Raw genomic sequence first — 70,037 nt, 5'->3', positions numbered from 1 at the left:
CCACACTGCAGTATTCTGGCCTTGAACCAGGTAGAGAGAAGGTAAGCTGGAAAAGACCTCAACAATTCCCATGACAACCACAAATGCCAGTGATCGCCTACTTGGGGTAGTCTCCAAATAGTTTTGGATCTGAACTCATTCAGCACTTGCTCTCTACTTCCCAGGTGGGCAGACAGACATGCTGAGTGGGAAATGCACTGAAAGTGGAGTGGTTCTGCACATTTGTGGCCAGCCTTGCATAGCCGGCAGCAGCTGAATCAAGAAGTGACCCATGGCCCATAGCTGAACTAGTAGCAGCCATGGCTCTCACTATGACCCTCCACATGGTCACATGAGTGACACCAGCAGGTCCGTGATCCTAAGTACATGGTAGCTGGACCACTGTGCTGGGTTGACTGTGCCTGAGTCTCTTTGTCTGGAGACACTGTTAACATTCTATAGTTCTCAGGTGTTAGCAGGACCAAGGCATAAGCTGCATGGAGCCTAGGGCAGACAGAAAAACTGAGACCCTAGAGACTGAAATCACTCAGTACTCCTCCACCCAAGGTGAGCAGGCAGACTGACTGAGCAGAAAGTCTGCTGGAATTCAGCAGGTCCCCACATTCACAGTCTGCCTTGTGTGACCCATGGGGACTCAGGCCTTGGGTGCCCACATGGCCAATGGATAACTTAGCAAAAGCCTCACTGTAGAGGATTCTTAAAGCAAATGTACTTCACAGGGCCTGGTTTTTCAAAGCCTTGCAGTTTCCAATATTGACCTTGAAGAGGACTGGAAATTTTCCTCAGGCTACAAAGTCTCCATTGTAAGATAAAGATTTGTGGCACAGCAAGGTTGCTGGCTCAAGGACAGACCAGTTACTGATTGTTATGTAAAGATACTGAGAAATTGCTGTAAGAAGGTATGTTTGCTAAGATCAAGCTTTTGTTGATAGGGCCACTTATTTGCCTTATTGGGATGTCATCTTATTTCTTTCACTGAAAGTTACCAGCCTACCTATATTGTTAAACTATAACCCCACCTATGTTCTCTTCCTGTAACTTCCTGGTCTGGAAAATAAATGCAGGAAGAGAACACCAATTTGGGGTTAATTTCCCAAGGAAGGGATGCCTCTCGCTTGAGAGTCCTGGGAAGATTAACCACTTTGTGGTCTCTCACGGGTCAGAAGAGATGGGCTTTGAGTAATCCTTTGCATCCAGGGGAAGTAGGGTGACAAATCCATGGGGGACCTCACTTCCCTCCAGGGCCATCCACATACTTACATGGCTACTGGAATCCCAGCCATTTGGAGCCTAGACCCCTGAACTATAAGGGGCAAGTTTGGATCCCTTCGTCTGGAGGAGCTTCCTGCATTCTACAGTGCTCACATAGGCACCAGCAAGGTCAGGACACAGGCAGCTTGGAGCCTAGGACAGACAGAGTAACCTAAACCCCAGCATCTGAACTCACTCAACACCCTTCTCCCCAGGCAAGAAGGCAGACTGGCTGAGCAGAAAATCCTCTGGAGTGTAGCAGATCCCCACAATCACTGTCTGCCTGGCGTGGCCCATGCAGGCTGAGCCCATGGGTGCCTGCACAGCCCACAGTTAACATGACAGAATTCCTGCCTCCCCTGCAACACGACACATGGTAGCATAGGTGCTGGTAGGGCCCAAATCCCAGCTAACTGGAGCCTAGACTCCTATGCTGGACCCAGAGAATCTGAGTCCCTTTGCCTAAAGGCACTGACTGCATTCTGCAATGTTCATTCAGATGCAGGTGGGACCAAGGTGCAGGCTGTCTGGAGACTAGGACAGATGGAAGGACTGAGACACAACATCTGAACATAGGCAGCACTCACTCCCCAAGCCAGGCCTCGATAGTTCTGCTAGGCTCAGGTGAAAGCTTGTTGGCTCACATTGGTCTCAACAGTTATTGAATAGCAGCTTTCTGTTTTTACAGCATTCCTCCAGACAGGTGCTGGAGGAATCATTCACATAGGCATAGTTCCGGATCAGCTGAGCCCGTGGCCCTCTACAGACCTACCAGGGACTGCTACAAAAGTATACATCTATGCACTGACTGACAGCAGATCATGAATCCCAACAAGAAACCCACCTCAGCCAGACACTGCTGAATGACCCTCCACCTAGGTGACAAAGACATCCACTGACAACTCTGATTGAATACAGTTGAAGAAGTTACCTGAAGGCTGCACTACCACTCACCCAGATCCAAAATTAAAACGTTCAACCCAACTGACAATATAGAGTATTTCTGAAGGAAAGTCTCTGCATAAAAAGCCATGCCTAGAATTAAATGCAGTGACTATGCCACCAGAAGCCTAAAAGTCAATGCAGAGATATGAGACACAAGAACAAACAGGGAAGCTTGACTCCTCTAAAAGAAGACTGTAATTCTCTAGTACCAGACCACAAACAACAGGAAGTTAATGATTTGCCTGAGTGGGAATCCCAAAGGGCAATACTAAGGAAATTCAAAATGATGGATGAAAAAAATAGAAACCACAATTAATTCAAGAAGAAATTTGAGGACATGTATAAGAAGTTCAACAAAGAGATACAATTGATTTTTTTTTTTTTTTAAATCAAGCAGAAGTGGAAACTGAGAGGATAAACAGCAGGAAAGAAGTGGAAGAAGGAATCTCCAAACTAGAAGTCAGGCATTTTGAATTAATACATTTGGGAAAGAAAGAAAAAGAGAAGAAAAGAAAAAGGAATTTTGAAAAAGACATTCCCTACAAATAGAAACTGAAAATGTGCAGGAGTTGCCATCCTTAGATAACATAGATTTCAAACCAAGAACCATAAAAAGAAAAAAAAAAGACAAGGGTAGTATATAATATATAATATTAATATATAAAAGAATCAATGCAGCGAGAAGATATAACAATCATAAATATATATAAACCCAACATAAGAGCACACAGATATATAAAACAATTTTATTGGATATAAGGGGAGAAATTGACCCCAACCCAGTAATAGCAGGGACGTTAGTATGCCACTTTTCACTGTGTGATGGAGATGCAAAGATTGGTCAGAGCCCAAATATTAAGAGCATTGAGAAGCCCAAAGGGACTGCACTGAGAAAACTCCCTCAAGAAGGGAGTAACAAGGCACAGCCACATCAATATTTGCTTCAGCTTTTATTGTAAAGACAAGGAAATACAAGAGAAAAAACAAATTAATCAGTCATTTAACAAAAGAATGAAAAGAAATTGGGTATGGGGAAATTTCTGGAAAACATCTTGAGAAAAAAGGAAAGGGAGTAAAGCTGGACAAGAAATGACCTTAATCAATGACTTTCTTATCTAATCTAGCAGAAACTATTTACTATTTTCAGCACATGCTGTTTTCAGGGCTTAGGTTCTGCATAACTGCATTTAGGATTTTTGCCTTTTGTGCACTCCCTGTTCTTTGTCAAGCCTATGTGCTCCCACATATCCCCCTTTTTTTGTTTAAGCAAAATCTAAATCAATAGGGTGTCTGAAGTAGGTTCAGGAAGTGAGTAATATGGAATCTTTTGAAGTACAGTCAGCATGGCTTCTGCATGGAGAGTTCTTTGGAGAAAGGTGCATAGTGCCTTCAGCACTTAAAGAAAACACAGTAAAAATAATGTACCAATACCAGCAATAATCTATATTCTCACATTGAGTCCTGAAAACCAATTAGCAGGCTAAAGCCAATGATCAAAAACATTTAACTGATTGATGGTTGCATTTTGTGTTTCCTCTTGAAGTTGAAGGATCTTCTTCTGGAGCTTATATTTAAGATTATCTCTACTCAAATCAGAGTGAAAAGCTCCATGTAATAACCATTGTACATCCTCCCAAAATGTAGAATTATCAAAAAGAACAGGAGTGATACATATCGATCAATATCCAGCATCACAGTTAAGTTGACTTTGTGTCCAAAGTGCTTGCTGATATGCACCTAACCAAGATACAGTGGCTTCTAAGGCACTTAGTCTTTGTAAAATATCTTGGGCAATTTTTGTTTGAGTTAAATGTTCAGAAGTTAAATTTTTAAAAGAACCATTTGTTTTTTGAGCTGTCTGAATTAAATGAGGCAATGCAACCACAGTTGTCACAGCTGTAGGTGCAATTATTGAGGAAATAAGAATGCCCCAAAATCTCTTATGGTGAACTCATTCTAGAGCAGAAATTATTTGCTCCAGGGCAGAATTCCCCATCCATTTATGAGTAAGTTTAATTGGTAACCAGGCTTCTGCTCTTTGTTTTAACACAAAGACATGAGTACTATTAAGGGCAGAGATATTAGAATGTGCGTTGCCAGGAGTAAACCATGTTTTATTGGAAGGAAAGGCGATGTTAAAACCTTGAGTATGGAAACCTGTAGAAGTAAAATTAGTTATAGTAACATTAGGTTCCTGAGAGGTGATAGTAAATATGTATGATCAGGATGTGCATATCATAAGAGAGTCACTGGTGTCATTTGGCTATCCATGTAATTTCTCATTTCTTTGAAATTCCCCTTGTCAGATAGTATGAGGGAAAAATGGAGTAGCTAAACACCTAGTAGACTTTTTTTTAAAAAATGGAAGTATAATATTAATTACAGCAAAGCCTCAGAAGAGGACCTGCCAACCCAGGATTCCATTGAGATGACTGACCAGAATAATTAAAAAGAAGAGTATAATTCCAGGTGGTATTAGAATCCAGTACCAACAAATCACATGGACCCCAATTTTCTAAAGTCCAATTATTACACAATGTGTTTTCTGTAAAATTGGTACAGTGGCAAGAAATCCAATTAAAGTCTTTAACATCTCTAATAGACCTCCCACGATGAGAACAATCAGGAATATTGGGTTTAGAATGCTTGTCTCCCCATTTAGAATTTCCACCAACTCCTGCAGTTTGAATAAATATTTGATGTTTTGCAGGTATAATATGATTAAAAGCTGTAAAAATGTGGTTCATATACCACTGTGGTCAAAAAGGAATGCAAAAGTCGCTAGCGATAAAATTAGTCACTATACATAAAGGCAATTCCTCAGCAAGGAAACACCAATTATGAAAAAGTTTGTGCCATCCATTATGATAACCCTTCGTACAGCCATTTATTCAGCAATCTTGTGAGGGGGAAGCCAGTCACCTCCAGAGTAAGCAGTATCATTAGATAACAGAAGAGTCTCTGAATCACCCCAAGTAAGCAAATCAAAAACAGGAGGATTCAAAACATGGGTCCAAAAAATATTATTGGTTACAGAAGCCTGAATAAAAAGGGAAAGCCCATATATCTTGAACAGGCATGCTACCTTTGGACCTTTGCAATTGATAGTTTTGTGAGCAAGCATGGCTACAAACAGGTTTTCTAGCATCTTTGGAGTCTGAGTGGTTTCTAGAGTGCTCTCCATCTGTGTGGTAAGCTTCTTTAAATCACTCCAAGGTGGACCAGAGGACAGCATTGTAGAGGTCAATCTTCCATTTCTTGTTCATCATTCCTGGGGGTGGTTATACAGTAGGATTCTGCAGTTCTGGAATTGGATTTATTCCCACATGGAGACACATGATATGGTGAATGGCCTTTGCTGCCATTGAAAGGAGGCCTACAGGAGAAAGAACAGAAGCATATCTTCTTCCCCATGTCTAACCATTTTGGCCTTTGTAAAGGATGTCAATACAAAATGAATGGTTTAGGCCTATCAGGAGGGGATGTGAAATGTTGATCCACCACTGTTAAATTTTGGGAACGACCATTTAAAATTTTTAGGGTAAATGATCTCTCATTAATTGTTCTTGGGGGATCCAACATCCTTCTGTGTTATCCCTTTTTTGTTTATTTAGTTGTGATTTGAGGAGACCATTAGCCCTTTCCACTATTGCTTGACCAGTGGGGTTATTTGGGATTCCCATAACATGTTTAATATTCCATGTATCACAAAATATTTGAAGGCCTTTGGAAGTATATGCAGGTCCATTGTCAGTTTTAATTTGAATTGGAATCCCCATAGTAGCAATAGCAGAGAGAAGATGTTTTCTAACGTTTTATTGTTTCCCCTTTCTGTGCTCAACAGTAACATGTAGATATTTAAGATGCCCAAAAGGGTCATAATGAGTGACATCTATTTGCCATATTTCATCTCCTTTTAGTCTACGGGGATTTATGCTTCCAGGGGAGGTCATTTAGAATATCTTTGGCGAAGCTCCATTGGCGCAATCGGTTAGTGCGCGGTACTTATAGAATATCTTTGGCAGTTAGATAGGCTCAAATAATTTATTGGTTTTGTTTATAGGGTGTTTAAGAGAATGAGCTAATGCTCCAGCCCCTCGATGAAAGAAGTGATGAGAAGCAATGGCCATTTGAAGGGTGATAATATGCATAACTAGTTTATCAGCTCAATTATTACCTTCTGTAATCAAACCTGGCAATCCTGAGTAAGATCTGATATGACTTACAAAAAATGAGATGGTCCTGTTTTGAATTAATTTTTTCAATTGTCTAAACATTTCAAAAAGAGCAGGGTCATTTCCATTATGAATCAATGCATCTTGAATAACTTGTAAAGTACCTTCTACATAAGCAGAGTGAGCCACAACTTTTAATACCTAATGAGGGAAACTGTAAGGCTGCAATAGCAGCTGCTAGTTCAGCTAGCTGTGTGGAGCAATGGTGAAGAGTTAGAAAAGGTTTCCATGAACCCTGTTCTTCTCAAGTAACAGATCCTTTGCTGGACTTTCCAGACCCATCTAAACAAATAGTTAAAACATCTGGATTTAACTGATCCTTGATAGCCAAAGATAGTGATTGAGGGTGAAAAGCTCTTTGGGTAATGATGAACCTAAGTATTTCCAAGGTTCTGTTTTTTCAGTTTTTTCAGGTGCTATCTGTAGGCCTACTTTATAGCTATGATGTAGAAAATGTAAATAAATTTGAGACCCTGGAGGTGAGCCCGCTGGAAGTGGCTGGCAGCAGCACCAGTCGGTGGAACCGCATGACTCCACGTGCCCCATCACCTCGCAGCCAGGTCAGATGCATAACTATATGAAAAAAAGTGTGGATTATTCCCTTGTAGAACAGAAACTGAAACCACTTCTCTTAACATAAATACATGTAACAACTCTTAAAATTCTCAATATTGACCATATCTTCTGGGATGTGAATTATCCTTAATAAAATACAGTTAACTTATATTTAAACCAAATTATGTTTTACAACTTGCTTAGTTTATCTCTCCTATGTGACAAATAGCAGTCTCTTCTCTCTTGCTCCTTTATGACATATTAATATAACATTCTAATATGTACAAGCTCATAAGGGAATTTCATCTTTTCAACCTTATCACATTCAATTTATTGTTTAATTTTTAAAAATTTCCGATGCTTCTTTAGAACCCACAATTAACTTCACTACATTTTGGGAGAAAATGGTAACAAAAATAACAACCTCCTCAATTGTGAATAGCACAAATTTCCTAGAAGTTAAATTGATGTGACGATGTTGCCAGGCTGACACAAAAACTACAAAGCAGAGTCTTTGCTTGCTCTGGAGCATAATCTATGTAGGTGTAGTGTAGCTCCACTTATACCCAAATATGTTCTTCTACTCACCCCCAGAAAACTTAGTCACTTTGGCCTTATTTAAATTTATCTGCATATGCTTTAAAAATAAATTTCAGAGCTTGAATATAACTTTGTTTGAAGAAACAAATGGATATGATGTTAAAATCAGGTTTTCTTGATGTACATATGCTTTTAAGCCTAAATAGAAACTTACCAAAAATATTCTTATAAATTTTGTAAAATATTAGGATCCCACAACACAGTGAATTAAAAAATAATAAATAAACACAAATTCTATGCTATATTTTAAACAAAAGTAGATCAAAGCAAATGAGAATACGTCTAGGTGTGTTGGTTAGATGTAACTTCTAAAGTCGAATATACAAACTAGAATGCGTTAGAAGACAGTTACAGGGAAAATGAGATGACTCCAAATAAGGTGAATTTATGCATTCATTTGTTTATATACTTTTCCTCTCTTTCATCCCACAATTGTTTTGAGGTAGCTTATACAGATACATTAAGAGGCAGAAATTCAGATACAATAAAGCATTGAGATCAAGAAGAAAACAAAAACACGTAATAGTTATGTAGTAATGCAAGTTTTAAAGACTGTTTATGGTGGTGTGGATACATGGTCTTTAGAGTTCTAGAGTTTCCTGGCATCCATTTAGAAAATATGGTTGTTAATTTCATTCACATCCAAAATAAATAAATAAATAAATAAATAAAAAGAAAGAAAGAAAGGAAGGAAGAAAGGAGAAATGCATACAAAAGACTTAGGTTCTTCCTGGCACTAGGCTTAAAAGAAATGACTCACATGGCTCTTTATAGTGGGAACACTGAGCAATGAAGAATCAGCATCCTCAACAGCATCTCAGCAATACATAAAATAACAAGGTCCTTATGCCACTTATGTAAGTGCCCTACGGCATGAAGCTCAGGACAAAACATTCCATGAAAATAATTCCTCCAAGAGCCACATCGCTGTTATATAAATGCAGTGTTTTCTGCACTTTTAGTTTGGTTCAGAGACAAAACCTAGGGAAACATGGGTGACTTGAGAGAGTCACTGGGGATGTTGAGGAAGCTTTGGCTGTGGGGATAGCAGGGCAAGGGTGCTAGCTGTACAGCAGAGTCTTAACTGAGAAGTTTGGAGGAGGCAGCCTGGGTTTAATTTCATTCCATCTATGCCACTTCCTGATGGTGTAACTTGAGCAAATGCTTGAAACGCTCTGTGCTTGTTTGCTTCTTCATAAAATAGAGATGATGATCATATTCTACTTTATATAATTGTCATGAGGATAAGATTAGTACATACATGTAACGTCCCAAGAAAAGGGTCTGGCACTGTCAAATGTGTGATAAACGTTAGCTTTTACTTATATCTTCAAATACGAGAAAGGTTAGTTTGTGGAAGAGGATATAGGCTTGATCTGCTTGACTCTAAGCAGTGAAAATAGGATAAACACAGTCCTCATCCATGGACTTGATATTTTTAAATTCTCCTACTTGCTAAAATTTATGCATAACTGAAAAGCAATTATGGAGGGGCTGTTTTGGTCATTTGTGGACATATGCAGAACAAGGAAAAATCTGAATCACCCAGTGTGCCTGTTCCCAGCTGAGGTTAATAAAGCTACCTCTCAGACTGTAAATAAGTGTCCTATTCATACGTTCTCCTTACTACCACATTTTTCACATTTTTGTGTTTTTTGATGTTAATTTTGTTCTTTAAAATGACCCTCAAGCATAGTTTGGAAGTGCTGTCTGCTGTCCCTAAATGCAAGAATGCTGTGATGTGCCTTTGGAAAGAAGAGCTCTGGGAAGAAGAAAAAAAATAATAAAAGGAAGGTGCTAGGACTGCAGAGACTGAGCGGCTGCTTCCAGAGTGGGTGGGTCCTTAACTGTGATGTTGAAACAAAATGACCGTTTATCCCTGATTATAGAGAGAGGAAGCCAGCAAGACTCACATTTCAGGCATGAATCTTATAGCTCTGAGAAAAATTAAGACAGTTATAAAAGATAAGTATGGTTTCATCATAATACAAATACTGAGGAATGACAAAACATTAAAGAATAATGCCTGGTTTTTATTAAATTTTAATTTAAAGTTTAGCCAAAACTATAGCTATGTTTTTCTTGTTTTGTTGTTGTTAGAGCTCAACTAAGTTTTGAAGTCTTTGTGGTTAAAATTATGTTGTGCGAAGTGGGGTGTGCCTCATCGTACATGCAATGTTTACAACATGACAGACTCAAAATTAACATGGTCTTAATCAATGAGTTTTTACTTTGCACAATCCTTTTATACTTGAGGTAGTCCTAAAGCCAAATATAGTTTATTGAGCTTGCTATAAAACACTTTCTTGTAAACCCAGCACTGGTTTTGTTGAGAAAGAAGAATTATCACAGTATTGTAGTTCCACAACTGGTTATAGACCTCATTCCCAGTTTAGAGCTTAAACAGCGTATGCCCACAGATGAGGAGGGAGGGGCTCAGCCTTCTAATACTACTTTCTCTACATGTCTATTGAGACAGCTTTTGTAGAATATGCTCAAATAATTTCATAACTCAGTTTCTATGCAGTTGAAAGATTATTTCTCCAGAGTGGCCAGCAGTGCCTTTCCCTGAAATGGAATGTGAAAAAGTGTAATTGAGGATCCAGGGTAGAAAAGGAACCTTTTTCTCTGGGTGTGCATTTTCTACAGTGCAATGAAAATGTGTACACCCATTTTTTTCCAGCTATTTCTCGAAAATGGATTCTTTTTCTCTACTGCTTCACTTTTAACAGTTTACATATTGCTAATACCTTGGTGGAAACCAGTTTAGTTCACCTTTGCATCAAGTCTAATTACTTTTTTTAAAATATGGAATATTCACTGAAGTTAGAAAACAGAATAATAAAGTATAAAACTTTTATTATCACCTCCCAGCTTTGGATGTAGACACTGTCAATCTCTTACAACCTACTCTGTGGCTTCCCTATTCTATCCCATTTTTCACCTTCAGACTCCATCACTATTCTGAGTTTGTGGCTGACCCTATCCTTCATTCCTTTTTAATTTAAATGATTTTGTCACTTTGTGTATTTATAGACAACTTATATACTGTAAGATTTTATTTGCTTTATTGCTGATAACTCACGTTTGTGCTCAAATATATGTTTCTAATATTGTGTGTTGTTGCAGATAGCTATAATTCATTTATTTTCATCCAATAAATTCATAAAAGTTTATGTACCACAATTTGTTTACCTACTGTCTTATTCAAGGACATGACATGTAAGTCGTTTCCTGCTTTAGCTATTACAGCATCTAAGTACCTGTATCCTGGCATGTTTGTTTCAGAGCAGAATCACTGAGTTGTGGAAAGTGCACGTGCTCATCTCTTCAAGGCAATAGCAAATTATCCTTCAGCGTGGTGGTACAACAAACATTCCCGCCAGCTGTATAAAAGAGTTCCATTGATACACATGCACACCAGCAATTGGAATCATCAGATATATTAATGTTTGCCAATCTATCAGGTATAAGTGGAAATAGTGACTAATTACAGTTTAAAATTGTAGAACACCTCGATAATTATCAAGGATGAGCAATTTTTCTGTGTTTATGTTCCTTATCGTTTCTGAAAGAAAGTGATCCTAAATGCTGGGTACAGATCAATCTTCATTAAAGGAAAAGAATCTGCCAGGCTGCACTCAAAATGGGGAGCAGCGCTGGCGTCGGCGTGGGAGGGCTTATATAGGCTGTAAGTAAGGCTGATGTAATCAGGGAGAGGTTTGGTGCTGGTGTGGAAAATAAGTTTCTATTTCTCAGAAACCACAAGGTTTCTCATAAGGGAAAAGCTGGTGACCATTTTGTGCTCAGTGTGTGTAAAATGGCGCTAGTCATGTCCAAGATCCATTAGTTTACTCCTCAGCAAAATGCATATTCATGATTTTTTTTAAAAATGGACTTTATATTTTGGAGCATTTTTAGGTTTACAGTAAAATTGAGTAGAAGGTACAGAGATTTCCCATATGCCTTCTCTCCACACATATGCAGAGCCTCTCCCACTATCATTCCACCTGTTCACGACCTTTGTAAACTTCTCTAGTGATTCGTGTCTGTCCTTCCAGAAAAGTCATCTATTTCCTAGTTTTTGGCTTGTCTTTTAACTCTTTTATGATGTCTTTTGAGGAACAGAAGATCTTAATTTAAATGTGTAGCCTATCAATTCTTTCTTTTATGGTTATCACTTTTCTGTTTTGTTTGCAAACCCCTATTCTACCCCAAGGCCATAAAAAAATATCTTCCTATACATTCGTTCAAAAGTTTTTCTAGTTTTGCCTTTCATATTTGAGGCTTTAATTCACCTGGAGTGAGTTATTGTGTCTAATAAAGTAAGGCTCTAATAGCATGCTTTTTCATAGCAATAATATAGTTCAAGATTAATCAGTATCTCAAATTATTTCTCTCAAAATAGAAAGGCTGTAATAAACTTTAATTCTTATCATTTGTTTCTTATATACATCCTTAATATTATCCATTATTTTAGTTCTGTTTTATTTTCAAACTCTATAAATTTGGCAATATTTTCATGCAGATAATGTTTCATTTGTTTATGTGCATGCTTTTTAATTTCTTTGTTTTCCATTCTTATATCTCAAAGCTTACTTTAATAGAAATTTTTCTTTTTCCTGAAATTATCTAGGATATTGTAGGCTATTTGAAAGTATTTGTTTTCACTGTGAATTCATCATCTCCTGTGCCCAATCTAATCTGTTGGCTTTCTATTGATAATTCTGTTTTATTTTTATATTATGTTATGTTGAATCATAAAATGTGCCTTTAATAACTTTTTGCCATGCCTCATTTGTTACATAGTCTTGGGTAGTGTTCTGTCCTGAATATTTAATGTTTTAAGATGTGACTCCAGTTTTCATCAAGCCCATGGGCTTAAGATTTTATGAGTAACTTTTGTTACTATGCATAACTGTCAGCTGTCTTGAGTAGGGACATAGATAACAATTGTGTTTTAGAAATAAGTGTGGGTAACTTCAGTTTTGGAAAATAGGGAGTTTCCATATGGAGGTGATGAATAGGTAAATGTAAAGTACAGAACAGAGTCTAAGAATAGATCAATAGGAAGAACAACCAGATTATGACCCAAGTTGAAGTATTTAAACAAAGGCACTTCAGTTCCTAAGCTAAAACAAATGAAAAAAATTCACTTTGGTTACATACAGTGAGAATGTGCTAAAAGTTATAATGCTTGTACTTGTAAGGGTAGGGTGAATTGCAGAGAGGGGAATTTGGGGTAAGGCATCAAATTTTTATTTTTTATCTAGGATTTTGAAAAGTTGCATTGTTTCTACTAATACTAAGATAGAGCATTGTGAACTCTATGAGTTTGGTTTTAAAACGTGAGATCTCTCACTTTAAAAAGAACCCAGTACTGGAGAATCATCAGTAGTTCCATCATCAGAAACAGTATAAAACCACTAACCAAGACAGCTCTGAAGCTGTGGGGTGGGAGGTACCAAATTAGCTGGGAATTCTTATACCAGCTACGGAGTGCAGAGCCATCAGGGCAGTAAGAATGTACTGGGGTAAACAAAAAGAAAAGAAAAAAAAATCGCATGCTTAATCAGGAGCAAATGGACACAGGTGTAAGACGGATCTGGTAGCTAATACCAGGTAGCAAAACAGAAAGAGCTGGAGAAGATAAATGCCATGCCCTAAATGTAGGCCAATGCTGGTAGTCAAACAATTAAAATGAGTAAGATTTGGATATATAACCATAGACACAGATACTCAAATAAAGGCACAGGGTACTGAACTGAGTGGAAGTCATAGAAATATTGAGGTGTATACATACAAAATTCCAGATGAATTCGGCTTGATGGATAGGTGCTATGTTTTGTCTGCCTTTTTGTCCCTGATTGCAGATGTTTTTGTCCCTGGACTTCAAGATTTTAATACTTTCGACTTGTGCGAGAGTACACAAGATTGTACTTTAAAAACGGTAAATGCCCTGCACATCATAGGTGCTTAATAAATGTTTATTTAAATGTTTATATAATTTAATTTGGTTCTATTACAGTGCTCAACTGAATTTCACACTGTAATATAACCAAATGAGGAATATGTGTTATTGATTAATAGATTAAAGTGAAGGAAGAATAAAAGGAAGAAAGGGGTAAAGGGAGAGGGAGAAAGATCATGGAAGGAGGAAAGAAAGGGAGTAAATGAATTATTTTCTACATCTTGAGTCACAATATTATTCAAAAAGTTTTTTTGATATTTTAAAAAATTGGGGGGGATAGAAAGTAGAAGAGTATACAGAAGGATCTCATGACAAGAATGATTTTTAATTTCCAATTGGAATATATCTGTAGAATAAAAGGTGAGCATATAGCAGGGGCAGGGGAGTTTAAACACCAGTGAGGTACATAGATAAGCATCTTGTGTGTAATTGGCTCTTTATAGCTTATGTGAAGCAGGTTCACTGTGCATTGGTTACCAACATATCTGAGTCTTGTGAGACAGAACACCCACGCATATAACAAGCTGTATAAAGCAGATTTATTACTTAAAGATTGGTAGCAAGGGACAACCAAAGCCTAGGATTCATTGCCAGCTGATACCTAAATGTTCAGTAAAGCTGCCTGGAATAGATAAAGTCTTATCTGTGTGTGTCCCACTTGTACTGCAGCTGAGGGACCCCAGAAAGCAGACCATCACTGGTTTTATAACCTGGGATCTCAGGAAACACTGGGCTAAAGTGTTGAAAGAAATTCTGTTTTGAGAGGAGTTGGGAATAGAGCCCAGGTTGCTGAAGTCAGTTCCTCCCTATCGTAGGATGCTGCATTCCCAGCACCCTATACAGACATTCTTGAGAACTACAAGGAAGGAAGAAAGAGAAGTGGGTTGGTCCAAGGCCACCCGGAGAAATCTCCTGCACCTCCTGGTATAAACTCAAAATTGCCTTTAAGAGTGAAAAATAAAATCATCATGAGACTAGAAGATAAGATTGAAGACTTTTTTTTTTTTTTTTTTGGAATCACTGAAATGGGAAGGACTATGACCCCAAATTCAAAAACCATAAAGGAATACATTAATGTAGTTTAACTACATACAGTTTAAATTCAAAATCTCACCAAGGAAGAAGCTAGGAGTAAAGCAGCAGATCTAAAGAAGAGGATGAGTTGGTAAAGGGAAATAGATCAACTACATTGTATATTGATCAAGTAAAATAAAAAAAAAAATTAAAGTTAAAAATTTTCTAAAAAATAAAAGAATAATAGCAAAATAAAATAAAGAAGAGGACCTAAGAGAAAAACAGGGCGTAGTGACCAGAGACCAGGGAAACATGGATGACTCAGCAGATATCAATGTGGTGAGATAATATGGAGCAAGCACCAGGTGGAAGATTGTGTTTTCTACTAGATGAGAGTGTGATGAAAAATGACATGCCCACAAAGACATGGCAGTATGTTAGCCTCCTAGAACTTAGTCTTATAGCTTGGATCTGAGGAAAAAGAAAATACCTAAATTGATCAATTTATCCTGTTTTAACTGAATTAGCCTGAAGTGATTAAATTTTCACTCTCAGGCCAAATGGAACTCGAAAAATAAATTAGATTCAGTTTTTAAATTTTTTTAACATAAAAATTTCTTTATAGTAAAAAGCACCAAAAATAAAGTTCCAACATTTCTTGAAAAAGATTATTTAATTTTACGACAAAAAATTAAAACTTTTGTAAATATATCATCAATAAAGTCAAAAATATGAACAAAACATTTAGAAAAAGTATTTGGAATGTATATCACAAACAATAACTAATCTTAATATTTAAAGAGCTCCTAAAAATCAGTAAGAATAAAGGCATACGATCCAAAAGAGTATGAGTAAAGACTAATCATGAAAAAAAACCAAAAATTTATCAAGTATTATTATATAAATCACATTCTAATGCCAAAATCTGGCAACACAGTTTGTTGATAAATCTGTGGGGAAACATGTGCTCTTAGATATTACTAATGGAAGTAAAATAGATTTTTACAAACATTGGGTCAATTAGGCAATATCTATCAAAATTACAAATGCATAATAATATGAACCAGCAGAACATCCTATAGATTTATTTGCATGTGTGTAAAATGAATGTTTACTATATTTTATAATGCAGCGTTGTTTTTAATAGTAAATGATTGCAATCGTTTCTATATTCATAAATGAGGGACCAATTAAATAGATTAAGAAAAATCAATATGTAAAAAATTTAAGAAACATTTTAAGTAGTAATATGGGAAGATTTCTTAAGTGAAAACTTTACTCACAAGGTATGAGTAGGTATTTTAAAATTTCTGAACGTGTAAATTTATCACCTATTTAAATGAATTCTTAAAATGAGAGAAATTACTATATATATAGCATGCAAATAAAACAAAAACTGATTTGAGTGTTTTCTTATTTGAGGAGCAGTGAAAGGAAAAATTCAAAATTTGACAGTACACAGTATTGACAAGACTCTGGAAAAATAGGAAATCTTGTACGTAGCTGGTCTGCCAATCCTGCAGCTTTATCTCAACCTGCTTAACTTTTCTCTTAACAGAGATTGTCTCCCACTATAATAGATGAAAATTCCAGCTACTTGCTGTTTCAGACAAACTTACAGCTAGCATATGAGCATGCAAACTAGTACAGACAAACAGGACCTGACAGGATATTTGGGATTTGCTTTTTTCCATTCTAATAGAAAGCATCACACAGAAGGAGAGCACTCTCCTCTCTGCAGGAGTTTTTACTGTAGCAACGATCTTGTAGTATACAGGGACAAGCTACAAATGACTTGCTTTCAGATAGTGTATTATATGAAAACGGCACGTCTGTCTTTTTAGCCAGATGTGGAGTATGTTATTGCAGCTATAAGAATTCTGATATATAAATTTTATCAGAAAATGGATCAAATGTTAAACATGGAGCAACTTCAACTTATTGTTGTAACTGTTTTCACAGGGTGGAAGAGGATTAGAGGGAGTAAACAATTCTATTTTATATAGGAGTGTTTTCGCTTTGTTTTAACAGCATTGCTCCTTACTTGTGTGGTTTAGGTACAAATGGTTTTAATTTTACCATCAAATGTAATTTGTGGGCATAACAAATGTTAATCTAATTTACTGAATGAATGGGGAATTTGAGAAAATAGCTTCTCAGTGAACAATGATAATCCTGAGGGTAGTCTCCTTTACATCTTTGTTGATTTTATCTATTTCAGATGTCAGCACCTCTGTGATTTGGGCACCTGGAAATAATGATCATTCAGATCAGAATCATATTACTGGTCTCTCTCCAAAGCTATCCAGTGACTAAGAATTGACTTGTGAAAACCCAATCCATCTATAAATCCATGCAACCTGTGCAAAATTACTCTTCCCTTATAAAAGTCAGTTAAGTTTACCTTCAAAGCAAAATTGTTTTTCAGGTTTTCAAGTTTATACCCTAAAGTCATCCAAACAATTTGTTTTTTCTCCAAGTCAAGTCATATGCAAAACTGATTAATTGTTAAGGTATTTGTAGGCAGCACATAAATTAATAGAATTTACAAATAAGAATATAAGTAAATATTTCTATTGCCAATGACTGAATCAATTCTAATCAAAGTACTGGTTGAAGTTATTAATTTACTAGCCAACAAATGACTTCTCCAATTCTACTTTTCTGCACTATGAACCCTCATTTCCAGTGAAAACTTTAGTATACTCCTAAAATTGGGAAATTCTACCTAAACCAATATCTAAAACTCACATATAAAAATTTTAAATTCAGGAGTATTAAAGATATTTTTGTTTGTTTGTTGTACCATTATATCAATGGAAAAAATTATACTTCTTATATAAATTGTGCTTTATGCTTAGCATATTGCTATGGAATCTGAGAAATTTTTTCAAAACCTTAGGAAATCTAGATAAAATTGCAACTATTCTATTTGCAACAGAAGTGGCAACTAAGAAATTGACATTTCACAACTGTTTGGGGTTTTATTTTCCAGAATTAAATGATTATTTAACATAGAATAACTAAATTCTTTGTTAAACATTAAATTCTAAAGTTGACCATTCAAAATGTTTTACTGTATTATCTATAATGATTTATCTCAGGGACAAGAGCGGGAACACCTCAGTGGAGGATACCAGAGATCACATGCCGGGGGCCGCCTGCTGCCCGAGGAGCTGCCCCTCTGCTGACATGAGCGGGCTCGTCCGTCGGTCCCCGGGTGACCGCGGCAGTGGACAGGGCCACAGAGGGGCCCGGCAGTCGGACGTCCTCGATGCCTCTCTGGCCACCAGGACCCTGTGGGCACAGTCAGGATGTCCTCGGAGTCCCTCGTGCCCTGACCACGAGGGCCACGGCCAGCTGTCGGGACGTCCCCTTGGGGGTCTCCGCGGCGGGGGCGGGTCTGCGGTGTCGCGGTCCGGTGGTGGCCGAGCTTCTGTGTGGCAGGAAGTGCCGTGTCCCGCAGAGACCAGGCCGCGCTGCGGGAACCGCGAGACAGACTCCAGCGCGCACCGCAGGGCAGCACCTGTCCCCTCCGCCTGACCCAGAGCCCGGGAGGGCGTGTCCGCAGCACGGGAGGGGACAGCGTCCTCGTCGCTGTCGCGCAGGCCCTGGGGTATTCCTCCCTGCACCCTGGGGTGGAGGGGCACGAAGGGGCCAGGGGCCGTGTCACCCTTCGGGGGGCGGGGTCCGGGCTCCCTGGGTGGTGTCGCCATGGGATGAGAAGGCGCGGATTCGTCCCCAGGGTCAGACCTGCGGCGACAGCGCGGAAAGCACCGGGCGGCTGCGGGCGGTGGCGAGACGGGACAGGGGACAGGCGCGGCCCTGAGGGCTGAGCTGCGCGGGGGGCGGAGGCACGAGGGCGGGCACGTCCGGGGCAGGTGCGCCCCTGCCTGGTTCGCTCACCCCACAGCTATTCCCGGAGAGGGGGCGACGTGCCAGTCACCAGGAGTTTCCTGCGGGGACGGCAGGTGGGGACAGTCCGCGTCGCACCTGCGGGACGTCGGCCTGGACGCGGACCTTCCAAGCATAGCCTCTGACGCGCCGCGACATTGCGGCCACCGTGGCCGGGAAGGTGCGTGCTCCGTGGGGACCGGCAGGTGTGTGGGGATCACAGGACCCGCTGAGGTGGGCGGTCGGGAGGCGAGGGCCGGGCTGCCTGGGAAGGGGGCTGGAGAGGAGGATCCCTGTCTACACGACAGCATTATCTCGTGATGGGCAGAAGCCCGCGGAGGACGTGGCGACAGGAAGGGACAGGGCACTGCTCATGGCCAGGGGACCTGGGGTGTGAGGGAGGGCCTGGAGGACATGGTGATGGGAGGGAACAGGACACTGCTCATGGTCAGGAGACCTGAGGTGTGAGGAGAGGATCTGGAGGACGCAGGGACAGGAGAGGATGGGACACTGCTCATGGTCAGGAGACCTGGTGTGTCACGGGGAGCATCGGCAGGTGACATCTTCATGAGGGTCAAGGGCAAGACAGGTGAGGAAATCAGCTGGTGTGTTGGGACATTCGTCTCCCCATCAGCTCCACCTTGCTCACACCTCTCTGACCAGCCTCCTCGCAGTCCCAGCGGTGGTGACAGCCTGCCATTGCTTGGTCTTGGGGTTTCAGAAGGTCTCAGAGGGTTAGGGTGGGAGCATCTGGCAGCATCTCCTATATCCTGGGTGGATCTGTGGGGTCATTGCCCTTATAATGTTCGATCCCCAATCAGAGATATTTCCCTACGTTTGCATCATCCTTCTCAGGTCAAGGGCGAATATCCCTTGGAAATCCTGTGGTTGGCCTCTCAGTATGATTTAGTTAAACCTAATTATTAAATTTCAACCCTTTCTTAGGATCCTCCCTGAAAAGCTTCGTCTGACTAAGGGGGAAAGAGGGGATCTAAGAGGAGCCCTGCAGGGCGCACAGGCATGGGCCCTGCTGTAAGAGCCTTTCAGCCCCTGTGAGGCATGTCCAGTAAGAGCAATTCCACACTTATTGAGAAGGTGTTGTTCACAAGGACTGGAGCACTGGGGAGTGGACGGGAGCGGTGGGGAGGGGACGGGAGCACGGGAGAGGGGACGACAGCGGTGGGGAAGGGACGGGACCACTGGGGAGGGGACTGGGTTAGTGAGGTGGCAGAACTCTCTGACCTGGAGGTCTGCAAGCTTCTCCCAGTTTAGGTAACAGGGGTTTCATCCATAGGCATGAACAGAAGTAGACAGGTCCGCCTGTTCTCAGGAGGGGCCATTAGCAGGGGTTTGTGCATTTACTGACCAGTGGGGACCAGCAATTCCGCTGATCCATCCTGAGACAAGGGGCGTGGCTGGAGGGTCAGGGTCTGACCTTCCCCTAGGGAGGGCGGGCATCTCTCTGTCTCCTCTGAGTCATACAGGGTGAGGGCTCTTTGCAGGAAGCTGCGTTCTGCTCAGGAAAAGTGTAAGGGGTTCCTTACCTTTAGGTAAAATCAACATCCTCATGTGGGACTTTGTCCCATGTCACAGGTGGGGAAACTGAGGCTCAGAGAGGCTTATGAGTGAGTTGGGTCCCAGTGTGCACATAGGAGAGCCAGGGTGGCCTCCTCCTACGTGGTGGGGGAGAGGGGCCCCTGAACCAGTGCTCCCGAGCACTGTTGGGGGGCCCGGCTCTCCTTGGAAATGGGAGCATTGAGGCTTAAAAGTGATACACCTTCAGCGTTGGGGTGGAAAAGGCAAGCTGGTGGAAAGGGCAGCAGCTTTCTTAACCTGCTCCTCTCTGCCGAGGCCACTCCGGGACCACCAGCCTGTTACTGAGAGGGGAAGGGGACACTTGGAGACTCGGGGCTGCCCCTCTGGCCATGGGCCACCTCTCAGCGTCTCTGCGCAGCTGTATGACAGAAAATGGGAGAAGTGTATTCCTCCATGTCTTGTCCTTCCCAGGCCCGCGTAGAAGGACGGCTCCCTGCCTGGGCCTCCCTGCAGTACAGGGACGCCTGGTTTTCTCAAAAGAAGGAGACTGAGGCAAGCGAGTGGCCACTGGGGTCCACCCACTGCGTGTGCCTCCATGGGCTCTCAGGGGCCCTCCCTCCCGAGTCACTGCAGCACACCAAGGGCCACTGTGGATCTGACAGGACTCGGGGTCTAGGAGGGAGTATGTCTGGGAAGACAGAACTGCAGACAAAACCTCCAGCCAACCAGAGAAGCTCCACAAAGGTGGGAGAGGGTAACCAGCCTCGCAGAGGTGGACAACCGCACCCTTGTCCGCAGCCAAGCAGGGACTTGATTCACAGCTCCTGTGTTCATGACTGATTTGTCTTATCTTTATGACCAGAGGTGACTTCGGACTTTCTTCTCCCGGGAACCAGCCATTTGTTGTGTTCTCTGATCACCGCGTTCCTCAGAGGTGGCTCCCAGGATACCCGCAGGAAACGTTCCTGAGCTGCGGACCTGGCCGAAGGCTCGCTCCGCCGGTAAGAGACTTAAGGACGTTTCAGAGGAAGAGCTTACGAGGGACCGAGTCACCCGAGGTAAATGCTTTGACAAGGAAGTCTGTTCCCTTAGTCTCGGCCGGGAGGACCGAGCCTCCTATTTTCAGTTTCGACAGCCCTTGTCACCGACAGGCCAGGCTCGGCTTGTCCTCTATCATTAAACAAATGACTGGAAAGTCCAGGAGTTTGTGCAAGGATTAAAGGTTTATTCAGATGACCGGCATCTGGGGGTGACCAGGCTAAAATCATCCCCCCTTCTGATGCCTGTTCTGGGGTTTATAAAGGGGAAGAGGTGGGAAGATGAGGAGAGGGTCTTTGTTCTAAGAAAAAGTGGGGGAAGGGTCTGGGAGCAGCAGATGGTCTGAGTCAAATGTCAGGGTCCCGTGATGGATTGGAAACTTCAGTGTCACAGAGTCTGTGTTCAGCTTCAAGTCTTTGATGTCACCTCGAGGTTGGAGTCCTTATCTCCTCGGGAGAGCTCAGGGATAACAACCTTAGTCAGACATCAGAAATATACCTGACTTGGATTTCTAATGAGCATGAATGCAGTTTTCCTTTAAGTGAGAGGGGAGTTGACAACCAGCTCGGCTGTCTGCCTCTCTCTTATCTCTCCTTTGGGTAAGAAAAACAAGAAACCCAGTTTCAGTCCTTAATTGCAGGCGCACAACCTCTGACGTAAATCAGCATAAGGGGTGATCACATCTCCTGCAGCCTCTCGATTCTTCTGCTAACCTCAAGGAATTGATGATTATCAGTTCCCAAGTTAAGGGCTGACTGAAATTCTGCTGGATTTTAGTTACCCCAAAGATGGTTGTTGTTCTGGCTAAGGTCCCTTTCACCCTCACGTGCTGAATGTGCAGCCCAGGATGGGGTGTTCTTTGTACTTGAGGGCAAAACTCTCAAGCTCACTGTTTTAGTCACTCGCATTACAAGTGGACTTGTTTTTCTGTCTGTCTCGATGTGGATAAGGCCCAGAAATGATTTTACTTGGTTGGGGATTAAAATTGTAAAACTATATGCAATTAGTGGAACAATTTCCACCACGACCCGTGCTCCTGAGTCTGCTGTCACTAACGTCATTGTGAGCAGCGAGTTCGTTTGAGGCTGCTAGAAAAGTGCATGGGCCAAGGGGTCTGGAGAGGCTCAGGGAAGGGCAGCTGTTTCCCATTCTAAAAATTTACATCATACCTGGATTTTCCTGCAGGAGTCACACATACTACACATAAAAATTTCTGTGCACCTGTCAGGGTGGAAGAGCTGTTAACATGGACAGGCGCTTGTGACTGTGTCTGGGTGTGAGGTTTGTTTGTTCAACAAGTACAGGTTGAGGGTGTGGGGACGGAGAAAGCTCTTTTCCCCTGTTGGAAAAATAGGATAATTTAATCAGGACCCCTAGCCTTAGGTACAGTTGGGGGTGGTGTGGGCCATTCTTTGTAAGCAATTTGTGTGTGTGGGTGGGTGGAATTAGTGTGCAGCCATGCTCTCAAGCCTACGGCTCCAAGGACCTTTTGGCTGGTTATCTAGCTCATAGATCTGCGTTTGAGGGGTCTGGTGACCCAGCCTGGCATGTGAGGGGCCTGGGGACCCAGCCTAAGACTTGAGGGGTTTTTGACCCAATCTGGACAACAGGCTTGAGGGGTCTGTGTGCTCCAGATCCAGACCTATCTTGACACTGGCCCAGTCGGCAGGATTACCAGCAGGTAAAACAGCCTGACATTCCTCCAGCCCTCTTAGGTTCTCAGGCTGGGGCCTTTTAAATTAGACTAACAAAAGGCAGATTATCCAGAACAAAACAAGTATGTTTATTAACACGCGAATACTCACGAATCAATAACTCAAAGGGATGATAGAATTTGGGGTCTGCGCACCTACCTTAATACAGGAAAGAGAAGGGAGGGAAAAGACACATATAGAAGAGCAGAGGATGTTTTTGGACAGGTAAAGGGCCCTCAGGAGAATGAGAGAGAGTGTAGTGGGGTGTGGCAGGGTCTGCTGGGGGTGGTGCTGAATTCTCTCTGTGCAGGGAAGACCTGCAGTGGGTCCTGGGAGTGTATTTATGACAACTGAGATTTTTTGGGAGGCTCTGCTTTCAGACAGGTATGGGAATTCAGGAAATCAAATGCCTCGGGTTCAAAATAACTCTTGTGCTAAAATGGCATATCTTGGGGTGGGTGGCATGTCCTGATCTTCCTCAAGGGTCAAGAAATACGTGTTGAGTGTGTACAGTCCAGCTACTAGGACAATGCTAGGTAGACAAGCCCCCTGTTTTGGGGGTGACTCCAGAATTTCTGTGTCGGTGGGGCTTAAGAGTCCCTCTGTGTGATGAGCTGCTGAGTGACCTGTTCATCTGTGCATTCACCTCTCCATCCATCTATTCATCCATTCATCGAACTATACATGAACACATCCATTGAACAATCAACACCACCATTTATCCATCCATCCATCCATCCACCCATCCACCCATCCACCCATCCACCCATCGACCCATCTACCTATCCATCCACCCATCTACCTATCCATCCACCCATCCACCCACCCTTCCACCCATCCATCCACCTATCCACCTGCCCATCCATCCACCCATCCATCCACCCATCCATCCATCCATTCTGGGGTTTGAGAGATATCGTGGTTCACTTGAGTGACACCTTCTCTTCCAAGGATAATGGGGTTACTCCTGCACATAAATGTTCCTTAGCTGCAGTATTCTTGTTGACTTCTTATGCGATGGCCTTGGCTTTATCATGACAATGTTAAGACTGCCACTTGGACACCCATGTTTCCACTCCTACATCTAGCAGGATATATTTGAGGGGATCAGAATATGCCACTTTCACATAAGGTATATTCTGAGCTGAAGGTATTGAGGAAGAGCTGTCACACAAGAGCTCTCTTGCCCACCCCTTTATGCCTAAAGATAGGACATACATTCCCTTTGTGAAGCTGACATACATTTCCATCTGTGAAGGTGTTACCCTCTCTGTTCCAGAAACACCAGAGACTGCACTGAGATGCATATGCAGAACAGTCTTACTAAACCACCCTTACCACTTTCTAGTCACCTTCCCACAATTTACCACTCCTAGGAGCCAGTCACTTCTGCACAATTTATTACTCTTTATTAAAATTGTTTTTGAGCCCCTGGTTCTAGCTGCTCCTTTGGGTTTCTCACTTTTCTGTGAAGACCTTGTGCATGTGAAATAACATTTGCATGCCTTTTCTTCTGTTAATCTGTCTTTTGTCACTTTAATTTGCAGGCTGCAGTTACAGAACTTTAGAGGGTCAAGTTTTTTCCTCCCTTATACTCTGTTCACTGCCTACGTTGACATTTTTGCATACACAGAGGGGCCATTTTTATCCTGTTTTATCCTAGCAGCAAGTTGGAAATTGGAGGTGAAAGTTTGGAGAACCCCTGTCACCTTGATCCTCTGGTCTTTTTTGCAGTCTAATTGGTATTTCAGGTGAGACTTGCAGAGTGTGAGTTTTACCAAGGGCTAGGTGAAGGGCCTGCAGGCAGGGGTGTGCTGGTAAATGATCTAGAAGCAGCTCTTCAGGAAAAATGCATGCACACATACATAGTTTATTATGTAAGCTGATACAAAGGATGTGTACCACACAATTAACAAAGGAAAATACTATATTACTCTTATCTGATAGACTAATAATACACAAGAGTCTTACTGTAAGTGACTCTCCAAAGAAAGGAAGCATGCACAGATACATACATTTATATAAACTGATATGAGGGGTGTGTGCACACAGTTACCCCAAAATAATAACAGATGATACCCTTCATTGGAAATTTCACATAGCCAACTGAGTGTCATGATGCTTTTGTTCATTTTTGCTCAACTCTTGGATGATTAGCCAAGCTACGGTTGCCATCGACCAATGAGTGTATTTCCCACGTGATGAAGCTTGGTTGGTACTTCTATTCTTTTAAGTTAATTAGTAAGACTACAAACCTGACTGTGAGAAAAACTCACTCATTCCTCAGTGATGGGTCAACCTCTTTGCTGAACTGGATAATTGTATTTAAATACCAAATTGTTTATGAATACTGCTATTTACTGTATAACAGCCACACACACACAGACACACACAAACACACAGACACACACACACACACACACACACACTTTTAAGTTTAATCTGCATTATTAACGTTTTCTCCATCACTTTCATAAGTCTAGGCAGTTAACAAAAGAATAAATCAAGGCCCGCCAATTTCTGTCGTGTAAATCTTCCCACCATGGACAATTTCAGGCTAGTTTGTTGACCATGGAGTTGCGGGGCGGAGGGCGATGGCTCACCGTTAGTGTTTCCACCGTGCCTATACTATGTAAATAACGGCAGGAGCAGAAATAACAGTAAAACGCAGTGCAATAACTAGAAGTGTTGAGTTTTGAGTATTCGTTAATATAACTTTGTTATTAATATTGCTTATTCAAGTGTAGGGTCTTAATTTAATTTCTGGTAATAGCTGCGTTGCACAACCGGTTCACGCAATTCCTGAAAATTTAACACTGGGCTTTGGTGAAGGGATAATCGAGTACCTACCATTTGGGGGCACCAGCCTTCACAAGGGTTGGGGTGCAGGTGGTGTTTGAAGCTTGAGAGTCTTTTCCTCTGGAAACAAGATGGCAAGTTGATCCCTGTGAGATTCCCGGGCAGCCCTGCAGAGAAGCCTGTTCACAAAATTAGTCTGAGGGTCTCAGTCCCATCTGGGACAGGACTGGAGAGGGGAAAGGGTTCCGTCAGTGCTGCAGCTGGATGTTAAAAGACGCAGCAGTCATTTGAGAATGAGTCTAATTGGACTAATAACCAACAGGTCACCCCCATGGGTCCTGAGGATGGGGTTCCAGGCTCTGAGCCCTGGCCCTGTCCCCAGGCACGTCAGATTCCGTGAGGGGGTGCCAGAGGAAGAGGCATCATCGTTGCTGATGGTGGGTGCTGGGTGAACCAGTTGCTGCGTGCCACCTGGCAGACTCCACCTGGACGATTGCTGCACAAATGTCACGGGGCGGCTTAAACAACAGACATTTATCTCTCACGGTCCTGGAGGCTGAAGTCTGAGATCAAGGCGTGGCAGGGCTGGTTTCTCCTGAGCCTTCTCTCTTCGGCTTGTAGATCCCGTCTTCTCCCTATGTCTTCACATGGTCGTCCCTCTGTGCATGTCTGTGTCCTCATCTCCTCTTTTTATAGCGACACCAGTCCTACAGGATTAGGACACACCCCAATGACTTCATTTTACCTTAATCACCTTCTTAAAGTCCCTGTCTCCAAACACAGTAACATTTGAGGTTCTGGGGGTCAGAGCTTCAACACAGGAGTTTTGGAAGGACACAGTTCAGCCAGTAACAGTGTCCCATTGGACACTGTAAGTCAGGGGACCTCATGGACAGGGTGGCTTTGGCATCAGATGGCCATGGGTGAAGGCTCTGGTCCTGCCCAGGCGTCCCCACCGAGCAGTGTGGACCTGATGCTCAGGCTGTGTCACCTGTGCAGGGCGTGGCTGGTAGTGCACAGTCACCTGCCTGCTTATCGTGAGAGCAAGTTGATGACTGTGCACAGGTATTTGGCACGCACATTGCAGATGTCCAAGGGCAGCAGCTGGGGTCACAGTTTAGCAGCACATGTCTCTTCCGGCTTCCTTCTGCCCTCAGTGTTTTGCGGGTTCTTTGAAGGAGACGTGTTTCTGTAAAAGGTCTGAGCAGGAAAAAGCCATCAGAGGTTGGAGAGTAAAGCAGAAAGAATGCAAATCTAAATTAACACTTCAATGTAAACCCAGTTTCAACCTAGTGAGAAGGTCCATAGTTAAAACTCATAGCCTATCTGGAAACTTGTTTTTAGCAAACAGAGGCAGGTGGGACATTTGCTCCAGGATTCTCTTAATCAAAGCAAAGAAAGATTTGGGGAAACCAAGATCTGGGCAAATACCCGGCATTATTTAGAAAAAGGCCCCAGTTTTTAACTCTTTACTTTTTTATTACCCAGATCCTCTTTTTTATAAGTCAGAAAGATTTCCTGCACCCGAGCCTGATATCCCAACAGATGGAGGCAGAGCAGCCACGGGGCCAGGCTGGGAGGTGTGGAGCCCAGTGCTCCCCCAGGCAGGGCCCTGAAAGGCTGTGCCATAGCCAGGAAGGGGGACCCTACACCTGTGAGATGCTGCAGCTGGAAGACCCCGCACCCAGGAGACCCCACACGGGAGACCCTGCAGATTCACCGCTGCGCCCCTTTCCACAGTCCTGGATTGTGGGGTGGAGTTAGTGTGTGATCTGAGGGCAAGCGCTCCCCTGGAGGCAGGACACATGCTTCAGCCACTCCAGCAAAGGGGCTTTGTGGGCTCTTAGTGTGGGGGTGCCCCAGGTGGCTCTGGGCACCTCTCTTTCTCTCCCTCCCTCTCTCTCTCTCTCTATTCTGTGTGAAGACGAAGGGAAAAAACCCTTTCTCTACCCTCTTAGGTTTTGTGAACAGGGTCCTGCAAAATAAACTGACAAAGGACAGATGAACAGGGGAAAAGGTTTATTTCATATGCATGTGGTGCCCTCACAGAAATGAAATGAAAACCCCAAGAGATGGTCTCTTAAACAAAGGGTGACGTGTTTGTGGAGAGGGGACTAGACAAAGGAAGGGATCTGAGCTTCTCGGAGCCATAAATCATGTGTATGTGTGTTGGGGGGGGGGTGCTAAGTATCTGGGGAAACTAAAGGTAGATGGGTCGTTGTAGGAGGTTTGTTCAGTGGATTCCTCTCGGTGAGTCTCTGGGCTGCAGAGCGTGCAGGTCGCCTTGGTGACTGGGACCAGAGCTTCTCACTCCTCCACACACGGGGCGGTGTGGGCAGCTGTTTCTCAAGTGTCTTTGGCTCAGAACAGTCCTTATCTACCGTGGGTATTGGGGGGCACTTTCTGGTCCCCTGCATGTTTCTCAGGACCCCCCCTCCTCTCTCTCCCTCCCCCGTCCTCAAGAACCCATCTCCGATCTCCCCACAGCCCAGACCACCCTGTCCTCCTCTGGGGAAGTCTGTTGATTCTTTTTTATTTCAAAGCCATGCCACCTGTGTAACCAGCACAAGTTTTCACCCTAAAAAACCACTTTTCTTTCCTCGGGTTGCACAGGGCTTGCTTGCAATGGGCGGCCAGGTGAGCGCTGCCAGCAGCTTCCCGAGCCTGCGCTGTGGGAACGCCAACGCGGACTGGATGACGGGGCTGTGCCCCCAGCTGTGGGACGTGCCCCTCCACCACCTCTCCTTCCCAGGTGAGGGCGAGGTCTTCTCTGCATTCCCAAGCAGGGATGCCGGCTGCAGGATCAGTCCTGGGTGTGGGGAACCCCGCAAAACACACACACACGCGTACACACAGATGCACACATGTGCACACATCTGCACACATGCGTATGCACGCACACACATGCACGTGAGCACACAAATACACGCGTGTACACATGCACACAAATGTGCTTATGCACAAGCATGTGCACGTACACACAGGTATGCGCATTTGCACACATCTCCACGCACATGTGTACACACATCTACATGTATGCAGAAGCATATGCATGCACAAGCATGTACACACATGCCTGCACATATACATACACCTGTCCTTCTCTGTCTCCTTCATCTTGATTTGGCTGCAGAGGGCACGTGGTGTACCCCAGGACAGCACAGCTTTGGCAGCCATTACGGCTGAGGCATTAGTGGCTATGATCCCTGTGACTAGTCTGTCCTTGCTTTGAGGACACCGGTGGGAGTTCCAGGCCCCTCACTGCTGCATTCATCATCCCCGTCAAAGGTGCATTGAGCATCTTCTGTGCTTGGAGTTCCAGTGTCAGGTTTGGCCCACCAGCAGGGCAAACTTAAATGCTCAGGGACTTCTTAATCAAAAGAAGAATGCTTGACACGAGTCTATAGCAGCAAAGGCCACGGTGGCCACTGCAGGTATGGGGATCCCAGGGGGAGGGGCCATGGTGTCCCACCTGTGCCCATGAACTCGAGCACATGTGGTTCACCCTCCACCATGGTGTTGGTGAGCCTGGATCCCCACCGCCAGCACCGCCACTGACAGCCCCCACTGCACCTGCGTGAAGGTGGGATGCTTTCTGTGGTGCTGCGCATGTGGCCCTCCAGCTACGAGGGGGCCGAGCTTCTTCTCAGCAGAGCCTGCCTTTGTGCCTGGGCCTCTCCTGCTGTCTGCGACCCATTCACGTGAGCCTGGACACTCAGTCAGACAGCATTTCTCTCCAAGATGCAGTTTTGTGTGCTGGGGTTCGTTTCCTTGATGCCTATTGGGTTTCTCTGCTCACCGCCCCAGGAGGCACTACAGCTCACAGGCTCAGCTGGGGGACATTCTGTTCTCTGGATCTGCCCAGCACCCCCACTGTGGGAAGGGCCAGTGCACACCTCAAGGAAGAAAGGTCCTGTCAAGTACCCTGAACAGTGAGGCTCTGGGATCCTCAATGCTCTGTAAACAAGGAAGCGGGCTATTCGCTCACCTCCTGGCCAACCTCAGGCCCATCAAGGACGTGGGTCCAAGTAGCTCCAGCACCAGGTGTGGCCAGGTGCGGTTGGGGTAGGGCCACCTGAGGTGACCGGCAGGTGGGCCCAGCTGGGAGGAAGGCAGTTTGGAGGCGGAAGGGGGGACAAGCCTCCTCTGTAAAGGGGCCCAGTCTCGTCTCCCAGGAGACACTCCCCTTCCAACCTTCAGACATCCTGGTGGCAGAGGACCAGGCCAAGGGTCAGGCCAGCTGACCTGTGGCCCTTGATGCTCCAGGGTGGTCTGTGGCTCAGCTCAGGAATTGGGGTTTCCCTAGACCTGCAGAATCAGATCTCCCCTTCAGCAAGATGTGCTGCTCATCAGACCTCTCCCGATGGCTGAGCCTCCTGTGGCAGGTTCTGGAAGGTGCCCAGCACGGCTTCCCCATGCTACCCTCGGTTGGCACCGCTGCCCGCAGGGCCAGCCGAGTTGGGTCTGCCCTCCTGGCTCCCTACCTCGTTCAGCATGAGGGGGCTGGTCTTGAAATGCAACGTGGAGCAAGAGAGGGAGACAGGAAAGGGACGTAGTGGTGTCTCTTTCAAAGGAGCTCATAACCAGTGCGTTCAGGTGTGACATCTGCCCCTGAACACTCTATTCTTCATGCTTTATCAAGATGTAATTCACACACCACACAAGTCACCCATTTAAGGTGAACAATTCAGGGGCATCTAGTGCATCCACAATGTTGTACAACCACCACCTCTATCTAGTTCCAGAACATTCCCACCACCCCAAAAGGAGATCCCATCCCCATCAGCAGTCCCTCCCCCCTCCCCCCTCCATAGCCCCTGGTGACCACTAATCTGCTCCTGTTCTGTGGATTTGCCTGTTCTGGACATTTCATGTAAATGGAATCACACACTGTGTGGTCTTCTGTGTCTGGTCTCTGTCACTGAGCATCATGTGTTCAAGGTTCATCCATGTTGCAGCAGGTGTCAGAGCTTCACTCTTTTCATGGCTGTGTAATATTCCACTGTGTGGGTGGACAACATTATGTTTATACGTCCGTCTGTTTTTGTTTCTGTTTTTTGGGTTTTTTTTTACCGTGGTTGTTGAATCGTGTGCATCCATCTGTCCCCCGAAACATTGCCAGTCAGCACTCTCCCCACCAAAGCAATCCATGTCCTGACTTCTTCCACTCCAGGTTCCTTTTGCCTCTTCTAGAACTTTCCACCGAGGAAATCCTACAGAATATACCCAGGTATCTGCTGCTTTCCCTCTGCAATGCTGTTGAGATTCCTCCATGTGTTTGCTGACCCTGTTCGTTCTTTCCAGAATTCTATAACCTTTAAAAAGACATTTAAATCTTTGATTCATACACTTATTTTGGTGGAGCAGGATCTGATCTGTACTTTTTCCGGAGAGCTGCCAGTTGTTCTGCCACTTAGACTCCTCCAACGGCCTCAATCCTACCGCTCGAATGGCCTGGCTGTGCGGTGCTGTCAGGACTTCAGAGAGGAGAGACCTCCCTGGTTCAGGCCTGGGCCTGAGGCACGACTAGGTGTAATAACACCTGATGCAGTGGGGAGAATGGTGTCACCTGAGAATGGGACCTTATGTGGAAAGAGGGTCTTTGCAGGTATAATTAGTTGAGACCATCCTGAATTAGGGTGGCCGTAAATCCAATGACAGGTGTCCTCATAAGTGACAGAATAGGAGACACAGACACAGAGGAGAAGCCACGTGAAAATGGAAGCAGGGACTGGAGTGAAGCGGCCACAAGCCCAGGGATGCCTGGAGCCACCAGGAGCTGGAAGAGTCAGGAAGGATCCTCCCCCAGAGCCTCTGGAGGGAGCACAGCCTTGCCACACCTGGATGTCACACTTCTGGACTCCAGACCGAGAGGGCATAAAGTCAGTTGGTGGTGCCATGAGCCCGCAGGACGTTCTGTTATGTAGAGTTCCCAGAGGAGGCGTGGGGTCCCTGCCCTCCCACCCTCTCTGCCTGGGGTCCTGACAGAGGACAGGCCTTGCTGTGGAGCCCCCTCAGTAAAATGGGAGTCTCCGCCTCGGGAGACACTTTCTGTCCTTTGACAGGGACATCTGCAGCGGAAACCAACCTTCCCTGTTGTTGGAATCGCTAACAGAGGTCTCAGAGCGGGTCCTGGGGGCTTGGGGTGGGCATCGTGGGCTGGTCAGAGTGTGGGAGCCACGCACTGTGGGTGCCTCTCACTTGGCACCCAGAAACTCTGTCCCTTCCAGGAGGTGCCGACACTGCGCCTGCTGTGGGCGCGGAGCCAGCAGGTGATCATCTTTTACGAGGACGAGGACACCGTGTGCTGGCACAGGGAGCTGTCACCGGGGGTCTGCTACTGGTGGGGCAACAAAGTGAAGGTGCAGGAGCTGATCCGCTACCTGGAGGGCATGAAGAGCTGCAGCCGCCCATGTACCTGGAGCTACTCCTGAACAGGGCCAGACTGAGGCCAGTGACACACTTCTGCAGTCTTGGGGGCACGTTTGCTTTCAGTTTTGAGTGAAAGAATTTTAAAGGTGATACATGTCACTGTGTGTGTGTGTGTGTGTGTGTGTGTGGTGTGCACATATGTATATGCACATGTGCATGTCTACATATATGTGCACGTGTGTGTGGACACACATGCTCACACATGTACATACGCGTGTGTATACATGACAGTACTTCAAAAAATTCACAGATTCATATTGTCTTTCAATTCAGTTTTCCCAAGATCTTTTTGAAGTGTGATGTGTGCACACATACACACATACACATCACACCAGTGCTGAGGCGTGGGAAGCTCTCACTCCCTCTCAGTCCCACATGCCCGTTTCTGCTCGGCAGCTGCTAGTCTGCAGCTCCAGGGCACAAACAAGAGCACTCCATATTGATCTGCAGTGTCAGAAACATGCCACAGACGCCATAGCACACACATGCTTACAAAGGACTGGTATTTGATGCACATGTGTATACACCACGCGCTTGCTAAGTCCTGTACAGACCTGAGCATGTTAGTCTCAAAGCATCCTGTGCAGGACGCAGTCCCTTTTGCAGGTGAGAAGCGAGGCCCTGGCCCTGGCCCCTGACGGTGCCACCTCGGCTCACGCCCTCTGTCTCTCTCAGCTTATCTCCATCTCTCTGTCTCTCCAGTTTATCTCCGTCTCTCTGTCTCTCACAGTTTCTTTGTCTGTCTCTCTCAGTTTCTTTGTCTCTCTGTCTCTCTCGGTTTATCTCTGTCTCTCTTTCTCTCCATCTCTCCATCTCTCTCTCTATCTCTCAGCCTCTCCCAGTTTGTCTCTCTCTATCTCAATCTCTGTGTGTCAACATCTCTCTTCTGCTATCAAGTTTAACATCTTATTTGGTTCTGACCTTCCTCGCTGCTCATCTGTGTGTAGCTCATGCATGTGGCATGATTTGATGAAACCCCACCCAGAGTCCTGTTTTGCACCATGGTAGTTGACACGCATTGTGCAGAATCTTCCAGGCCCCCAGCCCCTCACACGCTCAATGTCCCCACGTCCTTTCCCAGTGGCCGCGCCTGGCCTCTGCCCTGAGTGACGACTGGCATGGGATTCGCGTGTTTTTGTGCATTTCTTTTTCCATTTGCCTGTTTTATCCACTGCGTTTCCCTTTTTCTTAGTGGTTTGTCAGACTTCGCTGGACTTGTTGGGTCTCCAGGGACCTGGGGCACCATCATTCTCACTATGAACCAGTAGCAGGTGGCCTGGTGCCTTGTGTGCTGTTGCTTGGGCCACACTTAGCAAACACCTCTGGCCTTTTTCTCTGAGCCAGCGTGATCTACAACTGCATTTGTAACAAACCCAGCACTGACCTGTCATGCTAACACCATGCGAGTGTTATCCCTGTCTGCCCAAGCCAGTAATGTGATGGGCCAGTGGGGCTCCACAACTGCGTGCAAGGACACCTGACGGAGGGACAGAGGCAAAGAGGGACCGGGGCTGGAGGGCTGTAGATGCCAGCCAGCATAGGCTTCCTGCAGCCGGCTCCACCTGCCCCAGTGTTTCCACTAAAACCGTTCACCTTGGTGGGTTTTGTGCTCAGTGCTGCCCTTCTGTGGTTCTTTGATCAGTGGTTTGTCTTTACAGAAAGGAGTTCCTGATGTTGTGGCCATTTTGGTCAGTGTTGTCAAGCACAGTGATGAGAAACTTTCCAGAGGATGGGATTTCGGGGGGGAGGAATGCGGTCCCAAACCTGGCTGGACGTTGGAATCGACTGGTCCTATGTCATGGGTGGGGCCCAGGACGTTTACAGGGATGAGTTACCCCAGGTGGCCCTTGGGGTTGAGTGAGTAGACAGTGTGCTGTATCCACACAGTGGAATACTATGCAGCCATGAAAAGGAACGGGGCTCTGACACCTGCTACAGCGTAGATGAACCTTGAACACATGATGCTCAGTGATAGACGTCAGACACAAAAGACCACACAGTGTAGGATTCTACTAACATTAAATGTCCAGAACAGGTAAATCCACATAAACAGAAAGCAGGTTGTCAGGGGCTGGGGAGGGGGAATGAGGACTGACTGCTAACGGGTACGGGGTCTCCTTTTCGGGTGATGAGAATGTTCTGGAACTAGTTAGAGGTGGTGGTTGCACATATAGTGAATGCACTAAAACCCACCGAATTGGTCACTTTTAAATGGTGAATTTATAGTATGTAAATTTCACCTCAATTTTTAAAAAACCCACTGGGGTCCGTCTGGTGCAGCAGCTTTGCAAACCACATCTTGGGTCCTTCAGAGGCAGGAATCACAGGCCTGCAGCAATGAAGGGCCCCGCACAGCACAGGGTTAGGGTTGGGCTGGATCAGCCCCAACGTGCTGCTGTTCACACTGCAAAGCGTGACCCAGGAGAGATGGGTCCTGAGGGAACAGCACAAAACCAGGCACCACAGACCAGGAGCAGCTGTCTGCTGTTTTACTATCTCGCCCTCTCACGTGTATGTAATTGACAAGGTTCGAGACTTTGGAGATAAGAATGAAAAAACATTTGCAGAGAACTTTATTCTCTTAAGGTTCCAGAGGTCAGAAATCCTCAAAAGGTGTCACAGGACTGGTTCTTTCAAGGCTCCAGGGAGAATGGGTTTCCTTGTCTTTCCAGCCTCTGGAGGCTACAGCAGGCCTTGGCCTAGGGCCCCAAATCGAGTCTCCTTTTCTCCACCTATTTCCTTCTCCACGTCACCTACTCTTCTTCTGTATTCAAATCTTCCTGTCCCCCTCCTATAAAGACACTGTGATGACACTGGACCTGCCCAGATAATCCAGAACAATCTCCCATCTCAGGATCTTCAACTGAATCTCATCTGCAAAGTCTCCTTTGCCGAGTAAAGTCACATATTCATATGTTCCAAGTATTGAGACATGCACAACTTTGGGGACATAATTCTGTACACCACATGGGGATTAGGACGTGGGCATCTTTGGGGACATTATTCTGTCTACCACATGGGGATTAGGATGTGGACATCTTTGAGGCCTATGGTCAGGCCAGCGTCCTCTGTAACGAAGTGCAACTAATATGAGGCCTCTGCTGAGCATTGTGCCGTCAGAACTCTAACTTCTGAAATGGGTAATGGGGAAGACAGGCGGGTGACGGTGGCAGTGTGAGACGGGACATATGCAGCAGCGTGCGTGTGTCGCATAATTGCTCTGCCACTTCCTTATTTCAGGCGGGTTGTTTGTGGCTGGCATCAACCTTATGGAGAACCTGGAATACATCCTGGTGCATCCGTGTGAGTCCCTGCAGAAGATGACGGTGCCCGAAGTGCCGTACCTGAGCACCTGGGTCCGAGCGCAGTGCCCGGGGCTGGGCTCACGGTGCACCAACGTCATCGCGGGTGACTTCATCGGCGCGGACAGTTTCGTCAGTGACGTCATCAGACTCAACGAGAAGCTGCTTTGGTGCTGACGAAGCTCAGTACGGGGCGGCTCGAAGATTCAACCATAATCCTTCAAGTATCGCGCTCTTGTTTCGGCCAAGTACCAGTGAGGGCAGGGGTCTGGGAGTTTGGGGCGAGGCCAGCACGGCCTCCTGCCACCTGCCCTCGTTACCCTCCAGTTTCGACGCGGGATGGAGTCAACGTACATGCTGATGGCTAAAGATGACTACGCGGCAGCACCTTCAAAGGAAGACGCGACTCACCTGTAAACGTGGGCTTCTCCCACCACCGCGGCCGTGGCGTGGGTGTTAATGACAACCCTCAAGTGTGTCCTTCACCTGACCACTTTCGAGAGCACCACAGTGCAGTGACGTTTGAATAGTGACAAGGCACTCCTTAAAGTGCTCACGATTGTGATGCTGGCGGAGTAGGACTAAGGGGGTTGAAATCCTACCGAGAAACAAATTTTTTTAAAAGAGAACGAGGGTTACCTATTTTTAATTCTGATGAAATCACAGACTGTTCCCCTAGGCCAAGGGGATTCTTGGGTGCTCGCTGGTTTTGCTTTGGCTGTTCCAGCTGTTCATAGGAACAAATTTAATGAGATGTTTGAGGACTTACACAGATGGGGATGACGGGCCGTGTACGAGATCGGTGTCGAACACACGCTCCTCACGTGTCCCCCGGGCCTCCCTGTGCTGTTCTTATGTGCAGGAGTAAGAACACAGGTGTGAGCGGCACAGCACAGGTATTTTGGGCCCCCGTGCCACAGCCATGCTGTGACCTCGCTGTCACAGCTGTTTCTCACGTCTTCTCTCTCACCTGCCACTTCCAGTAACCTTCCTGGGCCTCCTCTGTCCACCCATCTCTCCCTCCAGGTGAGAGGCTGCGCTGCCTCCGCCAGGTGTCCCCAGTTGCCGGCTGAGATGCAAGCCCACCTGTCCTTCCTGCAGTCCCACCCTCTCTGCCTGCCAGTAACTCTTCCCTTTCCTCCAAGGCCACGGTGGGTTTGTCAGTTTTCCAACGTTTCTGCCTGTTCTGTGTTTTCTTAGATTACATTTTTGTCTGTTTGGCACCTTTCATCACAGGGCCGGCTCTATTAACTACATTTTCCTATTTCAAATTCTGGATGCTCTGGCATTTGGGGGCCTTACAGATGAGAAAAGAGACTGCCCTTCCCAGGGCCAGCAAACTCCTGAAGGTAGCCAGCGACCCGCTCCGGAGCACTCTGCTCCTGTGAAGCCCCTTTTCCTAATTGTCACACACCCAGCCAGTATCTCCCTGCCCTCAGTCACCTCAGGGCTGGGTATCAGGCCAGCAGAGGACCCCCAGCAAGAAGCCCACTGTGGTTTTACAAACTCACCAGCCCCGAGCTGTCCACGCAGCCTGCCTTCCACTCCTGTGGAAGCTCCAGCAAAGGCTGTGACCCAGGCTCTCCGTTGCCCCTTCCTGCCTCCTGACACACACCAGGGCTTTCCCCACAGCCCCGTGTGCGGTGACGGTCCCATCCTCTTGATTAATGTAGTAATTTCTTCTTTCAGTGGCATTGGCCTGTGTTGGCAGTTGGTCACCTCCAAACTTAAAGGCCAACGGGTACAAATGAGACTCCCCCACTGTGGCCTGCCGTCCTTGGGTGATGTGACATTTTCCAAGTGGGTTTTTGCTTCACTTCCCAATACTGAGGGGTCCAGGTTTCACAAACCCCAAAATCACAGAAATACCTCCTTCTGTACATCTAGTTTTTCAGAGCTGGTGGTTTAAATTCTCAGCCACATAATGGATACCAGACATAAGTTGTCTTCCAGTTCCCTCGTAAGAGGGTACCCAGCTAGGGATTCTTGTTTGTCCATGTTCTGGAACAAGACAGGTTTTCTTAGGATAGTCTTAAAAATAATTCTTTAATCTACGTTGACGTGTGTTGTTTGGAATCCAATTAGTCGTTCTCCAGAGGAAAATCTGCTTATACTTTTGGTATCCAGTTGCGATGATTCTATGAAGGTACCTGAAATCCAGGAGGACAAACTCATGGGCCACCACCCACTGGCTACCTCAGACCCATGACTTTCCTGGATCCAGCAGCCCAAAGCTTGATGCTCAGGAAGAGCACGATGGAAATGAAGGAACACGTTTAAGGATAAGTCTGTGACAATGGCCAGTGTTTCCACTAAACCCGTATCATGATTCCGTCGTCTGTGCTATTCAGCATGACTCGTTTAATTCCAGAGATTAAAAGAAATTAAAGTCAAATGTCTTTATGGGTTTTTGTGACCATGGAAACAGCCAAGACAATTTTGGTAGATTTCAGAATAATCCATGGGAAGAATCTAGAAAATGTTACCTTGATTGAACACTTTTTTCAGATCACAGAGTTAAAAGAAAACAATAAAATCTTGCCTCTCTCCTCCTCAGGTTACTTTTGTCATAGAAACTCAAGGATTGGGTCAAAGTTTTGAGTTTTGCATGATTTAAGCTCCGCCATGGGGACATTAAGTAAAGATTGTGTATTGAATTTTAAAGACGAACTTCTGAAGCTTTTGAGTTCAAAGAGAAATGCTCTGTCAGAAAGAGCTTTCCGGCGGGGAGGGACTCCATTGCTCTGTGCACAGAACGCCAGCCCCGTGCAGGGCTGAGTCTGCCCAACTTCCCGCCTTCATAGCAGACAGTGCAGCTTCTGTGTCACTACCCGATAACGTTTGCAAGGGGACCTATGTGACACGGGTGCACCTCGGGCTCTCTCGCAACCCGTCACGTGACAGATCCGGGAGAGGGGCCCCCATGGGGATCAGCCCAACGCAGACCCCCTCCTCTGAGTCCTGCTTTCCTCCCACCCAACGGGGTTTGTTCTCAGGACCCCAGTGCTCTGGTACAGCCAGATTGAGGAACTGGGAAGGGACAGGCCCAGCAGCAAAGCAAGGAGACTGGAGACACTGGGAGCTGAGAAGGACGGGGTGCTACACCTGTGCCTATCCCACACGAAGCCCACTACCCACTGTTCTGGGCTCCCTGAGATGCCCACCATCTCCTCTGGGCTTCATGAGAGCCCCACCCTCTCCTCTGGGCTCCTTGAGACCCCCTCTCCCCTCTGGGCTCCCTGAGACACCCAACCCTGTCCCCTGGGTTCCCTGAGGCCCCCACCCTCCCCTCTGGGCTCCCTGAGACCCTCTCGCTTCCCACATGAAGGCCCCTGTGTTGCCGAGCTCCTTGCAGGGGGTCTCTCACTGGGCTGTGCCTGAGGAAGCAGTGGGGGCCACGCTCTCCCTCAGTGTCTGAGTCAGGGTGGAGACCACGAGAGTGGCCAGGTGGGTGCTGGAGGACAGCCAGGAGACCAGACCCCGTGCGGCCATTCCTGTGTCACCCAGACAGGGAAGACTTGGACAGGACCAGACACAGTCTGGAGCCAGACCTGGGAGGACAAGCTGGCCTTGCAGATGGGGAGAGGTCTCGGGATCCATCTGGCCCTGCAAGTCCCAGGAGGGGGTGTCTGGGAGAGCTCCTAGGAGCACAGTGGGCACAGCCCCTGGATGGCCACAGGCTGGCAAGAGGTGGGCTGTACCCCACGAGCCCCCAGGAGGCACTGCCCAAGCACGATGCTTCACAGCCCACAGGAGAGTCTCCAAAGTTGCGGTGAAGTGACTCCTCCACAGCAGATCCCAGTGAACCAGATGGGCTGGGGGAAGCACCCGTCTCCAGCCACCGAGTCCTGAGGCCTTCAGTGGTCTCCTCACCTACTGGTCCCTGTCCCAGACGAGGGGGCTGTTCTGCTCCACTTAGTAAAGCCTGGGCGACCTGCACGTGTCATCCACCCTGTGAGGCTGGGGACAAAGGGCTAGACAGAGGGTGCAGCTGGGACCACGTGCAAGCTCTGTCCTCACCTGTGGGTCCCAGGACACGGCCCCAGCCCTGGAGCCTACACTCCTCACCTGTGAGAGGTGTGGGAAGGACAGGTACTGAGCTGGGGGGAGTGGAAAGGAACAGGAGGGGCCGTGTGTCTGGCAGGGCTGTGTGTACAGCAGGGCCACCTGGCCCGCCATTGGAGAAGTTCACACGCACCCCATTCACACACTCAGGAGAGGGGTACAGATTTATTTTTGTTTTTTTTTAAACTTATCCCTGAATGCTGAATTCTGGAACTCAAAAACACTGACCACTATAAGTTGAATGTAAACCTAAGAAAAAAATACGATTTTTCCTTAGTGCCAAAAGGGAAAAAGGACACTACCCGACTTCTCTCAGGCATTTCCTTAGGAAAACGTGCCATCGCAGGGCTCCCTCAGTGTCTCCGACTCTGCAGATCACTTTAAAATCTGAATGAGCCTGGGGCCAGCTGTGCATCCCATGAATGTCTTTCCAGGAGCCGAGAAGCCTCCTGTGCAACGTGAGCATTAAGTGGGGCCCTGTCTCCCTGCCTTTGTTGGAGTTTTGCTCTAAGAGGTAATTTCCCACTCCTTGAAAAGATGTAAGTAGTTTCACTTTTCTTTTGGGTAAAGACAATGGATGTGTATGTGATGGGCTGTATCCACCTGCATTTAGGAAGGTGAGATTCTCTCTGTCTCTGCGATCTCTTAGCGGTGTTCCTGGTTTGTTGCTTTTCCAATAATAAAACTGTTTTCTTTCTCTTTTACCTTTGTGGGGAGCTTTCTGGGCTGTGTCTCGACACCAGCAAGGGGACAGCAGGGCAGTCTCTGAGTCCGTGAACACCCGGTGCCCAGCACGCGCTGAAAGAACTAGAAATGCCAGTTGAGGCGCCTCAGAACAAAGCTTTTAATACCTCGTCACTGAAACATCCCAGAGGGAAACCAGTTCTTGCCACGCACTGATGGCTGGCCTGGATGGTTCAGAGCTGACACTCCAGCCGCCCACTCCGAGGTGACACCAGCCCCACCGTGGTGTCGTCATTGGCAGCAGACGCCCAGGCACACACAGGCGGAGGTGGCCTGCTCTGCTCTGATGCTGGAAAAATGCGATTCGCTGGCCGAGGGTGTCTTTTCATTCCGGAAAGAGCTTCCAGAATTTGCCATAGGTGGCGTTGCTGATGGTGACTGTAACATCGGCTGCCCCGTCCTCAGGTATCACGTCCACCTGCTGCACAGTTGCCTCTTTCTACAGCCAGCTGGGGACGGAGAAGCACGTTCCATGAAGACCGTGAGGACCCTCCACTCATTTGGTCAGTTTCAGCATAAATACCCTGGAGGACAGCCTAGCCACCCCCAAGCCCCTGCTCAGACCTCCTTGTGTTGCTCAGGGAGGTACAGCCTGTAGCCCAAGAATGTCCATGAGCACAGATTAGGCACCTGGTGTACGCAGGCTGAGTCATTAACACAGCTCAGGTCCTTTCAGAAACATCCCAGCTACTTGCAGAGTCAGAAAACAGACCTAGGGTTGCCAGGGTGGAGGGGGGCAGGGGGAGGGACGCTGGGGAGAGGTTGGGTGGGGACACAGGGAATAACTGCAATTTGTGGTGAGGGGCACACTGAGAGTATTGATCTGATCATCACATCTTGGGCACAGGAGGTGATAGCTCTGTGCTCCTTGAATATGAATAATCAATTAAAAAAAAATAATCCCAGCTGATGCCTGCACATCTAAAGCTGGGGGTGCTCTGCCTGTTTTGTGGCTCTCCCCAAACACCCAAAGGCCCAGTTCTGGGCCTGGCGCTGGGATCCAGGTCATCACCCTTTCCCGCCCGCCAAGGCCGCTCACCTGAGCTGGGCCCCTGCCAGGCGGACACGGAGGGTGAGGACCCATCTCCTGGTGGCTCTCAAAACCGCCTCTTCCAGCTCAGTTCTCAGTTCCTCCAGCCCATGCCCCAGGAGGGTGGACACAGCCAGGACGTTTGGTTCTGTGGGGCTGTACCTGCCAGGGTAGGACACAGACCCAGAGAGGACACAGACCCGGCTCAGCCTCAGGGATGACCTGTCGAGAAGAGGGTCCCCTTGTCACCCACCCACAGCCGGCTTGTGACACTTTAATTGGTGCAAGGTGAAGACACCAGCCCCACCGGATGGTTAGGACATGGAAGAGTGAAAAGAGGTGGCAGAGGCGGAGGCAAACCCCAGGCTGGGAACGAGGAACTGTCCTGAGATCACCCCTGCCCGCCTGCTGGCCACACCTGGGGAACGGAATGCTCAGCCGGCACTGGGTCTTTGGCTCACCCAGGCACCAGGTCCCCCTTGTTGTGCACTTCCACCATGGAGTCCAGGAGCGGGGCGGGCAGGCCTAGGCCCTGCAGGGCAGACAGCACGCTGGCTTTCTGCAGCTCCGTCTCGGGGTGGCTCACATCCCTCACATGGACAATCAGATCATGCAGGACGGGCCACACGTCAGAGCTGAGGTGAGTCCGACCCCAACCCCACACCCGTGGATGGCCTGCACGGTCACTGCAGGCCGGTGGGGGCAGGAGCTGCCCCGCGTGCAGTCTCAGACGGGCACCTGAGGACGGGGGCTGCTGAGGCCACCCATCGCCCCTGCGTCCGGATCCCACCCACTACCCGCCGTGACTCGCTTAGGCTACTGCTTGTGTGACACGGGGACCACCACTCGGTGCCTGACTGGTCTCGGGGGCCACAGGTACCTGCTCTGCCCCTCCAGATCCATGGACAAGGTGAGTGCCGGGTGTGACCACCCATCCACTGACACCTCATTCAAAGCTTCCAGCTGTTTAATCCTTCTGAAAAATCTTTAAAAAATTTTTTGTAAATGATTTCATGTTTTAAAGGATGCTTTTCTTCATTTTAAAAGTATCTGTACATAGGTTCCTTATGCAAAGTCTGGAAAACACAGAAGAGAGGAAAATAAAAGCCACGTGTAATCCTGCCACCAGAAACAGGTGCCACTTACAGATTAGGGTCTTCATGTCTAGGTTTTGGGGTTTGTTTGGATGTTACTTAAGCTTTTAAAAAATCTTTTCACTTTGGAAAACTTTAAGACTTTCAGAAAACTTGCAGATGTTGGAGTGGGTAGCCCCTGGCCCTTGGCCACCTTTTCCCACAGTCCACCCGTGATGTGAGTGTAGGCACCTGTCCCATTGGAGGGCCGACACTGTTACATGCTTGTCACTCCTCACCTCGTTTGATTTCACTAGCTTTCCCTGAAGGCCTCCTGCCCCAATGCCCAGAAGAAACAGATACGTAAAGTCCTCACATCTCAGGCTCCTTGGCTATGACTGCGTGTAGTTCTTCTGCTCCAATGGTTGTAGGATGTCCTCTGTCTGGAGATTTTCTCAGGTTGACACGGGGTTAAGGGTTTTGGGGGTAGACCACAGAGCAGGGTGTCCCCCTCAGCACCTCATGTCAAAGGCACTTGCTGCCAACCTGACCCTCCATTGGGGACGCCAATCCTGGCCACCTGGCTGCAGAGTGTTTGTCAGGTTTGTCCCTGTTCAGTGACTCTCTCCCCCATGATGTCCTTCTTGGAAGACGTCACTAAATACAGCCCACACTTGTGGGAAGGGTCCACCTCTTTGAGAGTTTGGAGCTACATCAGTCACTGTTTTCAGGAGATTTATCTCTTTTCCCCATTGCAGAAACATAATTGAGAAGGAGCTGGAAGTGGCAGGTAGGATCCTCCTCTGGAGCCACCCTAACCCTAACCCTCACCCTAAACCTAACCATTAACCTAACCCTAACCCTCACACTATCCCTCACCCTAAACGTAACCCTCACCCTCACCCTAACCCTCACCCTAACCTTCACCCTCACCGTAACCCTCACCGTAACGCTAATCCTAACACTCACCCTAACCCTAACCCTAACTCCTAACCCTAACCCTAACTCCTAACCCTAACCCTAACCCTAACCCTCACCCTCACCGTAACCCTTACCCGAACCCTAACACTCACCCTAACCCTAACCCTAACCCTCACCATCACCCTAACCCTCACCATCACCCTCACCCTCACCCTAAACCTAAACCTAAACATAACCCTCACCCTCACCCTAACCCTCACCCTCACCCTAACCCTAACCCTCACCCTCACCATAACACTCACCCTAACCATAACTCCTAACCCTAACCCCTTTGAGATCCCCTGTGGACAGGACCACGGGGCAAGGCTACCCTAGTGCTGAGAGCCAGATCTGGGCCTCATGACAAGCCTGTAAGGCCGGTCACGACCTGAGAGACTGCTCTTCAGTACTCGAGGCTTCTTGACTGACGCATGCGCAGTACCCAGAGTGGCGAATGCCTGAGGTTTTGGGCAGGATCGTCCACCAGGCGGGAAAGAAGTGGTGCCTATTACTGACAGGTTTAGGTTCCGCCCTACTCCCTGCCCCTTTATCCCCTCCTGATCGCTTATTGGCGGGAGCTCGGATTGGCGGTTTGGTGGTACCGGCGGCTGCGTGGCCGTTTCAACGGTCGTCTCCCTCCTGAGAGGATCCGAGCGGGCGCCAGGCCAGGGTGGGCCGCGCGGCAGGAGAAAGCCAGGGAGACTGACAGGAACTCGGGAAGTCTTTGCCGTGCAGTAAGAAACCCTTGTAAACCTTCAGCCCAAGACCTTCAAATTTCAGCCTGGGAAACCCCAGATCCCCTGATCCCCAAGACACCTCGAATCCGCTAACCTGGACTGACCTCAAACCCCCTCGGCCTGAGACACCGACGCACCTCAGCTTCAGACACCTTCAAATCTACCGTTCACCCACAGGAACGCCAAATCCTCTAATGCTTAGAGCCCAAACACCCTAAGCCTGAGGAATCACAATTCCCCTCAGCCTAAGGCACCCCAACCCCCGCAGCCTAGGAAACCCTAAATACCGCAGCCACAGAGAGACCAATTTTCCCCAACCTTAGAGATCCTGCTCAGCCTGGAAACGTCCTTCAGCTTCAAAGACCCCCAAATAACGTCAGTGTCAGAGAGCCTAATGCCCCCTAATGAGAGACCCCAAATCTCCTTAGCCTGAGAGACCCCGAGTTTCCTCAGCCTCAAAAATGCCACATCCTCTCATCCTGAGAGACCCCAAATTCACTTTACCTGATGAATCCCAAAGCCTCTCAACCTGAGCATCCCAAATCTCTTCAGCACGAAAGACCCAAAATCTTGTCCTGAAAAAACCCAAATACTATCAGCCTGAGAGACCCCAAATCCCCTCGACCTGAGAAACCCCCAGAACCTCAGCCTGAGAGATCCCAAATCTCATTGGCCTTGGAGACCCCCAATCTCCTCAGCCTGAGGGATTGCTGCTCCTTAGAGATCCAGGCTGCTTTACTCCCAGACTTTTCCAGAATCTCCTGGTGGAGATCCCAGAAGCCTTCCTATGACAAATGTTCATTTCCTCTCGCTGGAGGAGAGCCCCGCTGGTCAGTGTAACCTGAGTCCCACCAGTCAGGGGCCCTCAAGGTCTCCATGGGACTCCCCTAGCCCTCACACCTCAGGTATCCCCTTGAAGACGCCTAGCCTTGACCCTCAGTCACCTTTGCCACCCTTCCTCAGATGCATCAAGATGCAGGGGAACTGAAACAAAACAGCTTACATTAGGTGGTCTGTGATGGCCAGCAGAGACCCCCCCATCCCGTCAATAGCCCCCAGACCTCCCCAACGCCCTCCAGTCCTTGCAGGGTCCCCACAACTTCCTGGTCTGGACACCCTGGCCAAGTGGAGAAGACAGAGCCTGGCTCTGGGCAGTGGTCTGGGCTGTGGCCCCCTCTCAACAACCTCTCTTTCCACAGGAGCTTTGGCCTTGCAGCTCGGAGACTCACGGGACCTTCTCTACCTTGGAGGTGGAGCAGGGCCTGCCATCCTGTCCCAGCACCATGAGTTCCAACATCTCCCCAGAGGAGAACCCTGAGGGAGATGCAGGGAGAACAGGGCGGAAGCCCATGGTGAGAGGTGGGGGAAGTCGAGCGAAGCTCCAAGCAGGATTTGTACGAAGGATGGAGAGGGGGTACTAGTGACAAGCAGCTGGTGTCTGGAGGGCCACAGACTTGTGGCCTGCAACTCTGTGTGACCCTGGCTGTGCATGTGCATGCAATGGGGACAATTGGTCCTGTCTGGGACATGAGGGCAAAAAGGAGACTAGAATCAAACTCTCTGTGTTGGGGAGAGCTAGGAAAATGCTGTGTTCTCTCAAACCGAACACAATCTGGGGAGGGAGGTAACGAACATCTTTATCCTTGTTTCATAGAGACCACCGCAAGACCCCAGCCTATGTTCTGATTGTTAAGATTACAAGGCAGAAGAAAAGGCCCCACTCGATCTTGTGATGTGTGCAGTAAATCACTGATGAACTATGTTATTTTCTCTAGGCTAAAGATGTTTCCAAAGACATTTCCATATACTTCTCCAAGGAAGAATGGGCAGAGATGGGAGAACTGGAGAAAATTCACTATAGGAATGTGAGAAGGAACGATAATGTGCTGATTAATTTAGGTAACTTCAAGTGCTGGTTGCAGACCGGCCTGCGAAATATAAAACAGGTCTTCTGTCCCCGTGTTATTTTGGCTCTCTCTTAGGCAGCTGCATGGGCCCACAGTTCCCTTCTGTATGGAGACAAATCTGGAGGGGTAATTTTGTTCTTCTTCATCATTTTTTTTTTTTTTTTTTTGTCAGTGCACAGCTGAGTATCGGCACTAGTCATGCAGAGCTCACATCTTGACCTTTTTCAAGACTCTCCCAGCACGCGCTGAGCCACACTGGCTTTGTGGTGCTTTCCATTGCCACCACCCTTTGTTCCTCCTCTCACCTCTTCCCTTTTAGGACAAAGATTTGGCTTCTTTCCAGGTGTCGGAGCCTCTCAACCAGCTTTCCTGTGTCACCAAAGGCAGACCAAGCACCATGTGGATGACACTGAGGATTCTGATGAAGAATGGACACCTCGACAGAAAGGTGAGGGGCCAGGAGGAATTAGAGGTGACCTCCTGAAACCATCCTGGGTTGAGGTCTCGGCTTTATCTCAGGAGTTAACAAAGGAGACCATGTTCTCTCAAAAACGTAAATGTTCAACAAACAAGCAAGGTGCAATACAGTATATACAGTAAGAGGCTATTCATATAAAGGTTTTAAACCTGTAAAATAATTACATATTTTATTTACAGATACAGTAATAAGTGCTAAATGTATAAAAATCTGAATGTGAGTAAGAAATACCAAACTCAGAAGTTATTATCACAAGAGAAGGAGGAAGGGCTGGCAGGAGGCTTCACTGCGTCATAGTTACCTTTTTTGTTTGTTTTATTTTTACTTTTGAATTTTGAAATAAAAAGTAGAAATAAAAACATCTCAAGCAGCTGTGGCAGAATGTTGAAATGGGACTGCATGGTGGTGGATTTATGTTTTCCAGCATTATTCTCTGTACTTTTCTATACGTTTAAAGTTTACCATTCTTTAAAGTCATAAAGAAAGAATGGTTTTGCTAGACATTGTTAATTAATCAGCGGGAAATTAACTAAACTTTCATTGAACTGTAAATCCACCAAAAAGCTTTCTAACCCTAATGTCTTAATAGTTCAGTCATTGGATCAACGGTCTTAGAAGAAGACATGACTAACCCCATGGTTTGTCATACATCGTTATCTGCACTCAGTTGATCCCCCCCTTAGTCACTTTATCATCTCTTATCGAGAAATCTTGTGGGATTTCTACAAGAATTTTTTTTTTTTTCCTTTTGAGATTTCTTATGAGAAATCACACAACGGCAACTTACCCTTCCTAACAATTTTTGAGTGTTTGATATTATTAACTATATACACACTGATGTGCAAGAAACTGCTAGAACTTTTTCATCTTGCATGACTAAAGCTACACCCGTTGAACAACAACACACCATTTCCTCCTGCCCCAGTTCTTGGCAACAATTCTACTTTGTTTCTATGAATTTGATTACTTTAGATACCTCATATAAGTGAACCATGCCATATTTGTCTTATTGTGACTGGCTTCTTTAACTTATCAAAATGTCTTCGGTTTGTCCACGTCATAGCATTGGCAGGGTTTCTTTATGTTCTAAGGCTGAATAATAGCCCATTGTATTTATATACCACATTTTCTATATCTATTCACTTGTTGATGGATATTTAGGTTGCTTCCACCTCTTGGGGGGAATCTCTCTCTTCCTCTTCTTGTAAAAGCACTATTCCCATCATGAGGGCCCCACCCTCATGAACTCATCTAACCCTAATTACTTCCCCAAAGCTCCATCTCCCAATGTTATCACACCAGGAATTAGAATTTCAACATATGAATTTTGGAGGAGCAAAATCCAGTCATAGCACCCATTTTTTAACTGAGTTTTTTTTGTTGTTGTTGAGTTGTAGGAGTTCTTTAGATATTCTAGGTATTAACCCTTTTTCAGACATATGGTTTGTAAATATTTTCTCTCATTCTGTAGGTCGCCTTTTCACTCCACTGATTTTTTCTTTCAGTGCTCAGAAGTTTTCAGGCTTTACATAGTCTCTTTGTCTATTTTTGCTTTTGTCACTGATGCTTTTGGTGTCATTTCCAAGGAATCATGGCCAAATTCGATTTCTTGAGTCTTTCTCCCATGTCTTCTTCTTGGAGTTTTATACTTTTGGGTGTTAGATTAAGGCCTTTAATCTATTTTGATGTTATTCTTGTATGTAGTGTAAGATAAGGGTCAATCTCCATTCTTTTGCATATGGCGATCCAGTTTTCCCCATACCGTCTCTTGAAGAGACTGTCCTTTCCTCCATTGTGTGGTTTTGTTTAGCGTTTTTTCATGAAAGTTAAGCCAATTCATTTTTTAAAAGATAAATGTAATGGAAACCTTGTGAACACAAGAAGAAGCAGAGATGAGGTTTGGTGTTGTTTTCTTTGCTTTGTGGTGCGTGACCATTTACCTCAGTTGGTGAGAGTGTGGTATTAACACCAAGACACTGGGTTCTCTTTTTAAAAAAAAAAAAAACATTTTAAGAAAATTAGCAATGCCTCCAATAGAAGCAAAGGTCTTAATGTTACTTCAGAAACCGTTTTCAAATCACCCGTGGATAATACTTGGAATTGTCACTCTAGTTCAGAATTCTCTGTCCCTAATGAGAATCTTCTGAGCTGGGAAATATTTACCGACCAAAACACTGGTTTCTCATCACCTTTTAGTCAAACCTCCTCGGGCGGCCTTCAGAGTGGGACAGAGTAAACACCAGAAGGTGAGTAACTGAAAAATCCTATCGACAAGTCAATCTTCCTCATGGAAGATCCAAACACATGGAAGGGAAGGAGAATGTGCAGAGTATCCTAGGACTGCTGCCTTCCTTTTCTGATCTCTTCAGCACAATGTCTGACATCATCATTTTAAGAGTTAATAAGAAGAGCAACAATAATCACTACCACTCGTTTTATTTTTGCAATATTTCAGACTTTATTTTAAGCATTTTACATGAATAAACTCACTCAAACCTTACAACTATAACTATAACCATTTTGTGGATGAAAAAACTGAGCTACAGAAATGTTTGAGATCACAGTCAGTAGTGGTTCAGTCTAATCCAATACTCCTTCATTCTCTAAAGTACTTACAAGCTCATTAAAGCTTTCGTGTTTTGTAAAGTTCATGTTGCCTTACCCGGACACCTTTACATTATTCATCGGACTGATTATTTCAACCTAATTCTTGTCTGCTGTGCTAAGTGAGAGATACGCTAAGACACTCTGAGGGAAACTTGCAAATATACAATCAATTTGCACTGCGCACGGTCCCAGAGGAAGGCGGAGATAGTTCCTACTCTCTCATAAGGGATGCTTTCAGATGTGAGAAAGTTGCTCCAGGCCCTGAGAAGTTTGAGGTTTGACTGAGAAACAACAGATAGGAAAATGACTTAGCACTTCATGTATTTTACACTATCCAGTAGAAATGCATCCTGGTACTGATTTTAAACTCTCCTCCCTGTAGGAAGAAGTAACTACTCCTTTCTCTGGGCCCAAATTAGGCAAATGTCATGCTGTTTCGAATCATTTATTTAGCCTGCTGCTTCTGTATTGTGAGTTCTTTGAGAGCATGGTTCATACCCGATTTTTCTCAGGAGTCCCAGGCGAGGCTTAGAGCCCCTGAGGGCCCCCTGAATGTTTTCTGAATGATTCCAAGTTTTGCAAATTAAAATACGTGTAACAGGGTCAAGTAATGCTGAAGATAATATCTTTGAATTAGATTTCAACTGTAGAGATGGTTGAGGAGGTAAATCGATGTCAGGACTATAAGAGAAATTATTAATCTCATGTTTGCACTGTATTTAACAACTCGCAAAACACTTTGGTGAACATTATTGCATTTCATGTTCACTATACCATTAAGAATGAGAATGCATGCCAATTTGTGGATCAGAAAGCTGAGTAGAATTAACTAATAGTACACCCTTCCTTAAGTAGAATTGGTACAGGAACCAGTTCATTCAATTCCAAAGTTAAATATTCCTTCCAGGTTATGGCAGTTTGCAACTCTTAGCATCACTTTCTTAGTTGTCTGCATACATTTATACCAACTGTTTCTTCTCTTCCCAACCTCACTGTTCATTTTCTAGATGTGTGTTGTACCCTCTGTGCTTTTCTACATTTCTCTTTCAATCAAAAGTCTACTAGTTCATAGAAGATCCCCTCTTTTTCTCTATAAGCCCCTACCTCCTTCTTTCAAAGACCTGGTTGAGTCTCCTGCTAGTATTCCAAAATATTCTCCCTCCCTCACTCTAACGTATATAGAGAAAGTTGAAAGAAAAGAGCCTTAAGACATGGGTTCTAGTCCTGGAGTCACTACCCAATCAGGCCTTTCCCTTTCTCTCTGGTATTCAGACACTCCAGGTTTTTCAAGGGACTGTTGAACAAAACTCCTACATGTGAAAACATGTTGCAAGCCCAAAGAAACTAAATAAATGTATGTTGGTTTTTAATATGTGACTCTCACATTAAAGGGAATGTCCAGGGCACTGTTAAGTAATGAATCTAGTTTGAAGAAATTGCCCGGAACAACAGATTTCCTGAACACAAGTGACTCAGAGAAGGCCCAGAAACGAGTGTCCCCTCCTGCAGAAGCAAGTACCTCCAGACGGCACTCTAGACAAAAATTGGGTAAGAGAAAATAATTTGGGGACTTTATCCCCTCTAGGTCCTTTAGAAAAGTTGATGAGTATGGTCTAGATATGTGGCGAAGACTTTCAATAGGCCTGCACTTAAGCTGGACTATGCTGAGACCAGAAGTTAGGTACTGTACTGAATAGCATGTGGGAACACCAACTCTGAAGTCACACGCTTGTTTTAATCCACGCAGAATCATTAGGGCCTTGGGCAGACATTATAAATTCTCTGCACTCCTTAAAGCTAATCTGTAAAATGAAGATAAACACATATAGCTCATATATGTTTTAAAAGCATTAAATTAAATATAAAAGAACTGATACATACAACTGTGATAATAGAGACCACATTTTCTTATTGTACATCCATGCCTTTGTTCCATGCCTAATATGTAATGCACCCTCAACAAATATTTTGTGGATAAATAAATGCATGAATGAACTGTTTTGTAAGTAGAAAGTTTGGGAGGTTCAATCTGATCATGGGAATCCAGAAACTAAAATTGACTTATGCATCTGTAGTCAGTGTGGAGTCTTAGTCTCTCTGAAATAATAGTTAAGAGGTACTGAAGGGGTGGGGAGCCAGAGTATGTAGAAGGATAGATAATAATTTGATGGTAAGAGATTTCACATCTTCTGAAAAAACAGAAACAAACACTCCAGACTCCTAACTTCACTCACTTACTCTTCTCCAATGTAGAACTCGAGAGAAAGGAGATTGAAGTGAAGGTGTACAGCCTGCGAGAAAGAAAGGGTCGGTCATACAAAGAGGTCGATGAGCCTCAGGATGATGACTACCTGTGTAAGTGACCCTTTTGGCCCACTCATGGAGAAGGCTATATCCCGGTAGAATAATTTTATCTTGTTGTTTGACCCCAAATCATTCCTTTACTCTGGTGGCTTGGGATACAGGATTGAGGCTAAATTATGTAACTGCTGGGCTCTTTCTGAAGCTCTTTATATCCAGGAACATGCACTATACTTTTCCAAATCCCTGCTGCTCTCGCCTCCAGATTGTGAGAAATGCCAGGACTTCTTCATCGACAGCTGTGTGGCTCATGGACCCCCTACATTTGTAAAGGACAGTGCAGTGGACAAGGGGCATCCCAACCGCTCAGCCCTCACTTTGCCCCCTGGGCTGAGAATTGGGCCGTCGGGCATCCCTGAGGCCAGGCTTGGAGTATGGAATGAGGCATCCGATCTTCCACTGGGTCTGCAGTTTGGCCCCTTTGAGGGCCAGATCACAGAAGATGAAGAGGCAGCCAACAGTGGCTACTCCTGGATGGTGAGAAGGGCCTACCTTACCCCATCTTCTGGCTTCCTATATCCCTTCTGTGCCTTTGGTGGGACATCACCTTCTACATGCTAGAACATGGATACTGGCAACATGGTTAGCTCTGTGTACTTAGTGGTCTTTGCATGAACCTGGAACTCCTATTTAAAGGTCAGAGGGTGAGCGGGAGAAAAGTGGCACGGAGACAGAAAAAGTGCATTCTCCCTATGGGGCCTCAGCTCTGACTGGACAAATCAACTCAGATGTGTAGATGATGCTGAGGAGTACACAGCATGTGTCACCATTGGCGGCTGAATCCATGCAGGCTCAAAATGCATCGATGACAGTACAATAAAATAATTCTGATTATTACCTGCCCCTCAACCCCAAAATGACTAACTTATTTTTCTGAAACTCAGATCACCAAGGGGAGAAACTGCTCTGAGTATGTGGATGGAAAGGACAAATCTCGGGCCAACTGGATGAGGTAAGGCCAATAGGTTTCGGGTTCCAGCAGGGACACTCATCTCTCTCAAGCTCGGCTTCTTTCCTCCTCAGCATGCCTCCCTCGATGGATTTTACACTCTCTGTTCTCCTTACAATGTTCTTTCATATAATGAACATCCAGGAAAAAAGAGATAAAATATAAATATTACCATTTCTTTTATGAAAAAACTAAATCTCTATGATAGACAAAATTGGGGCACCAGAATAAACGCTGAGGAGCCTAGATTCATTGGGGATGCTGGATTCGCACTTTCATTGATCTAATCAGCATTTATTAAGCACTTACTATATTCTTGTTTAGAAAATGGAGTACATCACATGAACAGATCACACAACCCATGCCCTCGTGGAGGACTATTGCGCGGAGATGTGAAACATTTGATTATAGGAGAAGTACACAAGGCCAAGACAACCTAAAACAAGGGACCTTTAAACTGTGAGGGCAGGAAATCTTGCCAGCTTCAATGAAATTAAAACCTGAAGCCTGAGAAGTGAGCTGCAGGGTGGTCACGGGCCTCTGTGCTGCATGGGCCAGCCCCTTTCCATGAGGGACTCTCATTTTATTAGAAGATAAGAATATGGACATACTGTTATTATTCTGTATTTTCATGCTAGGACAAAGGGACCTCTAAGTTTCTATGGAAACCCAGGGAGGCAGGTGAATGGCACCTGGGTAAACTATGGGAGATTAGAGAAAGGTCTCTTAAAAGAAGATAGACTTGGGCTGAGTAAAGAATGATGTGTGCTAATCCAGAAGCGGAGTACATGATTGATCAAACACCAAATTCTGTGCTATCAGCAGAAATCGATTGAGAGTTTAGAGAAGTGAGAAGTTAGTATTTTATGGCCAATCAAGGTGGAGGTAAGTTTGTAATTGGGCTTTGAAGAATGGATAAGTAGGCAAAGGGGGGGAAAGCATTCCAGGCAGGATGAGCACCATAAGCAGGACTTGGAGAAAGAGGCTTAGGTATGAACAGCAGGTTCCTGGAGGAGGGTAACGGCATGGCCCGTCACAGCATGGGGGCCTTGACCATCTGGTGACAAGCCCAACACGGCCCTGGCAGGTAGTGGAGACTCACTGCCTGTTATTTTCTGTCCCTTTGTCTGCCTCAACCCCAGGTATGTGAACTGTGCCCGGGATGATGAGGAGCAGAACCTGGTGGCCTTTCAATACCACGGGCAGATCTTCTATCGAACTTGCCAGGTCATCAGGCCGGGCTGTGAACTGCTGGTCTGGTACGGGGATGAATATGGCCAGGAGCTGGGTATCAAGCGGGACAGCAAGTGGAAGAAAGAGCTCACAGCAGGGAGAGGTGGGCACCACTATTATTCTTTAAATAGAACAGAAGAGAAAGAATTCTCCTTGGGAATTTTCATGGTACAACTCTTAAGTAGAGTAAAAGGCAGTCGAAAGATGGAAAAATTTCAAATCAGGTGCTTCTGAAATTAAGGATTCATTTCATTTGCCTTTGACTCTTAGGGACAATTTATATTTTGAAATTTCTGTTCTTATTTTATTTTTTTAACTTCTTTATATGAAAAATATATAACAACATATAGTCCTGACAGGCTTAGAGACAAAGAAAAAGTCTCAAGCACCTACCAGCTCTTTTATCAAGGCAGTTTCATCTGGCTCTTTTAATTGTTTCTTAATTTCTTCCATATTTCTAAATAACATGCATATATTGTTTTTCATTCATTCATTATTTCAATTAGTTGTCACGTGAATTCCTACTCTGTGCCAGACGATGTTCCAGGAACAGGAAATACACACAGAACAGGATGATCAGAATATGTGCTCTTGAGCAGCTGACACGTGAATTAAGGAAACACGCAGACACGCACAGGCATGTGCATATCAGACAGTGATTCGTGCTTTCAAGAAAACTAATCCAGAAAAGAGCCTAGAGATCATCATGAGGGGAGGGAGGGTGTGACAAGGGATGGTCAGGGAAGTTTCTTCTCAGGACATAACATTTGAGAGGTGCATAGTTGTGGGCAAAGGACTCCAGGCAGAGGGAGCAGCTCGTGCAACAGCCCTGAGGCAGGAGAGAGTGAGGGTGTTTGAGGAATGGCTGAGACCACCCAGGTGAAGGAAGCAGAGAAGGGAGCAGAGGTCAGAGAGATACACAGAAGCCTGGACATGTAGTGCCCATGATTCCTGCCCAGAAACTGGGGATTTTCCTAAGATGGAAACAATTGTGGAGTTTTGGTTAATTTTCAGAAAATAAACTGCAGTGGGTAATCCCATCAGAGGCCACTTTAGACTCCAGGTAAGAGAGGATGGTGGGTTGGATAAAGGTGGAAGTCAGGAGGTAAAAAGTCTGATTAGGGATACAATTAAAACAGAACTTTCTATTAAATTTGAAATGGCCTAAGACTGAATGAAATAACTCAAGTAGGAATATTTGGCGTGTCACCCAAGGAAGGACATATTTTCATTTTATGATTTGTGGACAGAGAGAGAAGCAATTCACAATCTAGTTTAGGCAGCAGGAACCAGAGTCGTTTACTCAAGGGGGACTGGACCACTCTGAATCCCACTTCCTGATGGAGAACCAGGTACACAAGAGTCCTCAATTAAATGTCTTTGACTGGGGAAACTCAAATTCAGTGCTCTTTAACCACTACTCTACACTGCCTTCTACATTTGTGCATCTCCAGACAAAGTGGCTCCTGACTTTATAGATCCCTTTCCCCTCATAAGAAAAGTCACTAAGGATGAGTCCATCCATAACAGCCCCTTTTCGTGTTGCTATAACACAATACCTGCGACTGGATAGTTTATAAAGAACAGAGGTTTATTTGGCTTATGATACTGGGACAGCTGCATCTGGCATGAGCCTCAGGCTGCTTCTACTCATGGTGGAAAGTGGCAGGCAGCTGGCAGGTACAAGCGGCAAGAGGAAGCATGAGAAAGAGAGATGGGGGAGGTGGTAGGGTCTTTTAAACAACTAGCTCTCGTGGAAACTAATAGAGTGAGATCTCACTCACTACTGCCACCTTCCAGGGAGAACATTAATTCATTCATGAGGGATCTTCCCCCCATGACTCAAACAGCTCCCAACACTGCCATATTGGGGATCAGAATTTCACATGAGTTTTGAGGGTTCAACACATCCAAAATCTATCACCATCTACGTAATCCAAAGTCAGTTATTATTTCTCAGTAGAATAAAATAGCTGCAGATGCTCTATCAGGAAAAGTACCCAGAGATTAGGGGGAGAAGACGATATGATATGACCCAGAAGATACTTGTAGTGTGTGTGGCAAAGTCACTGCAGTTCCTTCTGTATAAAGACTGAAGCTGCCTCTGATGCTACTGAAGGTCCCTGGTTTGGCTGGTACATAGACAAGGCCCTTGACCTAGGCTTTCTGGATTTCTGTGGAAGTTGTAGAGAACAAAAAATGGAATGAAAAAAGACTGTAAAGGAACACTCGGTGGGAGACAGCAGGCGTTACCACATGAGGAATGATTAGGGGAGCAGGCCTTACCATACAACAAAGCAGATGTCCCAGACAGTGTTGTCTACACCTCCCCTAACCAAAAACTTCCTCTTTCAGCAGAACAAAAGCCAGAGATCCACCCATGTTCTTCAAGCCCTCTGGCCTTCTCCAGTCAGAAATTCCTCAGGCAACATGTGGAACACAATCACTCCTCTCAGACCTTCCCAGGGACATCTGCAAGAGAACTTCTCCAGCCAGGGAATCTCCATCTAGTTTGTCAGAATCAGGAGCAGCAACGTTCTGATCCACACAGCTGGAATGACAAGGCTGAAGGTCAAGAGGTCAAAGAAGGGTCCAACCCCTTATATAAAAGGACAAAGCAGAGGAGAATTTCAAACACATTTTAAAGCCCACCCAAAGGACTAATGGGGAGTTCTCAAGAAGAGTCCAGAACAGGCCAGAAAGTGCGTCCAGAGGACACAGGCAAATTATTTGTGGGGTTAGGAATCTCAAGAATTGCAAAAGTCAAGTGTGGAGAGTGTGGGAGAGGCTTCAGTAACAAGTCAGGCCTCATCCTACACCAGAGGACACACACAGGGGAGAAGCCCTACCTTTGCGGGGAGTGTGGGAAGGGCTTTAGCCAAAAGCCACACCTCGTCCAACACCAGAGGACACACACAGGGGAGAAGCCCTACCTTTGCGGGGAGTGTGGGAGGGGCTTTAGCCAAAAGCCACACCTCGTCCAACACCAGAGGACACACACAGGGGAGAAGCCCCAGCAATAAAACCACATCTCAACAGAGAGAGAGGTGGCCACCACACACCTCCACGCCCCAGCACTGAGGGGGCTTCAGAGAACGTCTTTTGACCTCTTGCCTTCCCCAGGAGTGTCGAAAAAGATGTAAGTGATCAAACACACCCTCCACTTTCATGACCAGAGACGAGGCAGAAAATGTGGGGGGTCCGGGATTCCTTTAGGGCTCACGGGCTATGGACAGGTACAGATCCCCTCCATGTCCCGCATGGCTCCCCTCTATGTTCTTCTGGCCTCCTTTTCCAATAAACGTTGTTCCCACACAAACCTGCAGCACGGGCTGTGTACCTCGTCCCCAGTTCCGAAGGCGAGAGAGTCCAGGAGGCCACGGGAACTCAGACTCTCAGCAGGGTCTCACGGGAACCAAGTCCCACTTAAATCACCTCCTGGGCCCAGGGAGAGAACCAGGGGAGGAGATGGAGACAGGGATGGGTCGGGAGGGGACCACCCCCACCAGCGACCCATGGTCTCTCCCGTTACCCCCATCTCTGTAGCCTCAGAGGCGAAAGCCAGGCCCAGACACGAGTGGGAACTCAAGAGAAAAGGAAAAGAAGTCAGGAAACCAGTTGGCCAAGGCCCCAACTTCTTCTCAATGGGTCCAGTCATCAGGTTGGGTATCAGGTATCATAGCAGAGGGGGCAATTGCAGCCCCAGGATCTAGGGCACGTTTACAGAGCAGGGCTTCAGTGGTGGGGTGGTCCCAAACCCTTTAATGACAGAGGCCTCATTCCTGTCGGGTCCTGACCACATGAGCCAAGTCACTAAACCTCTCTTGAAACAGTAAGGCTAAGCCTGTGAACCAAACTGACTCCATTTTCCCTGCAGAAGACACTTTGTTACTTTTCCACTCCTCAGTCATGAGACCCCTCCATGCAAATGATTACCCCATGGGCTGCCCTGACAAAACAGACTGACATAAGACAGGAAACAGATATTTCCTGAGTGGCAAAACCCCTCCCCAAGGCTTGTTTACTATAATTGTAAAAGTTACAGTTTAACCTAAGACCGCTTTAGGAATTCCCACCTGTGCACAAAGTGTCAAGGTGACTGCTACAATGACCCTCCTGGGGTGACAATGATGAATAGCACTGCCTACTGAGCATACACCCATGACACAACCAGGAAGAACAGAACGGAACACCTCCTGTGATGCTGCCTGCCACCCCTTAACTCCTTTCCTATAAAAAGACCCTGAGCAGCTCCCCTGGGGGGGCTAGCTTTACTGTTGCTACCCCCCTCATGCATAAGTCCATCTCCTCTTTTAATAAAGCGCTGCTTGCTCTATTGCTGGGTACATTGTTCATTTCTATGACTTTGGAATCCGAGAACCTAATTTAATCACTGGCAAAAATTGGAAGGGCATCGGAGAGGACCCCAGCTGCAAGAGGCAAGTGGCCACTGGGACTATTTTGCTCCCATGTCTCTGCTGCTGGCAGATCTCTCCTGGAGTCCCTGGCCTAAGTTCTGACAAGTCAATGCTTTATTCTCTTTACGTTTCTCTGACTTTCCCGGCCCTCTTCTGTTTGCTGGATTGTATCCACGTCTGTACAGGTGCACCGTGGAGGGCTCCTGGCTATGCTTTGTTTTTCTGATTTAAATCTAGTTGGTACTTTTCTTCTTTATGCTGAAAACAAAGGGGAGAACTGCTTTTATCAATTCTTGTTAATGGAGTAGGTTGGCCCCGCAGATTGGGACTAGGCTGAACTGGACCCCACTGCTCCTCTTTTCTCTTTGTTTGTTTGCTTGGTCAGAAATTTAGTTGAATACGTGTAATCTGAATAAACCTTCCAATCCTTGCATCAGCTTTTGGACTTCGAGGTCATTTGTTTAATGCGAGAGGGCAGGGCAAGCCTGGCCGGTTGGTAACACTCTGTGCCTCAGTTTCTTTGTCAGAAGAACAGGGAGAGTATATGTTCCTGCCTGTACGAGTTTGTCAGGGCTGCCATAACAAAATACCAAGAACAGGGCTTCAGCAGCAGAGCTCTATCCTCTCACAGTCCTGGAGGCTGGCAGGCCAAGATTGAGGTGTGGCAGGGCCAGTTTCTCGTGAGGCCCTCTTCTCCCTGTGTCCTCGCGTGGTCTTTTCACTATGCACAAGCATCCCTTCTTTGTGCTCAAATTCCCTCTTATAAGAACAGGACATTTAATTAGGGCCAGCCCTAACACACAACCTCATTTTATCACTGTGAGACCACATACAGTCACATTCTGAGCTACTGGCGGTTAGGGTTTCAACTTATGAACTGGGGTGGGGGAGCACAATTCAGCTCATAGTACTACCTCACAGAGCTGTTGCAGGGTTACTGAATGAGTGTAACGTGCTTAGCACCATGTCTGGCACATGGTAAGTACTCAGTAAAAGTTAGCTATTGATATTATTATGTATGTCTGTGATTGCTTGTATATCTTTGAAAGGCAGACTGGTATGGCATGAATTGTGTTTCCCCCAAAAGTCATAATCCCCAGTACCTGTGAATATGACCTCGTTTGGAGATAGGGTCTTTACAGACGATCAGGGTAAGATGATGTCATTATCATGGGCCTATAATCCAATACGACTGGTGTCTTTACGGAAAGAGGAAGTTTGGGTATAGGAAAGACGTGCACGGGGGAAGCCGGCCATCTACAAGCCAAGGCCGCTGCAGCCGCTGGAAGCTGGGAGAGAAGCATGGGGCAGGTTCTTCCCCACAGCCTCAGAAGGAGCCAGTCCTGCTGACACTCGATCTTGAGCTTGTGCCCCAGAACGGTGAGAGAGGACACCTTGCTGTTCAAGCTTCAGCTGTTCGAGCTGCCCGGCCCGTGGTCCTCTGTTGTGGCAGCCCCTGGAAACTCATGCGCAGACTGCCCTTTACACTCCTAAACACCTAGAGCCCAGTCTAGCCCTGGCGATGCCGCAGGCGTGCTGTAAGTAATTTCTGAGTCTGCTGCGAAGTTTCACCGTCTCTCTGGGTTGAAATCACGTGTCCTCATCAAGCACTCACTGCTGGTTCCCAGAAGTTCCTTCATGATATTTAAGGTGCTGGAGTCATGAACTAATTCTTTCATTTATTTTTTGAAAGTATGATTTTCCTGATGTTTTCCCCCTAAGTTCTCCCAAGAGGTCCTCCAGGAAAAAAAAAAAAAAAAAAAAAATTATGACTCTTTTATTCTGCAGGTGTCTGGGAAATGGAGGAGGGGGAGAGAATCTATCCCAGTTCTCCTGTCCCTGGAGATCAGGATTCCCCCCAAGCCTTGCTGAAGTCCTGTTGCAGCTGGGAACAGGTGAAAACCTGCTATTTAGTTTTTGGAGAGTCAGATAAACAGGCCGTTTGCGGCAGCACCGGTGTGGGCTCAGGGGCTGAGAAGAGGGCTGGGATCCAGCTGCTCCCCTGGATAGCTCAAGCAGCAGCTTTTCTGCCCTGCTTCTGTCATCCAAACAGGCCGTGGACACCTTGGAGTTAGGGGGCGGCCTCCTCGATACACAGTGCCATGCAGAGTGGGAACCGTGGAAACCGCAGCACGTGCGGAAAGTCCCAAAGCCAGGAGGCAGTGCTGACACCGCTAGACCCTCCCTAGGGCAGAGCGCTTCTGCTGCCCCCCACCCCAGCGATGCACAGCAGAGCAGCCCTCTGAGCCACCAGCCTGCGCCATGGCAACTTCACAGCAGCTGGATTTAGAGGCGCGACGCGTCTGAACTGAGAGGCTCGAGCCACCGAGGCCGCTGCCGTGTGTAGCTCAGAACCGGCCTCAGCCAGGATGGCCCCTGACCACCCTCGGGGTCTGCTGGTGACAGACGTCCCCTCGTCCCTTCCTTGTCATCGCTATGCTGATGACACAAGCACTGCCGCCTCCAGCCTGGGCTCCTCTCCCCAGTGCCAGGTGCATCTATGCAGCCACCAAGTGGCCACCTCCCCTGGGGGCTAAGGGGTGTCCAGACAACAGAGATGGGGTCTGCTGTGCCTATCCCGGGGCGTCACTCTGAGCCAGACATAGGGACTGTCCCCCACCCCCCACTCCCCTTCATGCCCCAGCTCTGCACGTTAGTGCTCCTGACGGTTCCTCCTCCAGAATCTAATCCCACCACTCACATCACCTGAAGCCACAGCCCCATCAAGCCCCCACCTGTGTCACTGCCCAACACACTCCTCACCCCCAGCATCGCATACCCAGGCCCATGAGGCTTCCCGGATCAAATGTCAGACTAGGGCACCCCAACTCCCAGCTCCTGAGGGTCCCCATGTTTGCTGAGCGTCTGTTGCGGGGGACGTCACACGGCCCTGAGGTCCTCCTCAGGCTTCCCCTTAGCTTCCTGACGCCAAGCACTCCTGGGCGGGTCACATGGGCACCCCAGTAGGTCAAAGTGACACAGCCTGATGGAAGACACCCCAGAACTGCTCAACTCAGGAGGGGACTGGCCCCCTCACCATGGGATTAGTAGTGTCAGTGGATTTCCCAGCTGGAACTCCAATCCCTGCACATGGAGTGTCCCCCAAGCCACCACATCACCCCATGGGACTTGAGGTGAGAGGGACTAGCACACATCTTAGCCCTAAGAAGGGTGCATGGGGTACACCAAGTCTCCCCAAAGCTTATGTGTTGGAGTCCTGACCCCAGAATGTGACTCAGAATGCAACTGTGTTTGGAGATGGGGTCTTTAAAGAGGTGATTAAGATAAAATGAGGTCACAAGGGTGGGCCCTAATCCAATAGGATTGATGTCCTTATAAGAAGAGAAGATTAGGACACAGACACACATAGAGGGATGACCATGTGAGGACACAGGGAGATGACAGGGTCTACAAGGACAGAGGCCTCAGGAAGAACCGGCCCTGCCACATCTTGATCTCAGACTTCAAGCCTCCAGGACTGGGAGTGATACATGTCTGTCGTTTAAGCTGCCCAGGCTGTAGGACATTGTTATGGTGGCCCTGGCAGGCTCACACAGAGTAAAATCAGATCCCAGAGTCAAGGAGCCCACGCACCCCCCTTGTATGTCCCCTGTAACTTTACAGGGTCCCCAGGGACCCAGGGGCGTCCTGAGCAGAGGGCTGTGCCTTGATGTACATAACCTTCAGGAAGCAGCCTCTTGCTCCCTCTGTCACAGTCTGTCTGGCCTGGCTGCGACATTTGCTCGATGTGTGAGTGCTCTCGACTACTTGACACTGTGCATAATTGACTGCACTGAGCGTCACAGCCATACTTAGACTGGGACTTTTCTAACCCTATCTGGCAGCCTCGCGGCTGTGCCGCTGAGCAGGGAGGGGCTGCCCTGGGTGCGCATGTAGCAGGGGGCCGCTGTCCCAGGGTGCACGCTGTCAATGGTGAAACTGGATCCTCCACACAACTCTGCCTCCAGCTCCATGCTCCCTGCACTGCCCAGCGACATCTCCCACAAGATGAAGGGATTTCAGCCTTGGAGCAGGGATGCTGCTGTTCTCCAGGGGCAGCTGGTTCATTGGGGAAGGACGCTGGACTCATAGAACATCTGACATGTGGAGAACCAGGGTAGAAACCATTGTGCCCATGCCTCAGCCTTGGCCTGGTCCCGCGCCCAATTCACCACACAGGCATGGGACTCCAGGTGTCCTCACCTGAGTGTGCTCAGGCCCAGCTGTGCCCTTCTGGACAGTTGTATCCGTGCTACTAATTTCAACCATGACGCCAAACTCACTTTGGGCCTCATGGATCCAGTAGTGGTCCCCACTTGGGACTTCCAGGTGTGTCCCTTGGGCTCCAAAGATTAGTGTGTTCTCTGCCCAAGGCGGCCACTATCTGCTCAGACGTATGCTCTGTGTAGGGCCCTGACCGGGAATCTACCTGTCAGGCCATGAAGTGGTGCCTGGGGTCTGCTGGCATCTTTGGGCCTCAGTGACCTCCCTAGGGACAGTGAAACAGAATCAGTTCTGCAGATCTCATCAGAGATACCAGGCACCTCTAGCTGGCCTTCTGCATACACGGTGCCCTTTTGTAAAAGACTGTGTCACACATGTGGCCCCAGCCTGAAGCTGCCCCGTGAACACAAGGTGAGACCTTAATGCTGCCTGGGGAGCTAAGAGCAATTAATGCCTCTCAAATGATAGTGGTGGATATTTTCCGTGTAACAGAGACTTACGGCGCCTGGGAGTTTTAACTATGCCGGTTGATGTCAGACATGCTATTGGCCATTCTCTACCAAGTGTCTGCAATTACAGTGAATTTGCTGATTTGTGCTGTTAAACAAGGCCGGCTTTCTGTAAGTACGGCTGTCCCACTCACAGGCTCCCTGGGAGGCTGGGCTGCAGATAAAGTGCCACCCTCCCTCGTAAACCCTGAAAATGTTTACATTGCAAGCACATTCACCCGAGCGCTCTCTACAAAGCAGCGACGTACCACAAGCGCTCTGACACACCAAGAGAATGGCAACATCCCTGGGGGCCTAGACCCGACTGAGTGCGGACCAGCCACTTGCTACAGCAGGGCCCAGCACGGTGGCCCACAGCCATCTGCATGGACTTAGCTGGATTATTCAACAGGATAGACAAGGGTGTGTAATATGCAGACAAATAGAGGAAGCAATAGGAGAAATGTTGTGCATAACACGACTGCATCCGTGTTGAACACAGCTATACACACTCTCAGAAGGCAAGTTTATTCCTGCAATCTTCTCCAGGGCACCCACTCGCACACTTGATGCAGAACTGCAGTTTGGCATGATCACCTCCACTGTTAGCGTCAGGCTGGAAGCTGCCACACACCCCTCTAACAGGATTCCCACAGCCACTCTGCTTCGGGGTCTGGTCTGCACTGACCTGCAGCCCAGGCATCACCGTGGCCAGAGCCCACCTCACCCCGCAGTGCTGGAGCCACCTGGCTGCCCGCCACAGTGTGCTTTCCTTTGTCCTGAGATTGTGTCCAAACAACGTCTCCCACCCGCCCTGCCCTGCAGCTTGGGCGCAATGTCCCAAGTTTCCAGTGGGAAGTGGGTGGAGGTGAGGTGTATCCGAGCTGGCCTGGTGTGAGGAGGAACGAAGGACGCTGTGCTTCGTGGTCACTCCACACCACCACCCACCTGCCCTGCTACTGGCCCTCCACCAAGGAGGAAAGTGAGAAGCCAGGAGGACACAGCCTGGGCCCGAGTCACCGCGGCAGCAGAGCTGTCCACTTGCATCCCTAGATGCTGACATGAGGGAACGGACGCCTCCTCCTTCCAGCCCCTGGTGCATCGGGACTCTTTGTAACCTCGACGTTTCCCTAAACACAAAGGTGCTTTGCAAACCCCTCCCCAGTGGTAACAGAAAATGAGACTTAATGTAGCTCACACTTCCTCAACCACAGCCCACGCTGCAGAGATGTGTCTCAAGACCATTACTCACGCGACGGTGCTTAAAGGCATGCCCTCGGGAAGAACCCTCGGGTCCAGCCTCCCCCAACTCTGCTGTCTGCTTTCAGGAGAGGCTTACCTGAAACCGTGCAGCCTGCTCAGTTTCCTGTACAGCCACTCTTTGCAACTGCCTGAGCTTTCCTTGTTTTAAACATCCATTTCAGTCCCATTGAGCCTAAGGCAGCAGTGCCATCATGTGTCTCGTACTGGCACAGCCTCGCTGCAGACAGGCTCATACTCTTCCAGTCCTTCTAGGTATTCTTTGGTGGCATTAGACCTTTACTGGTTAATATCAGAACTTTGTCACTTCTGTGTTAGAGTATTTACTGTTCCTACCACTTAAACTCTGCACTGGAACTAGTTTGTTGTCCTTTGCTTACTTCTAAAATGGGGGAACTTCCTGTGAGGACCAGCACTCGAGCTCTGTGGTTGAGCTAAATTGCTGCTTTGCTGCTGATTCTCTGGGGAAGGCTTTTTGTGCAGCTCAGGATTTAATTGTGGTTACAAGATGGTCTTGTAGGTGTCTGGGTGCCAGTGTGTGTGCGGCAGGAGGTATCTGCTTAAGCGTGGTGAGGTCACCTGACCCTCGCGGGGACATGCTTCGTGCGTGCGGCGTGAGGGCGCCCGGTATTTTGGAGACCTGCTTAGTGCTTTTGAGGAATACAAACTTTATCGATGTGACCTTGAGGCGTGCGTCCCTCCGTAGGGGAGATGGAGAACAGTTAGTGGTTGTCAGAGATTTAGGCGGGGGACGTATTCCTGTGAGTAGAGGAAGGTCACGTGAACCGCAGTTGGGGATCATGCTCCATTAGGGTGCAGGCCACATGGCCCGCGGGCATCCTGCTACCTGAGGGGTGATGTCCTTCGCTCTGATGGGGAAGACATGTACTTAAAGGGTGAAGGTGCTCGGCCTTCGGGGACGGACCTCGTCTGTGAAGTTTGAGGGCTCCAAATCTTATACGTGTCCTGGTGAGGGTGCGCGGCCCACGGTGCGGACCTGCGCCTTTCGAAGTGAGGTCTCTAGGCCTTACAGGTATGTGTCCAGGTGACGCGTGCGTCTCTACCGCGTAGGGACCTGCTCAGTGTAGAGGCAGGGCGTGCTTCCCGCGGTAGACGAGCACATTCCATTCGGAGGGAGGGCATACGGCCCGCGGGAGTCTTGTTCCCTGTGAAGTGAGATGATGTGACATTCGCCGGAACGTGGGCCAAGCGTATGGTGTGAGGGCTCTCGGCCCTTGTCGTGACGTTCTCAGTTCGTCACGGTATAAGGCCACCGCGGGGAACTGCTGCACCGTGTTGGGTGAGGGCATTCCACTGGCTTCTGGGACCTGCTCCGTCAGGGCTAAAGGCGCGGGACCCGTTTTGGTGACATCACGTGACCCTGGAGCGGACATGTTCCCTGCGTGCGGGGTGAGTGTGCGTGGCTGATTTGGAGACCTGCTTACTGCGTTGGGGGACTAGAGACTTCATCGGTGTCCCCTTGAGGCACGCGTCCCACCCTAGGGACCCGTTAATGGTAGAGTGAGGTTGCACGTCCTGCAGTGGGGTGTCATGCACCATTCGGCTGCAGGGCCCGGGTCCCGCGTGTGTCCTGCTCCCTGTGGGGTGAGATCCCGCGGTCCGCTGGGGGCGACCTGCTCCTGAGGGGTGAGGGCACTCGACCCCCGGGTGTTCTGCTCCCTGCGGGATGAGATTTGGCGGTTCGCTGGGGACCACATACTCTAGTGGTGAGGGCGCCTGTCCCGCGGGGGTCCTGCTCCCTGTAGGGTGAGGTCCAACGTTCTGCTCTGGGCGACCTCCTCTTCAGGGGTTATGGAGCGGGACCCACGGGTTCATGCTTTCTGTGGGGTGAAGTCTCGCTGTCCCCTAGGGGCGACATGCTCTTCAAGCTCGGGTCGCGTGCCCCCCTGGGGTCCTGCTCCCTTTGGCGTGAGGTCCTGCGGTCAGCTTGGGGCGACCAGATCTTCAGAGGTGAAAACGCGCAACGGGTGTCCAGCATCCTGTGGGCTGAGGTCCCGCGGACGGCTGGAGGCGACATGTTCTTCAGGAGTGGGGCACGCATCCCGCTGGTGTCCTGCTGCCTGTGGGTGAGGTCCCACGGTCTGTGGAGAGGACATGTTCTTGAAGGGTGAAGGCGCTCGGCCCGCGGGGACGGACCTGGTCCTTGAAGTGGGAGGGCTGCAAATCTTATACATGTCCGGGAGAGGGCGCCTGGCCAACGGTGCGGAGCTGTGCCTTTCGGAGTGAGGTCTCTAGGCCTTACAGGTAGGTGTCCAGGTGAGGCGTGAGTCCCTACCGCGTAGGGACCTGCTCAGTGCAGAGGCAGGGCGTGCTTCCCGCGGTAGACAAGCATACTCCATTCGGAAGGAGGTTATACGACCCGCGGGAGTCTTGTTCCCTGTGAAGTGAGATGATGTGACACTCGCGGGAACGTGGGCCAAGCGTACGGTGTGAGGGTTCACGGCCCTTGGTGAGACGTTCTCAGTGCGCTATAACAGTATAAGGCCAGCGCGAGGAACTGCTGCGCCGTGTTGGGTGAGGGCATTCCACTGGCTTCTGGGACCTGCTGTGTCAGGGCTAAAGGCGTGGGACCCGCGTTGGTGACATCACGTGATCCTCGCGGGGACATGCTCCGTGCGTCCAGGGTGAGGACATGCAGCTGGTTGGGAGACATGCTTCGTGCTTTTGAAGACTACAGACTTTATCGGTGTCTGCTTGAAGTGCGCATTCCACAGAAGGGAACTGCTCAGTTTAGACTGAGGTCGCACGTCCCGCGGTGTGGGATCATACTCCATTCGGGTTCAGAGCACACGGCCCGCGTGGGTCCTGCTCCCTGTGGGGTGGGGGCCTGCGGTCCGCTGTCGGTGACCTGCTCTTGAGGGGTGTGGGCCCGCATTCTGCGAGAGTGGGGAGGTGGTGATGTGCCCCTGCCGTGTGATGGTGCGAGGCCCACTGTGGGTACGTGCTCCATGAAGAGCGTGGCTTGCGTGTCGCCGGGCACGGCATCAGCTTCTTTTGGTTGGAGGGTGCGCGGCCTTCGGGAGTTCCTGCTTTGTGTGGGATAAGGGCGTGTTTGCCAAGTCAGGGTGACCTGCTCCGTGTGGGGCGAGAGCTCCAGACCTTATCCGTGTCAGGGTGTGGGCGTACGCCTCGCAGAGGTCCTGCTTGGTGCATAGTAAGGGCGCGCACCCGCTGGGGGCCGTGCTTTGTGTGGGCTGAATGCTCCAGAGTGTACTGGTGTCCCGGTTAGGGCTCTCAGTCGCGGGTTGGGCGGGATATCTGAGCACAGATAAAGGGGGTCATCCAGGAGTGCTTTCCTAGGGTATTCTGCAAATACTATGGTTGGTAAAATTCGTGTCCGAGGGACGTTGGTTTTAAAAATTCAGTTTATGGTGTTTGGCGTTTGCTTACTCGGAAAACTTCACTGCAGTTAAGCAAAGTGCAAAAAAATGTATTGGATCTCTACTTAACCCACCAGGTGGTGTGTGTATTCTTTTCTGTTTTGCACCATATATTTTGTCTCGCGTGTTTTTAAATCTGAAACCTGAAATCCTTCCCCTGTCCCGGTTTTTCAGGTTTGGATTTTACACCACAGGTGCGCAAGCTGCTCTCCAGGTCCGAATCCGGCTTGCTGCTCATTTCCTATGGCCCATGAGCTAAGAGTGGGTGTACATCTTTAAATGTTTTTTTTTTTTTAAATCGAGAGAGGAATAGTATATGTTGCCATGTGACTGTCACATGACGTTTAATTGTCAGTGCCCATGAGTAAAGTTGATGGGAACGCAGCTATGCTGTTCGTTTGTGCGTTGTCTAGGGCTGCCTTTGCCCTGCAAATGCAAAGTTAAGTTCTGGACAGACAAAGCCAGAAATATTTACTATCTGGCCCTTTACAGAACAAGTTTGCCAACATCTGCTTTAAATTATAGGATGGCACTTTTTACAGACATCTAAGCTAGATTTTGCCATTTTGTTTAACTTTTTATGTTGGAAAATTTCCAGCATATGTTAATGTAGTAAATGATATATAAATGAATAAAATAAATTCCTCTTACCCTTCATTCAGCTCATCTACACACCCCCTCATCCGCCTCACTGGATTAATTTTAAGCAAATTCCAGAACTTTTATCATTTCATCCCTACGAATTCCAGTGTACAGCTCTAGAGGACAAAGACTCTTAAACATATATAACCTTTATATCATTATCACTTTAAAATGATTAAAACCAATTCTTTAATGTCATCAGTGTATGTTTAGTTGTATCGTAAGTGTTTTTGTTGTTTTTTGTTTTTGTTTTGTACAATAGATTTCTTTGAATCGGGTCAAAATACTGTCCACACTGGCAATTGGGTGATAGGGGCTGACCATTTTGGAATCATGTATTTGCAGAATGTTTGTCCTTGAAGGCGGTTAGGTATTTTCTAACTGCCCTCCATACCCCACCTTGTGCAAGTTTCTGGGCACAGGGCTGTGTGTCTAGGGCCCAGCTATTCTGTCCCCTTACCCACATTGCCAAAAACGTGACTGAAGGCGCTCAAGAAACTTGACTTCAAATAAATGCTTTGCAACCTCAAGTTACTTTATCAGACTTGAGGAATAAGACAGGGAAGCAATATTTCCTTTTTATTTGGCGTAAAATCACTTGCGTGCAGGCTAATTCAATCAAAACTCCTTTTCTTCCTGATTCTACTAAGTCGTTTTGGAAAAGCATCTTAATAGTAACTTAGTTTCTATAACTTGAATATCTGGAAGTAAATGTGTACCCAGACATCTTTTGAGGGTTAGTGAATTATTATGCGTACATCCTTTAGCCTTAGAAAGGGTGGTGGATAGTGTTGTGAGGAAATGAGGAGAAAGCAGAAGTCAGAAGAAAGCTGGTGACCTGTCCCCTTACAGAAAAATAAGAAATACGATGCCTACCTCATAGGGCTTTTATTGATCTCAAAGGAGTGCTATGTGCCAAAAGTTATATACAGAAGAAAGGCATTATTTTTATTAGCAGTGGCTTGATAATGAGAAATAGTATGTCTTAGTGTCCCCAGTTCTCCTTTAGTAGTGTATTACATAGTGTATGTTTAAACAAAGGGCATTGTATTACCTAATGAAAAAACCATAATATGTACCGAAAGTGTGTGCGCTGTTTTAAGTAGCATTAGATATGTGGGTCTAATAACAAGGGAAACTCACAAATAACAAATGTAAAAAGCAAATTATTGAGAGCTAATTTGTGAAAATCTTAAATGTATGTTTTTTAAAAAGAATGAAGGATTTATATATTCAAACTTCCAAACTGTGCTTTATGAATAATTCGTTTTCAAATGAGGTATAATTAACATGGAGATTAAAATTGAAGCTGAGAAATACAGATTGCTATTCAAAACATCACGTTGCAATGCCAAGCAAACAATAAAAAAAAAAAAAAAATAGGGATGAGACTGTAGCCAAAGATGGTTCAATTTGAAATCAAAGTGCATGGGATTGCCTTGCTATCATAAGAGTTATTTCCTGAGTAATGCAGTATATTTTCTTTCTCTCTCTCTGCACACTCCAATATGTGTAGATTTTTCTAACTTCCTTCAATTCCCTTCTCTTCACTTCCATCCTCTCCCTTCCCTTTCCCCTCTCTTCCTCCCTTCCTTTCTATCATCTATCTCTATGTGTCATGCTTATCTTCTATCTAGCATATCTACCTAGCTTCCTTACTATCATATCTGTTGTCTGTCTGTCTGTCTGTTAATCTATCTGTCTGTCTGTCTGTCTGTCTATATCTATATCTGTCCATCTATCTATCTGTTATCTGTACAAAGCAACTAAAGTCAGCTTTAGATTTGAATTAGAATCAGACACCAAGCATCATTTAATTCTCACGTAGGTATCATAATACGTTCTTCGGTGTTGTTAGGACTCCCAGATTTCGTTGAGAACATCTCCGATGTGAACGGAACAGACATCTGGCCTGCCTCTTTCTTCATGGGGAGTGCGGTAGGTGCTCCCACCTTTGTTCCCCTCTCCACCCTACTTACGTTCTTGTCACACTGCCATGATTGACTAAGGAGTAAAGAGGGACATACATGACCCAAAAGACTAACATGATTCCAAATACGCATTTTTACTGATCGTACAGTCCGTCACCTGGTAGAGTCAAAATAAATAATCGGTGAGAAACACACAAATGAATGTACAATAAAGATCCGCCAGGTGGGAAGGTGGCCAGGAAACGATTTAGAATGCTCGGCAA

At 46.9% G+C, this 70,037-nt stretch overlaps 1 protein-coding gene and 1 pseudogene across 1 annotated transcript; both read left to right on the top strand.

Moving 5' to 3' along the window:
* The first annotated feature begins 28,157 nt into the window (after positions 1–28,157).
* LOC134369105 (PI-PLC X domain-containing protein 1-like) lies at positions 28,158–35,443 on the top strand. The gene is made up of 5 exons (XM_063085270.1): positions 28,158–28,284; positions 29,116–29,233; positions 29,340–29,586; positions 31,745–31,946; positions 35,205–35,443. Exons 1-5 carry the CDS (start codon positions 28,158–28,160, stop codon positions 35,441–35,443), a joined length of 933 nt encoding a protein of 310 aa, XP_062941340.1.
* Positions 35,444–45,158: 9,715 nt separating this feature from the next.
* On the top strand, positions 45,159–60,135 carry LOC134369104 (histone-lysine N-methyltransferase PRDM7-like; annotated as a pseudogene).
* Positions 60,136–70,037: the final 9,902 nt, after the last annotated feature.

The sequence above is a fragment of the Cynocephalus volans genome, unplaced genomic scaffold, assembly GCF_027409185.1.
Source record: "Cynocephalus volans isolate mCynVol1 unplaced genomic scaffold, mCynVol1.pri scaffold_35, whole genome shotgun sequence".
Lineage (NCBI taxonomy): Eukaryota > Metazoa > Chordata > Mammalia > Dermoptera > Cynocephalidae > Cynocephalus > Cynocephalus volans.
This window is presented reverse-complemented; position numbering and strand designations above follow the sequence as displayed.

Excerpts from the sequence above, each read along its gene's own strand:
- LOC134369105 (XM_063085270.1), top strand. The coding sequence starts at position 28,158 with ATGGGCGGCCAGGTGAGCGCTGCCAGCAGCTTCCCGAGCCTGCGCTGT. Across the intron at positions 29,234-29,339 it reads GCTGTCTGCGACCCATTCAC|GAGGCACTACAGCTCACAGG; the intron begins GTGAGCCTGGAC and ends TCACCGCCCCAG. Across the intron at positions 29,587-31,744 it reads CCAGCACCAGGTGTGGCCAG|AAACTCTGTCCCTTCCAGGA; the intron begins GTGCGGTTGGGG and ends CTTGGCACCCAG.